General features: G+C 44.2%; 1 protein-coding gene and 1 long non-coding RNA gene across 2 annotated transcripts; both read right to left on the reverse strand.

The window, feature by feature from the left end:
- Positions 1-4,372: 4,372 nt before the first annotated feature.
- Positions 4,373-6,020, reverse strand: HTR1E (5-hydroxytryptamine receptor 1E). Its single transcript, XM_009501347.2, has one exon. The coding sequence runs from the start codon at positions 5,953-5,955 to the stop codon at positions 4,861-4,863; it is 1,095 nt and encodes a 364-aa protein (XP_009499642.1). The 5' UTR covers positions 5,956-6,020; the 3' UTR covers positions 4,373-4,860.
- Positions 6,021-24,103: 18,083 nt separating this feature from the next.
- On the reverse strand, positions 24,104-25,782 carry LOC135312880 (uncharacterized). The gene is made up of 3 exons (XR_010372498.1): positions 25,663-25,782; positions 25,495-25,569; positions 24,104-25,372 (listed from the first exon to the last, which is right to left on the reverse strand). It is a non-coding gene; the product is annotated as an uncharacterized LOC135312880 (long non-coding RNA).
- Positions 25,783-72,089: the final 46,307 nt, after the last annotated feature.

The raw sequence follows: 72,089 nt of genomic DNA on the forward strand, positions 1-72,089 counted from the left end.
GGGGTTGAAAACAGAGGAGTGGAAATAGAAACCTTATAAAAGATTCCCTTATTCTTTTAACACCTTCACCAGGTAAAGCCACATTTTTTTATATTCCCTTCTGGTACATGCAAAGGACAGAGTCTGCTGGCAGTATAGAAAAATAAGAAGTGGCAACTATGGAAAACTGGAGAGCTCAGATACATGGCAGTGAAGTCTGAATAGTGGCAGCTTTTTACATAAACTTGGTGAAACAGGGATGAACTTTCCCATTTGGAAAGTTCAATCCCATCATCTCTCTGACGTGCTGTGAACAGCTCAGTACATCATTGTGGTGGGGAACCCCCAAGGTTTAAAGCAGCGTGGATGAGCCAGGTCTAAGTCCCTTGGGACATACGTAGCTCTTAACATGTTTTTGTTGTGTCTAGGATGTGCTATGCACTAGAGAGAGATAGGTCACCTCAGGAGATGATGTGATCTATGTGGGAAAGGTGGAGAAAAAGTACAAATGATACATGCACAATAATTCTTCCACTGCCCATGTTGACTGTTTTCCTTTCAGGAGTCATGTCAGAAGTGGGTTTGAGAAGGAAAAAAACATCAGCTCCGAGCAACAGGAGAGAGGTTGCACTGTATGGAGGTGGTGAAGACAAAGCTTGCAGAGAAGAGAGCTGAGGTTGGCACAAGCAGAAAAAGCAGAAGCTGAGTGCAACCTGAGTTACCCATGCAGGTGCAGGTCCCCGAAAGTGAAGATACAGGTCCCTAAAATGATAATATGAGGGTCAATTTTAATGTGTTAGAAAGGGAACAACAAAGATAGGGTACAGAAGGAGGGTGACAAGATAAAAACAGCAGGTAAAATAGCATTTGAAGAGTACGTCTTTTGGGGAGGCCAACTGGTTGATAGGTGCAGTCTTCAGAGCTAGGGATGTATGAACTCACTCCAAAGCACTGGCTGCTTACACAGAGCGAAAATCTTCTGGATATCGCCTGGACACATGTAAGACACAGCAAAACCTGACAGACTTGAACACCCACAGTCATGGGAATCCTCATAACAGTACTGAGATGGGGAAGAGAGCGGGGACTCACTCCAGTAGGACCATGATAAATTTAGGGATTAGAGAGAGTCAGAAACCCAAAGGCAGGATGGTGAGTTGGGGGTGTAAAGATAGGAGGAAAAAATATGCAGAGAAAGTACATGGAAGTGACTAGAGAGCCCAAATAGGCAGATGTGTATGAACCCTGCTGCAGCGCAGGGAGGCGAGGGGAGGAAAAACCTTTCGAGAAATATAGGAGGAAAGGTAGGAATACAACTATGCAAGGGGAGCATTAGGGAGAATAAGACTTTGAGGAGGAAAGATGTTTCAGAGAGGCTATGGAAGGTGGGTGTAGGCTGAAGGTCTTGGATGCATCATTAAGACCTTGCTGGGAAGAGCTTGCATTGCAGAGCATGGTGTGGCTGGGCCTGATCCAGGATAGGTGTGAACGGGGAGTTGCCACGAACAAGAAGTCGAAGTTCAGGAAAAGTCTCCAAACCCTTTGTAAAACCAGCAAGCACTTCACACAGAAAAAAAAATCAAGTTGCCAAGCAGTGGTGCCAAACTAGTGAAAGTTTTTATTTCCATGAGGCAACAGGTAATTTCTATCAAGTTAAATTGTTTTAAGTAAATAATCCTTTAAATTGTTCCTGACTTTGAATCTGAGCGTGGGGAAAATGTACAGGACATCTTCATCAGTCTAGTGGCATTTGTTGGAAAACATAGCTCTGCGTTTAGCTAATGACTTAATTAGAAAAGGAGTAGTCAGCTGGCAGTGAATGGTGAGTCTTTATTTAACAAGGAAGCATGAAAATTAGCCATCCATCTGTTTTTTCTTGTTAATTACCTCTAAATATTAAAATTGAATACAGTCTTCAACCTTATTGGTAGTTTGAGTGGTAATAGTGGAGATCAGATACTGAAAGACAGACATTAGTAGAAATGAAGATGATGCAGCTCCTGTATTTTACAGCTTTTATACCTGTCTCTGAAACATTTCTACCTACCTACAACAGCTGCTGTGGAGGTCATGTTCACCATTTCTGGTCCCTCAGCCATACTTATGGCTTTAAATGAGCATCAGTATAGACAACGGAGTTAACTGAGCTGTTACTTTTGCATGAGAAACATGACTGCTCACTGCATGCCAGCAACAGCCTCCAGCTGTGGGGCTGGCCCCACTTTGAGTGCTGTTGTTAGTGCAAGTTGGACTAGTTGGCCTCCAGAGATCCCTTCTAACCTAAATCATTTTGTGTGCCGATGTGCCCTTAGAAGCAGCGGTCAGAGTGGCAGCCTATCTCATTTTGTTGGTTTTCCTCTCTGAAACACCCTTCACCAGCATTGTCACTCCCACCTCTTCCCTTCTTCTAGCAAACACCCCGGTGCAGCCCACCTCGTGGCCGAACCCAAGCCCCAGAGACAGCCTCAAATGAACTGGTTGGGGTGCAGCTTCTGCCTCATCTTAGCTGAGTGCCTCGGGGTGACTCAAACTGTCTGCTGGGGCAGAGTTGCACATTTACTTTTCCCTCTCTGATCATCACTGTAGCTGGGCACTCCTGTAGCAGAGCAGCGAACTGCCCAAGGGACAATAAAACTTACTCTCTTCTAGCAGCAACTGCCTGTGCGTCCTGTCTTCCCTGCAGTAGTCACCTGGTTTGCGGAAATTATGCACAATCCTGGTTCTTTATTAGTAATTTCTATTGAGCTTGCTGAAAAAAAAGAGAAAATATTCTGCTGCGGTTCTTACAAATACTATTTTTTATTTTAATTGCTGGCTATTTTTTGTCCTAATAGTGTATGTACTCTGGGGAGCTGCTTTGGAAGTTTTATAAATAGAGAGGGTCAAGCCACTCTTCCCTGGCTTCGATCAACAGTTTCCACCTCCAGCAAGCTGCAAAAAGGAAAAACCATAATGGATCTCTGTGCTTCCTTACTATAAGACATTTTCAGTGGCTGAGGTTATTTTTTCCCCTCTTTTTAGACATTAACGTTAGCTAGTAGGGAACCCAAAGGCAGCTGTAGGAGGCAGCTGTGACAATAGCTTCAGAAGGGCAGCTGGAGATCAACCTCCTAAACTCACGCATGGAAAACTTAGAGTACTTAAATCAGAATCTCACTGCATGTGGGTAAGTGGTAGGTCACACTTTTGTCACCTTCAGACTTGATTTACACTCAGCTTGCAGCACTGCATCTTTCCAACTGAACGCTTTCTCTCAGAAATAAGGATGTCATTTCTCAGCCCCATCTGGAGTTTATTACTCACATGTTACTTACAGTTCCTTGACTCTTGGTAAGACAAATGATTGTCATCTTGTAAATTTTCAAAACATTTTTCAGAGATGGCTTCCAGTGCTGTTACAACACTTTTTCTACCTCTAATATTTGTTTTGATGGATTTGGAGCTTCCATGCTATAGTTCACTGTTATTGCATGTCAAGTTGATGTATGTGATATTTTCTATATGGTATATTGGTATAATTCAAAAATAATTTGTCCAGAAAGATGGACAGGGAAGAAAATTATGGTTCAAGGTAAATAACCAGTATTTAAACAGTGCTTAGGAGTTGCTAATGGACAATACCAGATTCTGGCTTTGATTTTGCCCCTTCCCATCCTTATTTCCACAACATCTGAACCAGGACATTTTAACTTTCATAAGCACAGAAGATCGGATACGAAGGACTGTCTCTCTGTCTCTCAAGACAAGGGAAGTAACTCCATGAAGGACTCCTAGAACAACAATCCTGCTAGATGGCCCAATCGTAGGTTAAGCTAAGAATGCCATTGCGAGTTGTGAGATGACGGTAGGGCAGACATGCACACTGCTATTAAAAAAAATTATTTTCCCTAATTTTCTTTTTGCTGCTGTTCAAACAGAATATAATTTCATTTTAGATGTTATTTCTGAATTAATTTATATTGCTGGCCTGCTGAAAAGATATCCAGTTGCTTAAGTCGGCAGGGTAAGCTCAATCGATCCATGGGGTTGTTGCACCACAAGGTCCAGGTGAAATGTGGCAAAAGTGAATAATGCCACCCAGAAATGACCAAGGCACGAGGCCTGAGTCCTGAAGAAATATGGTTAGTGGTGTTAAAAACGTGACAGTCAGATGTGACGCTTCCTAGCTGTGTCCTCTCAAGTGCCAAACAAACTGCACAGATGTCTGCCCAATACTCTGAACACAAATCAGGAATCTTAGACAAAAAGAGCCACTTAAATAATTACTTTGGAGTACAAGATGGGACTCATTTTTAGATGGAATGAACTAATCTTTGCTTTCTGTTTTGGGAGTATATTCCCAAAGAAAGGAATGGTTTATTCTGTCTTAGCCTGAGCTGGAAATGGTGGTTATTTTCCTTCCCAATGACTGTTACAGTTTTCTCAGAACGCCACACTTAAGATTTGCTGTTTAGCTGTCATGACAATAAAGTGTTTATTAATTTTTGAATATGTATTTATGGGGTTCAGTTTATAAGCCTTTATATTACTACAGTGCACAACAATTTAGACATTTGATTCTTAAATGAAAAAAGTATAAAAGTGAATATTGTTGTTTGCTTCTTGAATCACTGATTACACAAAATGTCTTGAACGTGTTTCTTTTTTTGTTGTTTCATTGCTAAAAAATCTGTTCCTTTGTAGAATAAATTTATTTCAAACTCTTTACCATGAATAACACTAGAGGTAAAAAACGGCAGAACGAATTACAGGCTAAAGATAAGTCAAGCAAATAGGAAAACACAAAAATCCCCTTTATCAAGGGAAATGGCAACGGAGTCAAATTACTTTGCTCGTTGTTAAGGCCAGGAGTCACGTCATCATCATCATCTCCCAGTACTTTTAAGTATGTTCTCGACACCTGATGAGCTTTCTAAAAGCCAGCTTGAAATCTTCATTAAAGCTAGTGTACAGCAAAGGGTTGATAAGGGAGTTGACATATCCCAGCCAGGTCAAGAAGTCTGCTACTTCTGGAGAGACAGTGCAAATGTGGAGGCCCACAAGCAGCTCCTTAATGAAAAAGGGCAACCAGGACAAAATGAAAGCACCTAAAATCAGCCCCAGAATGCGAGCAGCCTTTCGTTCCCGCGTTGTGGAGATCTGCTGCCGGTCGCCAGTCAGGTCCAGGTCATTCTCGAAAGGAGGGATCCTCATGGACACATTGATTTTATCAAACTCCGTTGTCGGGTCGGATGTGGAGAAGTCCGAGACGCAGAACGTCTGTGTGAGCTTGCAGCTGGCAAAGGAGTTTTGGCTGTCGGTGCTCCTGTTGCTGAGGTGGCGGCTTGAACCCCGCTTTTGGTAAAGGCTCTTTGCAGCGTGGTAAATTCTGTAGTACAGGATCAGGATCAAAGTCAAGGGGATGTAAAAAGCCCCAAATGTGGAATAAATAGTGTAGATGACATGATCATGCTGAATGCGACACTCACTGGGAATATTAACGCTGTGGTGATTTCTCCAAAACAAAGGAGGCATTGATATGAAAATGGAGATGGTCCACACAGTGACTATCATCAACCCAGCCCTTTTTGCTGTTCTTTTCCTGGCGTATTCGATAGCATCTGTGATTGCCCAGTACCTGTCCAGAGCAATGACACACAGATGAAGGATTGAACACGTGCAACAGGTCATGTCGACACTAAGCCAGATCTCACAGATGAAGTATCCCAAAGTCCATTTATCTATCATTATGTAAGTGATGCTCAAGGGCATGACAAGAACAGCAACAAGGAGATCTGTCACAGCTAGTGAACATATTAAATAATTTGCTGGCTGGTGGAGCTTCTTGGTTGTGGAGATCGCCGCAATTACAGCAGAATTCAGCAGCATAGTCAAGGTTGTGATTGTGGCCAAGGTCAGGGTAACGAGCATCTTTTCAGTTACTGTTTTTGGCTTTGCAGCCACATTGGCTTCAGTGGTGCAATTCGTGAAATTCATTTTCCCCTCCAGGATGCAGAGTGAAAGAAGTTGCTGCTTCTGGTAACGAATAGTTCCAGGTTCAGAAGTCACCCATTTGAAAGAGGGACAGAGATGCTCCAGGTGCAATATTTTTATAATCCCATATTCATCAGAGCAGCAAAAAGCTTCCAGGTTTCCTCTTGTTCATTGTTTTCCTAGAAGATAAACACACATCTGTTAGTGAACCTAGAAAAACCCCACCTTTCGGCAAAAAGCCCCATGCTTCTAATATTACCACATCAAATAAAAATTTTGGTCTGTTTTTCCTTCTTTTCTCCTCTCCTGCCTTTTCTTCACCCTTTTCTCTCATTCATAGTTTGTTTCTTTTTCTTCTCTAAGGGGCACTTTGGGCCAGATTTCCTGCTGATGTGAACTGGTTATTTCTCCTCTGGTTTTGGAGATCTCACTTAAAGTGGGAGGTTGGACTACGGGACCTCCAGAGGTCCCTTCCAACAAATATTTCTATGATCTCTGTGAATTGTTGATACTAGGAGCTAGTCCTTTTCCTGCTTGTTAAATAGGCTCCAGCAGGTGAAGAGCTGAGGAAATCTGCCTTTTCATTTTAATTGCCATATGAGAAGGATCAATTACTTCTATATATCACCTTTGGAAAAAAGAAACAGCAGCCTGTCTCAGCAAAGGCATGCCAGCATTTCATAGTTTTCTATTCTGCTTTTTCATATCCATGTTGGTATTAATATCTTGGAAACAGTACTTAAAATTACTCAAGTTACCTTTAACATGCAGCTTTCAAATAATGTTTAAAGCTTTATGGCAAACGCTTAGTTTTACACAGCACATTAACGTTGCTAGGAGCTTATATAGTTTTGTCTAATTATTCCTGACACTTCACATATCCCACTGTGTGTGTCTTTAGAAGAGACAGACAAAAAGCTTTTGCCTTTGCTTTGAGATTTCCATCAAATTGTGCTCCCTGTCAGGCAGTCCAGTGTGATGTAAGGTATAAGTAATAATTTAAAAAAAAAGGTTTAATTTTGTTTCAGGGGTTCATATGTCTTTTCCATACATCCAAATGTTGACTACAGCCAGAGTTACCAGTCTGTGAGATGCAACCTGGGATACCCAGTGGGGTCTTGCTTACTCATTTTTAATTTAGCATAAAGGATGAAGAAAACTGAAAACCTGAATCCTTTTTTATTAAATAAACAGAAAGATTCCTTCCCCTGGCTTCACTTATTCAGTCCTCTAGGCTAGTTGTACAGGCTCCCTCAACAGGCAGGAGAATGAGATAGTGGCTGCCAGAAATATGCTTGTCCCCTCTCAAGACAAGTCTTTAAGGCAGATGGTGTGAATCACGTACTGGAAATGCTGATCTTTCTCTATTTTGACTACAAGTGGCTCCTCCACAGTTGCATTTAGAATGCATGCCTGATTTTTAGATGGCTAAATTTGAGAGGTAAAACCCATTCTCACTGACACCAGTGGGACTTGGATTAGGCTGTGAGAGAGTTTTCACATGCAAGATAATGAAGAATTAAGGATTTGAATGAGGAATTATGAATTTAAAGCTAGTCAGCTGCTTAGCTCTGTGTACATATGCTCTTATTCAGAAATTGGGAGTGCTGTCTTCTGAATGAGCTGAATGAGGAACAATCAAAAATAGAAACTTCAGAAAAATCCCTGTTCTTTCCATCTAGGCCCTAGGAAAGCAGATCTGTATCATCGTAGACTCAGGGTTAGCAAAATACGAGTTTTAAATTTTACCCAAGGGACAGCAGAAGCTCCACCCCAAACTACAATCTGCTCTCCAGAACCTGCTTTAAAGTATCAATAGCCCAGGAGAAAATATCAAGCCTGTTTATTAAGAACAGACTGGACAAGCCAGATGGAAATTCATCCATCAGTCTTCAGGTTGTTACTGTATTGGAAATGCCGTTTCGGTCGTTTAGGCCTGAAGCCGAAACTTGAGTTCAAACCTTCTTCACAAATTGTTCTTGGGAGTCTTCTCTGCCAAGCCAGATCTTGATTTCATTAGTTTGCCCCCTGATTATGTCTGATGCATTGTCCAGAGGATAGAGCAAAGAGGCTTTCTCTACCTCTCTGCACTCCTGGAGCATGGACCATAAGCAAATGCAAGCCATACGCTTTCCTCAGCATCATCACATAGAAAGTGCCCCCCCCCCCCGTCCACAAGCACACTCAAAGGTACTGGAAGATACCATGGGAGTCACACATCCTCCACAACCACCTATTGATCTGCACCATGAACAAGAGAGCTCCTGCTGCTTCTTCATGTAAGTGGCACTTTTTTCCACTTGTCTTTTACTTTTCTGGCCCTGAAGTTTCAGGCCCCAGTATTTCTCCCCATCCTGCGTGGTTCCCACCTTATTCTCTGCTGAGCACTGCTGATATGCATTGTTAATCCAGTAGGAACTGAATTGCTGTGGTTCTGTCCCTGAGCGGCCTTTCACACCAACAAAGCCCCAGGGAAAGCCTTTCTGAGGTCTACCTGCTCTCTGCACCACAAGGACACCCTGAAAAACAATTCTTCCTTTCCTTGATGAACTTGTCTTAAAACAAATGCCATCACACTTTATCAGGCCCAAGTACCAGGTTTCCATTAGGACAAAGGGTTCTGCTGATCACACAGGGGAGTTTGGCTGTTCACTGCTCACTGCTCAGAAGGGTCAACACATTTTTCCTTGGAAAACCACTGCAATGATTGAAGATGAGGAAAAACATAAACAAAGCATCTTCCTTGCAGAACGTGAGCCTGCAGGCACCTCAGATCAGGCAGGCTCATTGCTTCATGTCAAAACCCATCACTGGGGTGTTAGTTTTAATTCCCATGCTCCTTATAGGAAATGAGCCCTTAGCAATTCGGACAATATAAATACCACATACAAGAACTGTGTTAAACCAATGTTGTTAAGGAAGTATATTTACATGCTGAAAAGTCTAGAGATGTTGAGCTGAAGCTGTTAAGGTGTTGAGCTCTATGGCTTAAGTCTGTGCCTTTTTTCATCCCTTACCCACATTATGAGGATACACACTGGCATTATACCATTAATTAATAAAATTGACTGTAGGCACTGTATTTTCTTTCTCCTGCTGTTTTCCTTGCTGCGCCCCTTTCCAAGCCATCCTTGTTTCCATATGATCTAATCCCAACTCCTCCCTCCCAGAACACACACGGTCCCTTAGCCCTTGCTTTTTGCCTCCCAGCTCACCTCCTGTGCTGGAGCAGCCTGATGCTCCTCTCACTTGCTGCCTGCATCTCAGCCACTACCTCCAGTGGCTTGGCCAGGGATTCCTGTCCACCTATCTGCAGTGCCTGTGCCCCAGCCTGTCCCTCACTCTCCTCGCTTGTCCAGCTTTTGAATTAAAAGGCACCTATATGGAATATTTTGGCCCAGAAAAGAGACGGGATTTTAAAATGGGAAGTGATTTACAGGAAGATGTCAGTGATTGACCGTGCTTATTAATACAGGGCAGGATTTAAATGCTACTTATCATTAATCTTTAAAAATGCAGGTGTGGTTGTGGTCATATATTTTGTAGTCCTTGTATTCTAATTCTTTGCTTACTGCCTGTCTTTGGTGGTAGCTGGCAGCTCCTGAGCAGAGTCAGGGACCATGTGGTCCAAAACAGAACAAAAGAACCCAGGCTGTGATTCAGGAGGGCAAAGGTTGCTGCGTTAATCCTGGTGTAAGGGGTTCCAATCACTTAGTTTAGGATTAGCTTGGGGAATTGATGTGGCTTCATATTCTTTGCACTCATTTTCTGGCCTGGCCAGGTTAGCTCCATGATTTGCTTCTCAGCTGAGGCTGCATGAAAGGCAGGGCTGGTGTGACTGGGACAGGTAGCAGTTCTGGGGCACTGGGAGGGGGCACAGGGACTCTGAGATTTGGCCTTGTGAAAACACAGTGTTGGAAAATTTGTAGTGTGAGTGTTAGGTCATTTACAACAAACACACGTAGAGACACTAGCTGCAAAGGATCCACTGAAAAAGACATGTATGTTAACAAGGAGAACTTTACTTTCTCTAGTCAATAATAGCTGGTTTCCAGTATCTCTATGACTTGTGTACTATTGCTATATATAGTATTACTATCACTATAGTCATTGATTGTGGTTTTATAAGTGACTTCTTGGAAGGAACATTAAGAACATAGTTATTTAAAGTACTCTCATTAAAAGCACTGCCATGTTTATGTTTTGCAGCTGTATCCCTTTAGGCTGTCAGTCATTTCATATGGAGTGGATTTTACACACACAGACTAATTTTACTGATTTGGTGGGAGAAACTCATCTCGGTTCCTCCAAACAGGAATCAATCATATTTCATATTAGCTGATTATTGGTAATGGCATTGAGTGCTGTCTGGAAGGAGGAAAGGAGGAAAGGAGGAAGAGAATGATTAATTGATTCTTAAAAGCAACTGGACAGCTTTATGAAGTGAAATGGCAATGTCCATGCCTGCTTCTGCCAGAAAGTATTTCTACCTCCTCAGCAGAGCATCACTGTGTAGCAGAATACTCTGAATTTCTGGTGGACAGACTGACTCCCACTCCTTGGCCACTGAGCTTTTCACCATTTCATAAGAAATGGAATAACATCACTTGGAAAGAACAAGGGGAACTGGCATTACACGTGTGTCTGTGCAGGGCAGGTTGGTTCCTTTACATTAATGGTTTTTTTACATTTCCTCTAAGGAATTATGGCACTGTGCAAATGATACATCTTCGCGCCCTTGACAGCAATAAATAACTTTGACTTTGTTAAACCCTGATTTGGTCTGAGTACTTTTCACTTGCAACATTTCCATGATCATAGCTGATCGCAGGGGAAGAATCTGTGGCACTCTTCATGAGACAGGTGGTTAGCTTATGGAAAATAGGACTTAGCACATTTTTGATAATATTTCAAACTATGGAAAGATGCTAGACTTCCAATACTCTTCCTTGTTACCACAAAGAGGTTGTCTCTTCCAGGTTCATATACAAAGCACTGAAATTCAAGCCTTTCACTTCAAATTTATTGTGCAAGATCTTGCAACTTTTTAGTCAACCAATGTCCTTGGACTTCATGGCTCCTTGTTAGCCAGCTGATAGAACTGAGTTTAACTAAAGATTATAGGTTTCCAAATACTTTGTATTGTATTCTGGCATGCTGGTGTTGCTTTGGGCCTCTGAGGATCTCAGTGCTGCAGAGGTCATGTTACGAAAGCAGTCTTAACTGACTGTAATTTATATAGGCGTCGGTGCTGTTTCTAACATGTCATATTGGGAAAAGCAGTACCCAGAAGCTGAGAAAGTGGAGATGGTCAGAGTCACACCAATCTGTGGCAGAATTGTCAGCAAGATAAAATCTTGCTGTCACCAGGCAGCTCATATTCACACACACAGCATGAGATTTTGATGCCAGCTGTAGGCAAAATGAAGGCAAACTATGATAAGGTGGGTCAAGGATGCCTCACACCAGCATGAACTAGGGGAGGACAATAACTGAAACAACTATTCTTGTGTGAGACCTGAAATTTTGTAAGAACCTGTCTTAGAGAAACTGCTAGCTGCATTATGGGGCTTCAGATTTAGGGATCCAACCTTTTCCTACACAGACAGAATGAGGCCGAGAATGAAATTACCATGAAGTTTGTAAGAACTGAGCTATGAATTTGACCTTCAAGTTAGATTTTCCCTGTGCACACTGGTGAACCAAGCAGCATGATGGACAGACAAGTCAGAGGAACTCAGCAAGGCATGTGGAGGCACAGCTGTTTGTGTATTTGTGTCTGTGGGCATCTGACTAACACTCATACATGTACTCACCCTGACATAAATAACCAGAGCACAGTACGTTGTAATCAAGGATATAATGGCCTGCAGCCTGTTCTCCAGCGTGTTTGTGTAGTGAAGGTTGCTAAATCTGCAGGAAGACACCCCCTTGGTACTGGCTGGAGGATGGGCTGAGTGAACAGCACGGGGGACACTGCTGGGTGCGACATGAGAAGTTGTGAGACATGACAGATAGCAGTGCAGGTGCCTGGCAAGAGTCACAGATGGTGCCCCAAGGGATGGTTGGGTTTTGCAGGAGGTTGAGACAGAGTTATGTGACAAATGACCAAAATTCACAGAGAAGTGGAGGGGAGCACTGGGGACTTTTTGGGAGCACAGCTTTGCAGGACCCACAGCACCTCATCCCTGCATTAGTAATTGCATATAAAGCTGAGCTTGCCTACATTAAATGTATCTGAAATACCAGATTTGGGTATGGATGTTGCAAAACGGGGACCAATGGGGGTGAGGGTTGTCTATCTGGGAGGAGACTGGGATAGAGAAAGGGAGTTTCGAGGCTGGTAAGGAGGAGGGCCAAGAAATGAGAGAAGGGATTACAAGGATAAAATGGTGTACGCATTGCTCAACCACAGCCAAAATCAGGGCGATAACCCAACCTGTTGTTCAGAGCAGATCACATGAGTCAAACCTGCTGCTGTGGTTGGGAAGCTTGGAGGGCAAGTAATTTTCACCATGCTGGCTGACAAGGGGACCCAGGGGACAGAGGGGTGCAGCACCGTGGTGCCACCATGTTGGTGCCTGGACCAGACCTTATGGTGTTGGTAGCTACCCACCACCTCCTCAGGGCAATGTGGTGTGACTGAGTCCTCTCACCTGTGCAAGAGCAAAAGCAACTGCTCACGTAGGCCAGTTTTGTGTCTGTGTGCTTGCTGTAGTGGCTCTGCTTAACATCCACTGAAACCTAAATGCTGTCTACAGGGCTTCTGAAACAGAAAGCTGTGAAGCAGTGCTTTAGCACTGTTATTTCTGTCCCCGGATCTGCTGTTTTGTTGCTCTCCCACTCTTTTGCTGAAGAGCTTAGGACGAATGCCAGAATGACCATGACGTTTTCAATTCTCTCAGCATCGGAAAGTGGATCTCCCCCAGCTTGTCAGGGTGGCTCAACCTCCCTTCCCAGTGGAAGTCTGGAGGATTTCCTTCCCAGTTAGGAGGCTGGGAGAAAACTGCTGGGAGAGGGGAAGTGCTGCCTCCCAAAAAGTCTTGGTGCTATCAGCAGCCCATCAATATGGGGAAAGAGAGGCTCTAGCTCAGGGTGAGGCTAGGACTAGGACTCGTCTCCCTCTAGTACATCCCAGCTCCCAGCCTTTATGCTCTCAAAATAGGAGAAATGTGGTTTTTCATTGCTGAAATTCCTGGCTGTACTATTCTCTGACAAAAATGTATGCAGCTTCCTACAGACTCTTCCCATCCTCGTCATAAACACTTCTGTCATGTTGGCAATGTTCAAGATCATTATATTTGAAAACAATTATACTCTAACCTGAAATTCCAGTTACAAGAAACTACATACTGTTAGCCAAATACTTTAGGGTGGGCTTATTTTAAGTTAGTGAGGCACCTTGTCAAGCCAAATTGATGTTCACCCATTTTAAACTCATTTAAGAACCTCCAGGATGAGTTTTGCTGTGGTGTAACTAACTGATTTGAAAATACACTCTTTTGCCTAACCACTACAAACCTGGGCCTAAATCAATCTGATCTGGAGTCAATGAAAGACCACAAGCCGGCACTTTTGCAAAGCTATTTTTACAAAAATCCTTCCAGGATCACACTTCAGAGGTAAGCTTTTCTGGTGTAGATCTTGGCACATGCAAATGAGAAACAATAATTAGGGACGATCTTCAAGCTATGCTTCCTCCCACAAGCAGTGGTATAATTATCATTCACTGATGATTACTCATTTTTTATCTGCTTTCAATAAAAAATAGTAAATCTTAGGTAGTGAAAGCTCGTAAGATGCTGCTGAGCTGCCATCTGATACAATCTAGGACTCAATGCAGATTTCATCCTGTCTTCAGTCAGACATAAACAAAATTCTCTCTGATGGTAAAATACCCAGATTTCTTGTAAACAACTAGAGTAGACGCCTACTCTAGTTGTAGGAATTTGTAATAAACAATACTCTAAATTTATAATAATTTGCTTCAAAGAGACTATTGAATAAAAAATAATTTTAAATCTCTTTAAAACTTCTCACAACACTTTAGACCCTTAGCACAGCACATTTAAAATGTCCCTTTTGTTTTATACTACACCAAATATTCATTTAAGGGTCAGCTCATTCCTTGTAGTTCACCTCACTTTCCCCTTTTCATGCACCTCCTTAAATCCTGAGATGTTTAACCTGTGAACACTGGAGGCTGTATTTTCCCATATTGTGGAGCCAGGATACATGGGTAGCTAGAGCTTGCAACCCTTTTTTTGGGCAGACTTGATAGTAATCAGTTGTACGACCCTACACTGTCAAAATACATAAATGCTGTCTTTCCCACGAAGGTGTGTCAGGAAGACCTTCTCCCTGAGCCTCCTCTTTCTCCAGAGACGAGTTATAGAGATAGAAACCTTCTTTCACTGTCAATATGTGCCTGACAGGGCTGTTTTGCAGACTGTATTTGTATAAGTGCTGAAATGAGGTAGCTTGAGTACCAGAAACCACATGCTGTATTAGCATGGAGTGCTGAATGGGTTAATTCACCCAGCCAAGAAATAGGGTAAGTTTTCCACCGTAGAGTTCCTGGTCCCTGTATCTGGACAGCCTTGTTATGTGAGTTAACCTGATCAAAGCGAGCTGACGTGCTCTTACCTAATATGCAGGACATGTATGTTAACAGAGGCACGCAAGCTTGTTTGATTGCCCCACAGCAGCATTTGGCTGCTCCAGAGCTGTTCTTGTCAGCAGATCTCACCTCAGTGCAAAGAAGGGGCTCTTGATCTCTGGTGATTTCCTAATTTAGTAGATAGCTAGACCCAGGAGACATGTAACCTACATGCTTAACCTCTCACCTGGGAAGAAAAATATGGTCTGCACAGGTTGCTGACCTTGCAACCTTCACACTTAGCAGTTACTCCTACATAGAGAGGTTGTTCTTTGATTAATTTTTTTATTTTACAAAACTTGTGGTTAAGACTGTCTCACTTGAACTTCATATTTCTAAATGTTTTTCACCACTAAAGAAGACCTTTCCTCTGCATTTTCTGTTTTATCTGTCTTTGTACATGCATCTTTACAAGATGCCATGTTACCAACATTCCCTTTCCCATATTTTTCACTAGATTTTCAAAGCTTTAAATTTTTTTTTAACCTACGTTGTTTTATAAGGCTGACCACAGCACTGATCCCTGCTATGGATTTTTAAAGATGACAAACAAAAAAACCTGCTTCAGGAAAATGTATAGTCTTTGAAGATCTGGTGATGGACCCAAATCTCTGTTTGTGGAACAGATGGCTGTCCCAAGGGAAGATGTTCATCCCAGGTTTTGTGCTGCTGCAATACACATGGATGGTTTTGGCCTGGCTGTTTTGCTTTGTGCTTCGCTTTTGTTTTACTGAATGGTTTAGCAAGGCATGCAGGCAGGCATAAAACAAAAGAGCACAGCTGCTGAGTATTGGCGGATCTGTGAGGCCCTCCATTGTCCTTCCTCCTACTGCTCAAACTTCCATTCAGACTATTTATTCATTGACTGTATGACTAAGGCCTTCAAGACATTCAATCAGATAAAACACAGGTGGGAGGACAGCTTGGATAATGAGATACCATATCAGGCATTGGCAGCTAAGCTCTGCGATTGCTCCATGTAATTCATAACGGGGGAGGGCAGAAGAGCATGTCATTTCCAGCACTTACAGCCCTCCTTAGAAGAACAACACTTGGGATGATGTTTGACTGATGGGTGGCCCAGGGACAGGTATTCGTGAAGCTGGCTAGTACGGTTTAACTGTAAAGTGAAGCCCCTCAATGTTTGCTCTCCTGATGGCATGTGAATGGTCCTGAGCAGGTGTCTGCCTGCAGCCACATCGCTCGGTCAGCCAGGCAGCAGCTAAGATGCAGGTCCATTCAAAACGAGTCCCAGCAACATTTTCCCAAAACAAAGTACAGCCACATTTGCTTTAAAAAATACAAAAAGCCGTTAATTCGAACTGTAAAGGCCTTGCTGTCATGACACTGGAAGACTGGTGCTGAAGAGATCCACGTTTCTTAGCTGGGATAAGCATAGACAGCATCTTGGCGTTTGAAGGAAATACAGATTGACACAAGATGCTGGAGGACTTGGGAGGAGACCAGTTCACTCTATTATCTTCTGAAAAAAATTATCTTGCTTTAAAAAATAGATCCAGGGACAAACTGTTTCAATGACTCCTTGGTCAGTAACAGTTTAATCTCTCTCAGTAAGAAATCTTTGTTTCCCCATACAAAAAGAAAAGCCATTATTCAAAACTAATTTTGATTAATGTTTACTTTTTTTTTTTTTTTAAATTCCGGACTTCCCCAGAGGTTGCAGTTAGGTGGAGAATGGAAGAACTATCCATACAGCTTCAGGAACGGTAACTTTTAAAATAATATGAGCTATTTTGAAGGTTAGTATCCTTTGAAATAATATAATGTTTTGCTTGTTTTGTACCCAGAAACAAAACTGTGTTGTTGACACTCTCCTCCCATGGTCCTTTTGGAACAGAAGTCATTCAGAACTTGTAAAATTGTAAATAAAGACAATTTTGCTGGAGAAAAATCCTATGTGGGAAAAGTATCTTAAAAAAATTCCTTCATTAGAAAGAATTGTAGCACAGGCCAGGTTGGATTTTCATGGGAAATGGACCCTAGATGAGAATGTTTAATTTGCCAACTATTAAAACACCTCACAAGAGCATCTTAAAAATTCCCCTGAAATTCCCCCTTAAAAGGAATAAGAGGACTATGTCTAATATAACTAGAAGTTGCTGAAAGAACAGTTGGTTTTTCTCCCCAGCTGGCAATCCTTATTTTTACTCTCTTTGAGTTGAAGATCCTGATGCAGTTTGCTAGCCTAACACTTCACATACTGCACACAGGCCCTGCAGGAGGCACGGTCCAATTCCTCGCTTATTATCGCCTCGGGAGGGGGAAATGTAGTTTGCAAGTGGGAAATGGTGTAAAGACAAAAGCATTGACTTGTCCTGCAGCCCCTGATGCCCAAATGCTGAGTCAGCACTAGAAATTCATCAGCACTGTAACCTGCTGATGAACTGGGCTTATCTCTAGGAACCTAAATATGTTTCTAAAACTGCACCTTGTAGGGAAGACTCATTCCCTATGGTGAACAGTTATTGCCCAGCCACCTTCCCTGTGTCACCTCTGGTTTTAAAGACCTCTGTTTTCATCGGTCGGACCCTCAATCTTCAATTTTCTACCCGAAGAGTCTGAGCCTGTGCACTCATTCCTCATATTGATGAACTGAGCTGTTATTCCTCATACAGAGGAAAAAGCCCATTATACAGGTGTTACATTATTAAAGATGCTTAGGTCACTTAACTCCCACTGAAAAGAAACCCTGGTCCATAAAATCCCTAACTCTTATGTGAAGACAGTGAAACATTAGCTCTCAGGTGCAAAAATCCTTTCTGAATAAGGATATGAGGCTCCTAAATTAATTAGCTACTTTAGGTTTTCTTTCTGAGGGGTATTTTCAGGCTTGGAGCACTGCAGTGTAGCACAGCATGAGTGTCAGGGTCAGGAAACTCCTGGCAAAAATCTATTGTGCCATGGTCTGTTATAGTTTTGTTACTTTACATTTAAACCACTAACTAGAAAAGGAAGCATCTGCTTTTCAAGGTCTCCCAAATGCATCAAGGAAGTCTCTAAGAAAGATCTGCACTGAATTCTCACCTGCAAATGTGTTTTCCATCTCAATTTCTCATCTTGCTGCTTACAGGCGTGTCAAAGACATACAAATATTTACAGATGAATATCATTTATTCAGCTCTGGGGAAATGGTGCTATTTGTATTTATATGGAGACTATCACTTTATACAAGCTAAATGTCACTCTACATGCATTGTTTTTTCAAGGCAATATTTGTTTCTTGCTGCTTTCTGTGCCGAAGACTGATGTCGATGGGGTTTATTTAATCTTCACTTGCTTCTGTACACAACTGCTTTGCAATTCATAAAGAGCCCAAATGGACATATTTGACAGACTAAAACTTAATAGTGTATTAAGGACCTTGAAGCCTTTGAAATCAATGGAAATGTTTCCACTGTGAGCAAAATATTTCAGATTAAGCCTTAGTGAATATATGCCCAATTTCTCACTGATAAAATAAAGCAGATGACTCATCCAATGGCTCTAGACTTGCTTTGAAAGGAAAATTTTGTATGACTGAACAAATACTTTTATTGTAGCAGAAGGCATTGCAGGTCCTTACTCATGTTGAAAAATGTCTCATGTTGGTGAAAAGCACTGGGCTGGTGGCATCAGACTACTGCTGGGGACTGCGAGCGTGGGATTTCCATCTGGCCAGTGTGTTTGCTGCAAGTGCAGGAGAAATTAATTACTGACAGACCACATGGTGTACAACACCCTAAAGGTCAAGGACAGACTCCTGTTTAGTATGAGAAAACACTTCTTGCACAAGTCCTGGGTGCAAATCCTGCTGATGAAGAGATATTCAGCTATTAGACTAGCTGAGCTCTGTCCTGCATGGTGGCCTGATGTACCCTCAGTTTGCCACTGGGAAGAGGAATCCAAGGATGCTGCAGTACCTTCAAGGCAGTATGAGTTTGTATTTGAACTGGACACATGCTACCATTGCAGTCTTAAGGTGAATGCTCATGGGGCTTGGGCCCTGTGCCTCAATTTGAACAAAAATCTCAAGTCAACAGGGCCTGAAGAATCACATGAAAAGATTCTGGAACTTTGCTGTTGGTAGTGGAAGCCATGGGAACCGATAGATCAATGCCAGATGCTCTCTGGGCTGACAGCACATATGGACAATTTTTTGGTTATCCATGTAATTCAGCCACTGTTATGATACTTTGGGGCCTTAGCGATAACCAGTTCTAGCTGTAGCTTTCACCTGAAGGCATACTTTTTCTCTGACACCCTTACTATCCTTACAGCCAGGCTAGAATGTGTATTTTTGTCCATTTCCTGGGGTAACTAAACCATACCTCTGCTTTTGGGGACTTTTAGTTGTGCCCAAGCTCACATAACTGGTACTGTTTCTACATGTCTGGAGCAATTACCATGTAAATAGAAGATAAGCAAAATATATCATTATGAAACTAATTGAATATCAAGCATTTCAGACATGTCATTATATGAATTAGTGGTAATTAGCTGTCAAAACCTAAAAGCACAATATAATTAACCCACAAATACAACATAAAAATAGAGTAATTACAAAAGTTCATCCACTATAAAGATTGAGCTGTCTTTTAACAGGTGCAATAAAAAATGGTGAATCAAACTCTGCTGAAAGTAATGTATATTAAGACAGCAGTAGTTGGTATGTATGTTGGTGTGTATTTGGCTCAATTCTCAGCAGAATGCCACTGGAAGTCATCTGTTTTTCAGCTAAATACTATATATACCATACTTCTGTTTTCCTTTTTGGTAGTAAATTGGTTGTACTGGATACAGAAGACTGTGGTTTATGCTAATAACATCCTAGGATGACTAGCACATCATAGCCTTTTATTAACCAGAAAAACGCTTATGTGAACATTCGTCCTGCCCTTGATTGGATTTTGCTGCAGCAGCTAATAATCATAACAAATAAGAGATACTAATATCATGCTAACAAGGGAAGGGTCACAACCTCACCCTGCAAATCAACCAGAATCTCCCCGCCCCAGCTCCCCTCAGGTGCCTATCTCAGTGGTAGAAGACTGATTTAAAAGGCATGATACATTTCACACCTACTGTGTACATTTCAGATACATCTTTTTTTCATTTTGAACAATATTAATTTCTGAAATAAACCAGACTACTTTAATCATCAGCACAAGCAAAACCTTGATTTACTCTGCCACAGAAAATGAAGGAGACAATGAAGCTGTAGAAGATGGAGAGTGTGTGTCTTTCACTTTACCAGACATCTACTTCAGAAAGTTTGGGTAGATGCAGGCTTGAGTAGAACTTACTGTGGGATCAGAGGTGAGTATAACAAAGTAAAATGTTTTAAAATTCATCAGTTCTATAAAATTCAAACAGCATTACATTCTTTAGTTCATACAGGGACTAAAACTGTGCACATATTTATGTGTGTGTGTGTACATACACAATTACCATGAAATCGTATAGCCAGTCTGCTTACTGAAATACTTACTGAAAGCCTCAGGATTTTTGATCTCTGATCATGAATGCTACAACCATGCTGGCTCACCTGCCCCCGAGATGACAAAAGGAAAGGAGCCAACATTGTGTGACCCCTGCTTGCCCCAGCAAGGGCTGAATAATGCTTATGCAGCATTAGAAGCTTCCTTGTCCCACGTGGGAAGACTTGCTATCTTCCTTTCCACGTTCCATCAGCTTGCAGCTAACACACAGTCCAGCATTGCTTGCAGTTAGAGATGATGCAACATTACTAATCCTTTCTGGACAGGCTGCCAGGCCTGACACTGCTCCTGCTCCATTAAACATGGACATTGCTCACTAGGCAAATCTTCTTCTCTATCTCCAAAGCAAGCACATACTGACCTGAGTGACACTAACTGGACAGAAAGTTAGTTTCTGAACATCATGGTCCTGAAAACCTACCAGAGTCAGTAAATTTTCCTGTCAAAATTTGTGCAAGGTAATATTCCTTGTTCACATAGTGGAAACTCTGGGGCATTATAGCAATGTAACAGAGCAGAACTGGGGTAAGAAAAGGAGCTGCTGGGATTCTTGTGCCTGTTTATTTCTGGGCTGACATGGTACCACTCATGGTGAGGAATTTAGAATTCAGAATTCAATAGATCCAAACCAATCATTTAGGAAATAAACAGAAATATCTGTCCCCAAGCAGAAATCCTCTCTGATGACAGCTTTATTAAAGAGGTATAGATGACCTGGATCCCCAGAACGTATGTATGAGTTAATTTCCTAAATTAGTAATCAGACAGGTAATGTACGGTGTGAGAAACCTTTGCAGAAAATATCTGCCTCTGCCACCTCTATAAGTGGGTGGTCTGCATTTGGTCTTTTCGGACAAAGAGAGGGCTCGAGATGGCTTGGACTAGGCTTGCTTTCTGGTAGCTGCATGCTTTCTGGTAGCTGGTGAAGAACATGGCAGCCTGTCTGTCAGTCTGGGCATCAACATCTTCAGGCTAGGGCAACAGATGAGTCTTGCAGGGTCCGTCGCTCCAGTATAATTTCCTGGGATGCCCAAATCACTGCTAAGGTGTGTATGTAGGTTTGAGAGGTGGTAGAGAATAATGTCCTCTGGTCCCTAGCAATGAGCAGAAGCACTTCTCAAAACTCACAATATCACTGAAGTTGACGACTGCTCTGAGGATCTTGACTGAGCATAAAACAGTACCAATGTCTCTTTTTATAGCTGGACAAGCTGAGGGGCAGAGAGGTGAAGTGTCTTCTCCAGTCACACAAAGAGGTCCTGGAAGAGCTGGGGTTGAAGGCCAGGTTTTCTTCCTCCATTGCCCCACCTGCTCTTCACAATCATGTACACCCAGGAAGTCCGGCCAGTGAGAACTATAGCATCAAGTATGCAATGTAGAATTTTGATCGGAATATTAAAGCCATTGGACTGAAGATGGAGCAAGCTTTATTGATAGGCACAGAATAGTTCCTACCATTACTATTTGGTGGAAATCTTCCTACCAACATTTAGAAAGCTCTGTTTTAAGCTTCTAGTCTAAACTTGCTGTGTAGGCTCCTTCTATAGTAAAAGACAAGACGAAGGTATCTCTGGAGGGCAATTTATTCTTCCTGTCTTAAACCCCTTTTCAGGATTAGCTGAGACACCTGCTTGAGACACCTGTCCCTCTCTACTTCTTGCAGGTAGCTAGATGAGCATTTCAAATGGGACTCTCAACTTTAAGATGACAAATGTGTGATGAGATGAATTCCAACTTCTTGGTGGGCCAAGAGGAGGTTTGGTTAGCCCGACAAATGGTTGGTGAATACCACACTACAGCAAAGCATGAGCATCCTGCTTCAGTCATGTGGAGTGACACATCACTAGAACCACAGCAAGCCAATGCTTGCAGATATTCATACGCCCTTTGTGTTTAGCTCAGTATCTTTACAGTCAGCCTAATTTCTTCTTAACCTCTTGGACCTTGCTATTGCACCTCTTGAAATGAATGAGGTGTTTATACTTGCTCTCCCACCAGACACCCTGAATAGAAATGACTCTGAAGAATCCTGAATTGAGGTGGCTGGATCTGCACATGCTTAGCCCTCTTGGACTGCCCTATGGCAAGAACCTGCAAGAACATATGCAGAAAAATCCAATGTGAGCAGGCAATATATTGCTCATAACTACAAAGCACTTTGAGCTGAATGATCTCCCTTATTTCAGCTGGACTTGTTTCTTCCTCTGCTGCTCTAGGAAGGATGGAGCCCAGCAGTTCAAAGTTGCTGCCTTCAGTCACTTCTGAGCTGGGCAAGTGCTTGCACTGTGCAGGAGAAATACAACTTTTTCTCTGCTAGCAAAACTGAAGGAGCTGACATTCTTGTTCAGACTTGCAAAAAGTCACATGGAGGCTGAAAAATGGGAATTTTCAGCCCAGAGGGAAAATACGAGTAGCTGCAGAGGGTGAGAATTGAGAGGCAGGAAATCAGACTTGTCCATAGGAATGATCTTAATCAGGTGTTGACTCTTGCCCCGTAATGGCACCACCACTTTGGACAACACAGCACAGAAATGCTAAAGATTCACCCAGAAAGTGGAAAAATGAAACTATTTTTTCAGCCTGTGCACCTGCTTTGTGTCAATATGCCAGAACCACCACCTCTACCACCAAATCCCAGTACTAAAGCACACAGTGAAAGATTTGTAATGGAAGCATCAAAGAAGGGCCAACTTTTACCATCATTTTAGCATTGCTTTTCTTTTCCCTTTTTTTTTTTTTTTACCACAAACATCATCTATCCATTTCTCTGCTTTGTGTAAACGTGAACTGCATTTATGAAATACAGCCATAAAATGCTGCTTGTGGGTACTGCTGTGGGTACATTACAAGCAAGAGCTCTCTGAAACTTTGATTTACAAAAGAAAGCTTTTTGCTTTATTCTAGGGCTATCACTTTTGCCAACTTTATTACTGAAGACCAGTGGCACACAAGGAAAAATCTACAGTTACGGAACACAAAACATCTTTCCTCTGTCAGTTCTCAACTGAGATTAATTTAACTTCCAGCTATCTTCAGATGTGTTGGTCTCATACATTCACACCCAGTAACTTCCAGAGTGTACTTAGTTCCTTACACAATGTCTCACAGGAACGCATTATCTGACCACTGCTACAAATGTATAAAGTTCATTTGCAAAACTGCCTAGTTTTCAGGGTGTGGTAGCTCCATAAACTCACTACCAATACTTAGCATCCTCTGAATTGGTATACCAATCACTGACAATCTGGTCTTGACTCAAGATCAGGCTCCAGAAAGCAGATAAGGTCTTCACCCCTTTCCCAGCTTAAGCTCTTTAATGTATCATTCTCAGTTGACACTGTACATGCCATCCCTAACAGTACCAGCAGGAATCAAGACTCTACCATGTTCAGTACTGGTAACCAATAACCAAACTTGGAAGTGAGCAAATATGCTTCCTACAGCAGCTAACGTTGAATCTTACTGCAGCAAAAGTGTTCTTCTTGTTGTAGAGCGTGGGACACTGTAGCGTTTTCTAGCTGCTGCTTTCATAGTCCTGTCAGCCCCAGCGTTGTGCCAGTGCTGCATTTTGCACTGCTGGGGTATGGCCAAAATCACAGCCTACAAATGCAATGAGTGCGGTTGTGGTGACAGCTGTCCACTGCAGCGGTGCTCTAAACCTTTTGTCCAAAACCAAAGGCAACCTCCTTGGAAGGACTGCAAAATGCAGAGATGAGGCACCTAGAATGAGTTTGTGGGCATTCCACCAATTGCCCTCAATTTTCTGTTGCCATCCTTTTTTTCCATACTTCTGTATTCACTTTGTCCCCTTCCATGGTTAGGTCACAGAGTGGACAACAAATAGTTTTGAATTATGCCTGCCATCTAAGACTAGCTACAGGACATGCTCTCATGACAATAATTGTGACAGCTTACGCAACATAAGTGTTTTAAATTATTTTGTATGTTAATTATGGTCATCAATTAATTTAAGTGAAAAAACAGCCACCAAAGGTTCAGCAGCATGCTTTGTATTTATTGAAAGGCATGAGTATGATCATTTGGGCAGGCAGCTAACATAACAGTGGCTTTTCTTAGATAAGCTTAAGGTAGGTCTGTTGCCTTCATCCTAACATCCCTGTTTTCCCACAGCCATGTGCCCCAAGCTGAGGCACGTGATCCAACTTGACCAAAGGCTGGGAGGCACGGACTAGACCCCAGTCCCTGCGAGAAATTAAGTCCCACCATCCTGTGGGCTGTGGGGGACTGGTGAGTCACTACTCTCCCGCTATGCACTGTCATGGGGCACAGGCAGCACAGTAGGCTGCCAGGGTAGTGAATCATATCCCTCACAAACCACAAAACATCACAGGAGGTGTGTCTGGAGAAATCACCAGAGAGATGCACCCACCTGCCGCACAGCCCAAGCACCCCCAAAGCTCGTGACCCAGAAGAGGTTGCAGCTGTGGGCTGCCAAAGGCTGGTGTTGCCCTCCTGCTTGCCCACTCTTTGCAGGAATGGCCAGGCCATGGGTTCCCTCCTGGCTCTCCCTCCAGTGATGAAGAAGCTGCTAAACTTGGGACCATGCTGGAGGGCAAGAAGCAGCTGAATGCTCTGGAGGCATTGCACTGCTCTGTTGACGCAGAGGTGCTGGTGACACGGGGACTCCTCAGCTGGGAGAGCATCTCTCAGGGCACTGGAGGGCTGTAAAAGGGAGGCTGAAACAGCTTGGATGGCTCAGGTTGCTGCAGCAAATTAAATATGATGAAACACAGTAGACAGGTTTATATGCTCTATTAACTATATTAGACCTTCATATCAGAGTGATTTATTGCTGGATTCTACACAGCACAGATGAAGGGCCGAAACTCCTCCAGTTGAGGTCCTTTCCAGAGGCCTTGGCATAGAAGATACATCTGTGTTAGCAGGAGTTGGATATTTATTCTATAGGCTGCCCTAGCAATGTTAGGGGAGCAGCTGGAGCCCTCTAAAAGACAACTCCTAGTTGTCTTTTATCACGTTGGCACTGCTTGCACCCTTGATAGGAAATAGCAGTCCAAAACAGTGTTGAGGCTTCATGGAGACTGTCCAGCAAGTCTTCCTCTTAATGACAATGTGAGAGGTACTCCATGTTTCAAATCAGTTTGACTTGCTTCTCACCTAGTGATCTGCTGGAGCAGCACTGGTTGTGGAGAAGATGATCTCCCTCATACTCATGCTGGTAGAGTTGCTGCCCACTTCATCCATTGCTGAACAGTGGCAAACATACTCCTGGGCTGACTGCCTGTAGGAGGAAAATGAGGCAATTCAGAGGTTATTCATACCTGCCCCACTGCAGCGGTTGCAAGCAGGAATATTTGTGCTACTCCTCATGCTCCTCTGCATCGTGGATGTGCAGGCACTCACCTTTGATGGATGATTACTCTTGGATGAGGTTGCTAATGGCTTCAGTTATGTCGCTCATGAAGCTGATCATGGTTTCTGAAAGACCCCATTAACACTGCATTAGAATCCTGATAGATTTCATTCACTGAATTATTTAATTACTTAAATTTTTTAAACATATCAGAATACCTTCTAAGTCAAACGTGACCTCTTGGTCTTCTGTGAGAGGGGCTGACCTTGAGCACACTTCAGCGGGCTGTTGCACCCTTGCTTTTCTCTTCACACACACTCTCCCTACAGCACTCAGCCTTGTACCTTCAGAAAAAGGTGTTATTGAGGAAAGAAGCATGCTAAGTGGTTTTCTTTTTTTTGTGATTTATCCAAGTGCCTGTTTGCTCCCACATGCCATGAGTGGATAATTGCTGTTCTCAATCAAAGTTAAAATTACTAATGCTCTTGTCTGTGGAAATTTAGTGCAGAAAAGAAAAAGGTTAATGATGCTGCTGTACTACTGATCTTACTATGACCTGTCATGTCTTCATCCCTGCACCCCTGTGCAGCATTATTATACTGACTGGTTATTCCAGTCCATATCTCCACTGAAACCGATGTAAGTCCACTCTATCTGGTATTCTGCTACAGTGGTGAAACTTGTGTGAAAAAAAGCCATATAACCAACAATAGAAAACCAGTGTTTTTTCAGACACTACGTACATCATCCAGTGACACTGACAATTCAACAGTATGCTGATAGTGATTAGCACAGAGCATTACTCTGTTCTTCTCTTGAATATATGCTTATAGCAGTAAATTTTGCCTACATATTTCCTCAGAGATGGAAGCTGTTGAAATTATTTTGCACAAGATGTTGGAGTAGTCTGAAAAAAATTGAGCAGCAACAACAACCACTCTTGCTTCAAGTTATTGACACTTCAGTGTCTGCCTGCAGTTCTGACATACATAGACAATATACCATTAATTCTCTTTTTTAATTGCGTTCACCCTGGGGTCTTTTGTGACTCACAGGTTATGACTACTTTTTAGTTGCAGTCTGCTACAATTTTTTGTCAGTCTAAAAGGGCAGAGAACTGATTCCTTTCACTTATATATTCCCAATCTTCTGCTGAACACATTTAATTTATGGAAATAGTGGAACTAGAAAATGGGACAGCATTAGATTTTCATATATTCATGTACAAGGTCATTTTTAGTTGAGATAGATGAACTCTGATGGATTACAGAGGGTCAAATTATATGTATCAAATTATATGATGTAGTGATGGAGTGGTTTGGCCAAGTCACCATAGGCTCCTTATCTGCAAAGGTCCCATATCAGGCAACTGAAACCATTCTTGGGTACTTAATCAAAAACAGTCTGGTTTGCAGGGTTTGTCAGCGTGCATGGGTCACTGACTAAATTACTCCATCTGTATGGTGAGAGTAACTAAAATGATTGCTTGTTGGGTTGTCTGGGATCAAGCCACCCTTTGTCCGAGTGCCTGGTCCTTGACACACTGGAGCCTTCGGCAGAGGGATGAACCTACCCCTTGGGTGCCTCCAGCCCAGTCACAGCACCATCAAGTACTGCTAGTTCATTGTGGCTCTTTAGAGAAAGATTAGCAAATTGCAAAATTCCCTCTTAAGATATAATTCTGTCCTAGGGTTGTCCTCCTGTGTATCCTGGATGTCTTCAGTGTGCCCTTGTGTACTCTTCCTGGGGCTACATGGAAGCTTTGTTGTCGCACTGACTCCAGTTCACAGACATGCAGACCTGTGTCCTCTTGATATCACTTCATACCTTCTTTCACAGACCTAATACATAGCTCTTGGCAGCTAGTGGAAAGATTTCAATTTTTCCCCAAATTTTGGAAGAATCACTCCCAAATTCCCCAGTCCCAGTTTTCCCAAGACTGTTTCTTGGAGCCTTGCTGCAATATAAACCTAAATTCAGAAAGTCTTAAGCACAGGCCTAACAGGTAATTCAGCAGTACTTCTGGAGGTGGTTGCTGGGGCTGTTTCCTTGCTGAAAATTAGACATGTATTTAGTTGCCAGTGAATCACCCTCAACAACTGCCAGCATAGGGCTAGCATGGGTGTGGGCTCTGAGGCTAAGCCGTGAGCCAAGTGTGCAAGGTGCTGCCCTCTCAGATATAAGCCATGGCAGTTTCCCAGAGTCCTTGCAGTTCCGGGTGTTTATGCCTTAGGAGGCCAAAAGGGAGCTAATTTAATGCATGTGATCAGGCACGCCTAAGACAGTTCTTGCCTTTGTTATATTTGCAGGGGAATAAAAACAAGTAGAAGGAAAACTCTGCTATTATGAGCAGAGCTTGACATTCCCAGTACATTAGCACATGAAATGATCTGGTGATGGAGTAAATAAGATGTGAATTACTCTTAAAAAGCTTTTACAACAAATGCTAAGATGCTTCCATCTCAAAGGTGACCTGTAATCGTTTACAATTTGCAAAAATCACCACATCAATGAAAATGAGGGTTACAATACAATTATTACAAATGCTTAAAATAATCAAGTTAAAGTATTCAGCACAACTGGCTTCAAATATGCCTTTTCATTTTCAGCTAAGGCCCTATGACTGTATACTAGCAGCTGGTAGCAAACATCTCCACAAGAGCCCTCTGCTTTTGCAGAAGCAGCACAGCTTCTCTGCTGAATGCAACAGTTTTTGTTAGTTCTTAAAAAATACCTGGCTTCGTAACTCTTCTGGAGGCCCTGCAGGCTGAAGCTGGATGTTGTCCAGCTGTGGCAGTCATGTCCTCGCTACGCTTTGTCTCTGTCCCCCAACAGTGATTTAATTTTATCCCACTGCCTCCCATGGTGTCACTTGAGCAAGGAGCTGGCAATCTGCCCTGGACATCTGAATGGCAAATGCAGGTAGGCAGAAATGTAGCTACATCAGGGTACGGTGGTCCACGAGACAGCTGCTGCAGCCAGGTGTGCTGGCAGGAGCTCATGCCAGTCCTGCTGCGTTCTGGATTAGGATTTCAACATCTTGATGGGATTTTTAAACAGATTTTTTGCCAGCCTCATATTATAACCCCCAAAGCCAGCAATTTATTCAATTTAGAACAGCTTTACTCAGAGATGTCTACCCACAGTGTCCCCCAATCTGGAGGCACAGGAAAGGAAGTCACTTACAATTAATTTCTTTTTCTGATTATTTTCCAGTATTCCTCTATTCAAAATAACTTGGAGCTGTGCATAAAGGCTGATTATCAAATCTATCTAGGAGATTTATTGACAGAGCTGTGCATCTAAATCTCCTTAACCATGTTTCAGCAGTCTCAGACACATGGTGTTAAACTGGCAATGGGATTTTTGAATTGTAGATGGTGAAATGGAAGAATGAGCACCAGGTTTAGAAACTAAGGTGTGACTTCTGCATAGGGCAACCTGCTGTGAGGTTGCATTGTGAGTAGTGGCATGGAGGAAGGATCACCTTGGCCTGAGGAAACCATATGTCATGGACTGCAACAGGCTTTATTAAACTCCCCAAGAGGCATGCACTAGGACAGCAGCACCACTCTTAAAAATACAGCAAATTTTGCACCTAAGCAGGGTGGAGTTTGACAGATTTACACCTTTGGAAACAGCCATGGATGGCATGCTTTGCTCAGATGAATTGTTATGACCTGCAGGAGCAGAAGTTGGGACCTGGAGCTGACATAGTTTCCTGATTGAACTGAAAGCAAGAGAGTGGAGATACCCTTTCTCCCCAAGACCCAGTCTCACAGCTTTGCCATATTATTTTGACATGTCTTCTCCACCCTTAGAATTTTAACTCATTTGTAACAATACCTTTTAGCTTGGAAACATTGTTGATTTTCTCTGCAGACTCTTGCCAAAAAAAGGGAGAAAAAAGAAAAAAAAGAAAAAAAAAAAGAGTAGGTGTTTACTACAGGCCACCTGATCAGGAAGAGGAAGTCAATGAGGCCTTCTACAGGCAGATGAAAGTAGCCTTGCAATTGGAGGCCCTGGTCCTCATGGGGGGCTTCAGCCACCCTGAATATTTACTGGAAAAGCAACAAGGCAGGCCATGCATGATCCAGAAGGTTCCCTCAAATCATCGAGGACAACCTTTTGATGCAGGTGGTGGAGGAGCCAACGAGGTGAGATGTGCTGCTTGACCTTATATTAATGAACAAGGAAGGCCTGGTTGAGGATGTGAGAGTTGGGGGTAGCCTTGGCTGCAGTGACCATGAGATGGTCCAGTTTAGGATACTGCGAGGTAGAAGCAGGGCTATGAGTCGGGTGACAACCCTGGACTTCAAGTTGGCCAACTTTGGCCTCTTCAAAGACCTGCTTGGGGGAATCCCAAGGGTTAGGGCTCTAGAAGGCAGGGGGATCCAAGAGAGCTGGACAGTATTCAAGGACCACTTCCTCCGAGCTCAAGAGCGGTGCACCCCCAGGAGGAAGAAGTCAAGTAGAGGAGCCATGAGACCTGCATGATGACCAAAGAGCTTCTAGAGAAATTCAAATGGAAGAGGGAGGCTCACAGTATGTGGAAAAAGGGACTGGTCACTTGGGAGGAATATAGGAATGTTGTCAGGGTGTGCAGAGATGCAACGAGGAAGGCCAAGGCCCACTTGGAATTAAATCTGGCAATGCATGTCACAGGTAACAAGAAGGGCTTCTTTAAATACAGCAGTAGTAAACGGAAGGCTGGGGATACAGTGGGCGCACTGCTGAAAGAGGAAGGGGCCCTGGTGATGCAGGATGCAGAGAAGGCAGAGTTACTGAATGCCTTCTTTGCTTCAGTCTTCACTGCTAAGGCTGGCCCTCAGGCATCTCAGCCCCCAGAGGAGAGAAAAAATCTGGAGAAAGGAAGATTTACCATCGGTTGAGAAGGATTAGGTCAGAGATCACCTAGGCAAACTGGATCCTCGCAAATCCATGGGCCCCGATGGGATGTACCTGCGAGCGCTGAGGGAGCTGGCGGATGTTCTTGCAGAGCCACTCTCCATCATCTTTGAAAGGTCGTGCAGGACAGGAGAGGTGCCCGAGGACTGGAGGAAAGCAAATGTCATTCCAATCTTCAAAAAGGGCAAAAAGGAGGACCTGGGAAACTATAGGCCAGTCAGCCTCACCTCCATCCCTGGAAAGGTGATGGAGCGGTTCATTCTGGAGGTAATTTCCAGGCATGTAGAGGACAAGAAGGTTATCAGAAACAGTCAACATGGATTCACCAAGGGAAGATCATGCTTGACCAACCTGATAGCCTTCTGTGATGGCATGACTGGCTGGGTATATGAAGGGAGAGCAGTGGATGTTGTTTACCTTGACTTCAGCAAGGCTTTTGGCACTGTCTCCCAGAACATCCTCATAGTCAAGCTAAGGAAGTGTGGGTTGGATGAGTGGACAGTGAGGTGGATAGAGAACTGGCTGAATGACAGAGCTCAGAGGGTTGTGATCAGTCGGACAGAGTCTGGTTGGAGGCCTGTAACTAGTGGTGTTGCTCAGGGCTCTGTACTGGGTCAAGCCTGTTCAATATATTGATCAATGACCTGGGTGATGGGATAGAGTATAATCTCAGCAAGTTCACTGATGATACCAAGCTGGGAGAAGTGGCTGATACACCAGAAGGCTGCGCTGCCATCCAATGAGACCTGGACAGGCTGGAGAGCTGGGCCGAGGGGAACCTGATGAAATTCAACAAGAGCAAGTGCAAGGTCCTGCACCTGGGGAGGAACAACCCCATGCACCAGTACAGGTTGGTGGTTGACTTGCTGTAAAGCGGCTTTGCTGAGAAGGACCTGGGAGTGCTGGTGGACAACAAGCTGACCCTGAGCCAGCAACGTGCCCTTGTGTCCAAGAAGGCCAACAATATTCTGGGCTGCATAGAAAGGAGTGTGACCTGCAGGTCGAGGGAGGTTATCCTCCCCCTCTACTGTGACCTAGCGAGGCCACATCTGGAGTATTGTGTCCAGTTTTGGGCCCACCAGTTTAAGAAGGACAGGGAACTGCTCAAGCAAGTCCAGCAGAGAGCTACCAACATGCTCAGGGGACTGGAGCATCTCTCTTATGAGGAAAGGCTGAAAGACCTGGGTTTGTTCAGCCTGGGGAAGAGAAGACTGAGGGGAGATCTTATCGATACTTATAAATATCTAAAGGGTGGGTCTCAAGAGAGTGGGGCCAGACTATTTTCATTAGTGCCCAACGACAGGACAGGGGCAATGGGCACAAATTGGAACACAGGAAGTTCCACCTGAATATGAGGAAAAACTTCTTTGCTGTGAGGGTGACAGAGCAGTGGCACAGGCTGCCCAGGGAGGCTGTGCAGTCTCCTTCTCTGGATGCGATCCTGTGCCCCCTGCTCTAGGTGTGCCTGCTCAAGCAGGGGCGTTGGATGGGATGATCTCCAGAGGTCCCTTCCAACCTCTACCACTCTGTGATTCTATGATTTTCAGAGACTTGAGAGTACTGGAGTTGTTCAGGTGCTGAAGTCAATGCAAGGTATCAGCTGATAAGTAGTAGGCTTAAATGTTAAAAATCTCAGGGTAGCAATACAATGATTTTAAGAGGCCTTCTATCTTCTGATTATTACCAAGAAAGGATGATATTACAGTGAACCTTGTTAATGTGTAATACACCCAACAGAGAATAATTGATGCTAATGCTAGCATCAGACTGAAGATCTGAAAGGGACTAATTACTTTTTCTGCTAGGAATAACTTTCCGTTTTGTCACTGCTTCGATACCTGAGCAATCCCATTAATCTCAAACGTCTGAATCCCAGATCCTCTGCTTAATTTCTGCTGGGAATTCTGGGACATAGCAAAACCAGCCACATCAGAGCTTACAGTAACTGAATTTGATGTCCTTAAATCAGAAGAATGTGTCAAAACAGTCCAGACAGTCTTTTATAATTAATTTTTAAGGTGCATCCAGCTAGAAGGAAGTAAGCATCGAAGGAGCGGGGTGTTTCTTGGTGAGCGCGGGTTTGGACCCGCACTGCTGGCACGGGGTGCAAGGGATCCTACCAACACACTCTTGGCTGGAGCAGCGGGGGCATGCATAGGGCTAAAAATGGGAGTTCAGAGGGGGGCTGGCTCTGCTTGCTAGTGGGAAATATTTCTCCCCTTCTTTCTCACTGTCATTAGCTCATGACAGGGGGAAAGCTCCCTCCAGCTTTCATACTGCTTCTCTAGAGGTTTCTATTTGGTCCTGGCTCCCAGACTGAAGGAAAGCAGTTGCCTACCTCCCTTGAGCATCTTAGCCCATTAGCTCCAAAGGTCCAAGAAAATTAAGAGCTCAGGTTGTTTGAGAGACAGCATCAAGACAAAGCATCATGTTGTGTTCCGTTAGCTGGAAATAAAGGGCATTAGTACAATGTCTACACAACTACAACAGCTCTGCAGCATTCCAGTGATCTTCCCTTACTTGATGGTTACTCTGCTCTTGTGTGCTTCTTCCCTGATTATGTTGCAAAGAACAAGAAGGAAGCTAGATGAACAGTTTTCAGACAACACGCTACTCTGCAAGGACTTTGTCAGACTATTTAGCATCAGCGAAGAGGAAATAAGTTTTATTGCTGAGATCTGGGAGGAGGGATATTAACATTTTATTGTTCTCCACTATAAAGTGGGAGTTTGGGCAGCATCCTTGAAGACCATGAAGATACCACTTACACGATGTTGTAAAAATCCAGGAGCCAAATCCTATTAGAAATACCATGATGGAAGGGACCTCAGAAGATGATATGGTTTGGCCCCTCAATGAAGCATAGCTAGCTAGAGCACCACTGGTCTGGGAGTGCAGCCTGTGTCACCTCTTACCCAGGGCTGGGCTTTCAGGACTGGGTCTCCTGGGGATGAGTGGCCCTCCTGCTTGCCTGCAAACAGTGACCAGGCACCACAGGACAAGGGGAAAATGAGAAAAATCCTCCTCAAGGAATACTGGTGTGGTTGAAAGTCCTACCAAAGTCTGAATTCTGGAAAGGGGGAAGAAACCCAGAACCTGTTGAGATCTCTGCCCTCTATTTGGGCATCTTGGAGAGACTCATTGCTCTGAGAAACCTCAGGAGTAGAAGAGCCAGTGGGCTGGTCCAACTAAAGGTCACCAGCAGCACTCCTCTCCCAACCAAACCAAACCAAACACAGACCCTTTCCTTGGTGGAGTCCCAGAAGAAATATATACAAGTGCAATAATTTCTAGTAACTGGAGAAGGGGCCAATTTTTTTTTTTTAAATAGCTGATGCTAAATATCTCCTACTTATGAGGACATTAACAGAGTTCTGACAGGTGCCATCAGGAGATCAGAGCTCAGATTTGACCCCCACCAGTACCGAAAGAAAAGGCTTTCTCCTCTGCTATGTTATGCTTGGCACATGAAATGTCAGGAAAACGCAAGTTTTCTGGGGTCACGGGAAGCATTTATCTTTGCCTGGATGACACTAATTTGGGGAAGGAGTCTACAGGTGAAGGTGTAGAGATCTCTACATGATCAGAAGTGCCCCAGTTCTTGCCAAAGGTGCTGGCTATACCCATGCCCACGTGTGAATTCAGTGCAAATGACAATGCACCTGGGGACAAACACTGACACAAGAAGGTTAACACTGGAGAGTGACTGGAAGCAGGCAACTGTGTCAACATATCTGCCCAAATTGATAAGGAAGGATCAAAAGTATCCTGGAAATGGCTTCAAGGGAAATTTATGTCTAAATGAGCTGTCAAAATCAGGAATTTGAGACACCATTTTGTAGCATACCTGATGGGCATGTAATAGAAGTTGAACACAAATTTTTAGGGATCAATGGAATTAGGTAAAGAGACACCATTTCTGAAATCCACTAGCAGTCAGTTGTCCAGGGACATTTCTGAAGACAATATTTGTTCCACAGGAAACAATTACTATCTAGATCTCTACAATGACTACCTAGATTTCTACAATGACTATCTAGATCTCTGTGTGTTGATGTTTCAGTGCAGAAATACAAGGAACCATCAAGGAGTTTTTGGCAATTTAACTCCATCCTGCTGGGCATGGGTAGATGGCCAGGATGTGGCATGTAGCAGCAGGCATTGCTTGTTGATGATTTTCTTCCCATCATCTGGTTTCACTGTCCAAGGTCTACTTTTACATGCATTGTATATTTCAAGCTCTTTTTGACCCTATAACATCCAATGCTGTTTTCCCTTTATCTGCCACAAAAAAACATTCTAGCACAAGCGAAAATTCAGACTGATCAATTTTCAGAATAATTTTCAAGATCACGCAGTATTGTGCAGCTTTGTACTGCACACAGTTTGAACCACATATGCAGGACTTCTTTCCTCATGGAATAGCTTAAAGTATTCTATCTAATATGGCCCAAAATTAGATCAGCATTGGTACTGCTGTACTAGACAGTAAGATTATTTGAAGGTCGTTACATTAAAAGGTCCTTTAAGATATTTGTTGTTGAATCAACAATGTAAAAGCATTACACTTAAGACAGTCAACATAAAATTACTTCCATGCTTTGCCTGCTGAAGATAACATTTAAAAAACATAATTTTATAAATCAGTTCCAGAGAAAAAAAACCATACTTTTCTGAAAATCAACTACGATATCAAAAGTATAATTAATTAAATATACAAAGACGACAGATATTACATGCACCCAAAGTACAATTTTTGAAATAACTCTCTCACCCTCTTGAATAATGCCCATTGTGTGCCTGGTTAGAAAACAATAATGGAAATTTATCCATGAAAATGCCACTCTCACATTAAAATGATCACACGGCTCAGTAAGCTTCTCAGGTATAAATCTATCAGTAAATAAGGACTATTTTACTGTGGCTTTTGACCTTATGGGAATGTCTTACTAAATGGTTGATTAGAACGTGCTATACACTGCCAAGCAAAAAAAGAGAAAATCAAATTAAGCTGCACTGTAAAAATTAAAACAAGAGAAGAGATAAATGCTAGCCTGTGCATTTTTAACCTACTTTTACATACATTCAAAGTTGAAGCTCTGAAGACTATGGTAACAGCTCTACTGCTTGCTCCTTGCTCTTGTGCTACACGCTCCCTTGCAGCTGGAGGTCCCAGGGCACAGCTGCATGGCAGGGACAGCCATTAGCTCCCTGCACCAGTACCAGGCTGCTTGGTGGCACAACAGCTGATCACACCCTGGGGCACTCCTAAAGCATGGGACAAAGATGCAACCCAGTGTTATTCACTTTTGGGAAGCTGCTTTAGTCAAGGATGCAAACTCTCAGTTTTCTCCCCATCATCTGGCTCTGGCTGCTCAGGAACCATCCTTTTAATCCCTGGGTTTTTCCAACCCTTCTCTGTCGCCCAGGCAAAAGCACTGGCAAGGGACAGCCAGGATGGATACAGCTGTGGGGAGCAATGAAATGCTTCTCCCCAGGTCACAAGCCTCACAGAGCGGTGTTGAGAGTGGGCAGAAGATGGTGATGAATGCCAGTGCACCTGTCCATGAGGGAAAACTACAGGATCGTTTTCAGTGTGACACAGCCTGAATCTCATACACGGGTTACGCAAAAACTCCTTCCCATCCAAATAGGTTGGGAAAGAGCCTGCACTTAGCTCTATTCACATTTGCTGAACTCCCCAGTCTATAAAGGAACCAGGATAATAGCATTTTCCCTTAGAAAACTCCCTCAGCAACCAGAAAATAAAGAAATTGGGCTTAAGAAAAGCTAAACTCTTTAATAACATGTGGAAGACATTTAAGTAATATTTTATCCCCTATCTGATTATATATTAATAATTCATTTATGTTCTCAGCAGTTCCCAAATATCTATTGGCTCCAGTGGGCACCTACAGTGCCTAAGGGATGTGGACAAAACCCAGAAGCACATGTAGAGAATTTGAATAGATGGCAGGGACTCAGGAAAACTGGCATGAATTTTTTTCTTCAAATATACTGCTGTGATTGGGCTAAGTCCTTACTTCTCCCCTGGACCTGGTATCTGGGCTTACCCATACTCTAGATTTAAGCTTTCCTGGTAATGCAAAGCAGTACCTTAACATGTGCCTCAAGCTCAGCTCCCTCCCTGAGCCTGGCTGTCCCTAGGGCTTGGCCAGGACTTTCTCACCTCATTTCTGCACTTGTTCTTTTGGCTGCTCTTCAGCAGCATTGGGCAGGGTTCTCTGCTAGCAGCTATTAACAAGAACAGTTAACAGAAATGGCACGGTTATAAGTTTCCAAACACCCATGAGGCTGTTTTTGACAGCTAGCTAAAAAAGCTGCAAATACCTCCACAGTAAATCCCAGTATACCTCTCTACTGCTCACCCACATATCCAACCTGCCTCAAAGCAAGCCGTGCCTAAACACCTCGTGTAAGGCTGATTTTGTTTTCTTTGTGATATGCTTTTTCCTTCTGTATGAGATATTGTAAGTATCTTCTTCTTTTGCTTTTTTAAGCAAAATGATTGAAAATAGTTCTGCTGTTACCAAGTACTTGGGAAAATAAGCAAGCCTTACTGTTTTTTAGCATGCACTTCCTTTTAGCAGCGTGGTATATATGTTAAATCGTAAGTCAGACCTATTAACACAGTTATGGAAAACTGATATTTTTACACTAAATACTATATCCTTTTCAGAGATACAATTAGACTACACTAGGTCATTAAAACGTGTCAATTGCCATTTAATATGAGAAGGTTTCAGAGCAAATTTGGCACCATTGCTGTTAATGGAAGATTTCTCTCTCTTTCACAGACACTTCTGTGCCTACTAGAGAGAAAAGAAAGTCTGCCTCAAACTCTTCAGGGCAGAGACTGTCACAGCCAACAGGTTAAATGGAGGGCTTGTTTCACTTCTTTAATAATAAGAAAAATTGCATATAGAAATTTCCCTTATTTCTGGTTCCAAACTTCTCTACAAGTGGGAGCAATTAGGAATGTAGTCCCTGCCCCCAAACCAAAGATGCAGCCCTTTTGTAGCCCCCAGTCCCCACCGAGGCTCATCCAGGCAGCACAGTCTGACCACAGGAGATCTTTTGACACCGGGCTCCGAGCACAAATTGTAATGGTTTTGGAAAACTACTATTTCTTGTACTAGAATAAGAATTTCCTACTATTTCTTCCTTTTTTGTTTGTTTGTTTTGTTCTCCTCAGCAAGGGGGGTTCTTTTTCTAATCTGTCCATGCATTACCTGACACAACTGGAAAACATCCACAAAAGGAGACCATGGGTTTCCTAATAGCAAAAGGCTCAAATAGCTAATGAGAGCTACCATTCCCCTCCTCCTCATGTCTGATGGGTTAGCTTTTTCAAGGACCTGTGGGAGGAATTCAAACATGGACAAGGTGATAGCTGTTTTTCAGAGGAACATTGTGTGTTTTAATATACCTGAAAGCCCTCCTAAGACTCAGCAAGCAGCTGCTATGTGAAACGCAGCCCAGAGAAAGCCTCATACACATACAGCAGGGAAGTGCAATTGTAATTCCTCAAGTGAGTGCTCTATTCATACCAGACCCTAATGCATAATTTGTCAAACTATTCAGGATTTTCAGATCTTTGTTTCAGTCCAGGGAAAAAAACCAGTAATGATCTGGGCTTTTAATTGAGGAAGATAATGTCCAGCAAAATTTGATTTTTAGCTGTCTCTTACAGCGTGGAATTCACACTCACACTGTGGAAAGCTGCTTTATCAAATATTTACAGCTCTGTGAGTCTGCTTGGCTAGCCTGCACTAGCCTATAAAATAGAACAGCTACAAAGTCATTAGTCTTGGCAAACAGAGAAAGGTGGATACTTGACTTTCACAACTCAGGGAAACATGAATTGCACGGAAAACTGTTCTGAGCAGCTGTACGGCAACAGCTATCATAGCCACATGTGTCAAACAGAGCTGGATGCATGGACATATCCAGCTGGACTACTTCACTCTGGTTGGAGCAGGCACATGCTGCTCTGGCCCTCAGAAGTTTGGAGGAATCAGTTGGAAAATATCCAGTAAAGTATCTGCACCTGCTGGTGTGACCCATTTCAGACCTCACTCTTAACTTCCAAACTGGGTGCTAGCTACTGAACCTAACCTATTTCAGCAGTTTCAGGAGTGCTTTGTTGTGTTATTTCAGTGCTATAATGAAGTGTCTGGTTAAATGGATCAAAACTACGTTATCGGTTGTATGAATGTGTGAATTGTAGCTGTGTGTTACCATTACCTGCTCCCATGACTGGGTCTCACTGGGCAGCCAGCTTTGGTTTTGCACCTTTGGATTTTTTGGGATGTGAAGTTAGGACGCAGCACAGATACAATTTTGCTAAGCTCCAAGTATTTCCCCTCATGGGAAGCTTCACACATATGAGAAATGCTGCAGCACAAAAGCATTACTGCAAGAACACAGTGGTGTTCAAGGGAAGTTGTCCGTTTCAAAATTAAGATATTACCTATTTGACTGGCAGTCATTGCATGTTAGCAAGTCAGGAAGACACAGTTACAGCTCTACCTGCCTATGAAACTCTCTCTAGGAGAAAACGTAAAGATTTTAATCAACAAAACACTTGAAGCAAGGCACAAAACATTAAATTCTGTGAAACACAGAATAGTGGAATTATCCTGGCAATTTACATGTGAGCTCTGAGTCAGTGCTTTCAGGCAGGCAATAATTCCACATAAGCATCCCTGATGAAACAGGATCATAAATCTTTCTGAATGGTATTTTTCAATTTATGTCTTGGCTTCAAATTCCTCTCCTACATGAAAGACACACTGAGACAGACGCAGCACAGGATCCAACCCATGGAGCACAGTTCATCCCATTTGCATGCTCCTATGCTAGTTTGAAATGGGTATTCAAATAGGTATCCCAAAAAAAAGAGACACAGCAGGGCAGGTAGCAATTGCTCTCTGGGGTAGCAGATACCTTGGCCTGCTTGATAAAAAAAAAAAAAAAAAGGTAAATCAGAACCAGTAATACCTTAATGGGAACATCTATCTAATTTAGCTTGTGGGGAGGAATAAGTTAATTTGAAAGTGAACAAATGTATTTGCTTTATAAAAATCTTTTTTTTTTCTTTTGCTGCTTGTGTTATAAATAGAAAACAAAAAAAGGCAAAAACACCCAGAGGCAAAAAGAGGGTGTCTGGAGGGATGGGAAAGAGCCAAGGGCTCAGGTGCCTCACGCTGGGGCTGGGCTGGTCCAACCTGGGTAAGCGCCGCTTCTCCTCCTCCAAAAGGCTCCACTGAAGAGTAGCCACTTTGCCCAGGGTTCAGGAGCGGGGTCTTTCCTGGCCTTCCATGACTTCTGACTCTTAAATCAGCATAAATTGGTAAATCAACTAGCAGCGTAATTAGAAGCTGTCTGCACGATATCCCTCCAGGCCATGCAAACCTGGGAAGTCTTGCAGGCAAGGGCGACACCGGAGGCCTTGGGGCAGCCTGTTACCTGACAGGTGGAAGCCATGATGCTTGTCCAGAAGTGTGAAGGAGGAGGGTTTCCAGTGGTAGCAACTGAGTGGCAATGCTGGGGACTAGCAATACGCTTCCGTTTCCTAGCTCCTAAACCATATTTGGAGAACCACTGATAATCACAGAATCAGAATCACAGGTTGGAAGGGACCTCAGGGATCATCTAGTCCAACCTTTCTAGGGAGAGCAGAGTCTAAACAAGATCACCCAGCACCCTGTCCAGACGACTCTTGAAGGTGTCCAACGTGGCCGAGTCAACCACTTCCCTGGGGAGATTATTCCAATGGGTGACCGTCCTCAGTGTGAAAAATTTCCCTCTGGTGTCCAATCGGAATCTCCCCAAGAGCAACTTGTGTCCATTCCCCCTTGTCCTCTCCATGTGACTCCGTGTAAAAAGGGAGTCTCCATCTTCTTTGTAACTACCCCTTAAGTACTGGTACACGGTGATGAGATCCCCTCTGAGCCTCCTTTTCTCAAGGCTGAAACATACCACTGTGTCTTTTAGGGAATACTGCAGAGACTGAACAACGGTTTGGGTGTTACAAACAAACCCAAGCCTTCATTTAGAACCCCAGACAGACTCCTGGGAGGACATGTGTGACCCTCAGATTTTGCTACAAGCTTCTGAGACAGACATAAATACTTGATCTGCCTGCTCTGGGTAGAGATGTCCTTTTGTGTCTTCCCCCAGTCTGGGGCTGGGCAGGGAAAGGCAGCACCCTGTGTCCCACAGGCCCTTTGGGAAGGGAAGTGCTCAGCAATGGGAGCTTATAGGTGATGGAGAAGGAAACCCTAGCAGCAGGGAGCAGTGTCCAGAGCAGAGATCGGAGCAGACACGTGCCCCAGCAGTGGGGTGAAGACAAGCTGTCCCTGCAGGTCCGGGGGGAGCAGGCAGACTGCGCAGCCCAAGAAACTGCCAGCTGGGCAAAAGGATCCAGCCAGCAAAGGCCACAGGGGGGGAATTGGTGTTCAGAGAGCCCTTGGCAGCAGCCAGAGCCTTGGTGATTGCCATGTGTAAGACTAAGCCTTGTCTTTAAGTGGGTGTCCTTAATTTCAGTGTTTTGGCTCCTTTGTTCCCATTTTGGATGTAAAGGAGCAGTAACAAAAAGGGAGGTTCTGTATGAGCAGAGGAGTTAATGTTGGGGCTGATCAATGTGCTTCTCAGACTTCTAAATAATTTACAGCCCTAAACATTTCTGCCCAGCCTGACTTTGCGGCCTGTGGGACTAAGGAAAAATATCCCTTTGTAGTAGGAGCTCCTTGTTACAAACACACCCGTGCCAAGTCCTACCCAAATCCAGGATGCCTTACAACACCCTGTGACTCTTTCAGGGGTATCACCTTGCCTGGATGGGTGTACAGCCGCTACTGTGAATGTGACTGAGCCTTTAGAAGCTTTCCACATGGGAAGTTTCTTGGCAGTCCAGTGCTGTGGTTGCACTGCGGCTGGGGCCTGTGCTGGCTGCGTGGGGAGTGGGTAACTCCCTCCCTCTTGGGGCAGACTTTTGTAGATCTGAAGGTTGTTAGCATGTCCTGCTTCAGTTCACTCTTCAGGTTAAAGAACCTGATTAATCTCTCTCAGACCAAGTTTTTAAGCCCTTTCCTGCACCCTCAGCAGGTAACTGACACACCAAGTGGCTGTGTCCTGAGTGGCAGAGTCCTCCAGCCAAGACTTCGCTGATACTGAGCTGCAGGGCCACCTGTTTTGTCCCTCTGCATGTTTTGTAGGGTGCAATCCTCCTTGTGCAGCCCTGTGAGATGTCTGCCTTTCTCTCAGTACTGTGTTTTTCTGCAGAAGTCCTGCCAGGGGAGCTGCTTCCCATCCTATATTTGTGCAGTGGATTATTCCCAGCTCAGCATGATGCTTCCTGCCTGGCCTCCTGAACCCACTTCTGCAGATCACATCTCCAATACTTCAGTTACATCTGAATTCTGACCTCACCTGCACCTGGTGAACTTCCCACCACAATGTCCTCCACAGACCCCACATTTTTTACTGCCAGGACTGTCAAGAGCACTGCATTAGCTATGTAAAAATGTTCAGAAGGGCTAATCCACCAGCCGTTTGCAGAAGTAAAATCTTGGGCAGGTGGTTAACTTTACACAGGTCAGCCCTGTTGAATTTATCAGGGCTGCTCATAAGCAGCCATATTTACATACTGGAGCGTGTGGAGAATAGGTGCCGGCCATTTTAATATATCAGTCCCTTTATTAAGTAGAACCAGAATAATATTTTCAGTTAAGTTATGCCAGGGATTAGTTTGGCAGACTTCATGTAATTAGATGGAGATGAGTTTGGCCCAGTGACCTTTTTCTTTATCATGGTGCCTTCCCAATGTTTGATCAATGACTCTTCAGATAGCTTTGAACTTATTTAAAGCTTTTCTCACGGTTTGCTTTGAGATCTTTTTCTCCCTTTTTAATATAGAAGACTACTCCCTTTGTGTGTCAGAAGACATCCTCATGTCTTAAACATATCGCTCTTGTAGGGAGGTTTTGCTAAATCCAAATCCCTCAGTCAGAAGAGGTGCAACTATTGGGTTCCCCTTCTATGTACTCATTCAATTGCCAGCAAGGGGGCACCTGGATTTCAGAGGAAATACCAGGATCAAGGGAACATCAGATTTGAAGCTGACATCCACTGTCTTTAGGTGGTCACTTGGTGAAGCTGGTGGGGTTTACAGGAGAATCAAAAAAAAGCAACAAAGCTTCAAGGCATATCATCAACAGCAACAGGTTAAAGCTCAGAGCTGCAAAACCAACACTGCTTCTGCCTGAATGCTCCTGGAGTTGTCACAGAACAATGCAAGCAAAAATGCATCTTAACTTTCTTGGAGCTCTTAAGGCAGGTGTGCTTATCTGCTTCCTGAAAACAAAGGGAAGAGACCTGAGGATACAGTTGGTTGCAGCATGCACAGGACTTTGTCAGCAGAGGAAAACCAGGGAACAGCTAAGTACAATTTTCTCTAATTTTCAAAGGAATCAGAATACCTTGCAGAACAATCAAGCTATTTAGAAATAAATGTTACTTTTTGGACATAGTAATTATATTGCTTTTTTTTTTTTTAAAAATGCTGGAAAGTGCTTTTGTTCCTGACAATCAACTATGCATTTGGTGCTTGTAAATGAATTGCAGATCATAGTTCTGCCAAATAAGAGATTCTGTGTTTGTTTGGTTGGTTTTACACTGGGTAGATCATGGAAGAGCTGCCCTGCTGGGTCCCAGAGTTTAATGACTGAAATGCAAAGGTAGGCTGAAACCAGCCCACAACATGAGCTACTGGCTCTTAGGAGCTTGTGATCTACATTTCAAGACGGAGTCAAGAACAGCTCGCTCTGTACTTACAGACCTCCTAAAACAATCACAGAAAAAACCCACAGCACTGGTAATTTCCTAGTTCTTGTGCAGGGGGGCTGGCGGTGCTGTTCAGTTCATTAATTTCCCCAATTTGGTCTCCCTTGAACTTTTGAATGGGGTGATTCATGTCACTGAATGCTGCTCAGAGCTGTATTTAAGCCCTGGTTTGGGAAAGCACAGAAGCACATGTTTGCCTTCAGCTGCCGAGTAATCCCACTGAAGCCCATGGCACCTAAACCCTCACTTGAATTAAACAAGGACTTTGCTGGTTGGAGCCGTACTTACGTTTCTCTATGGGAAAACAGTGCAGTTTCTGTGTCATCAGAGTTGCAGATTTGGTGGGGTTTTTTAACTCAGAGCCTGAGTTTTTTGAACGTACAACTGCACACCAATTCCAGCTTTGTTCTTTTAAAACTGAAAATTTCAGTAGTTTTCCCAATAAGATTCCCAGCCACCAGGACGTATATAAACACAGATTAAATGCCCTATGCTTTTAATAGCTCATTATTTAGAGGGAACATGAACACAAATCATGGTCTTTGAATGTAAGATTGGTTATAAACAATAAAATGAACTAGCCCTGTACTCTGCCCACCACCTCTCTCTGTATGTATTGAAGGAACCCCCGTGCATGGGTCTAGAGAATAGAGTGAGGTCTCTATTCCAGCTGATGCACATTTTGGGTGACAGGGGCTAACAGGTAGATGGAAAGTCCAACAGCTGTATTTAATGCCCCCGGAGGTCCAGCCCTGAAGCGAGGAGCACAATCTACCTTGTAGAGTGCTGAGAATAACTATTTTCACATCATTCTGCCGCTCAACCCCCATCCAGGCGTGGGAAAGCAGAGGGCAGAGTCCTGCCCTTTCTATCCATTGAAAGAAAGGGAGAGGTACTTACGAGGCGACCCCGCAGCATCACGAACAGTGAGCGGGGATGACCCGACAGCCCGGGAAAGCCCGTTGCTGACCGGGACGGCAGAAGCGCTGGGCGCAGCGAGGAAGCCGCGCTGGGCGGGATGCCCGCCGCAGCCCACCGGCACCGCAACCCCGGGCTGGAGCCCCGCATCGCGCAAGGACCCCCCCGGGACGCCAACGGGAACCGCCTCAAGCTCACGGAGGAAAAACTCAGGAGCGACTACAACGGCGGCAGCTTGCTGCCTGCCCGCCGCTCCGGGAGCGGCTTTTCCCCTTGCAGCCCGAGACTTCGGGGCAGCAGCGGGGGATGCCACCCGAGGCACCCCGCAGGGTCCCTTCCCGCCGCCGCCCTCCAGCCCCGGGCACTCACCTGGGCTCCGGCGGTAGCGGCTCCCGTTGCCCCCTGGGCGGGGGTGGCTGCCCCGGGGGGGGGCGGGGGGGAGGCCGGGCAGAGCCCCGCCACCTCCCCGCAGCGCGGCAGCCGCCAAATGCCGCGCTGCCCCCCGCCCGGCCGTGGGATTTATCGGCGGGGGGTGGGGGGGTGGGTTACACGGACACACGACACGCCGTGCGGAGCCACTTCGGGGCGCGCCGCGGCTGCGGGTAGCGCTTGCTGCCTTTCCCCCCCACCCTCCCCCCGCAACCCACCCACCCTGGGCGGGGGGAGCCGGCCCGAGGGGAGGATGCCGCGGCTCGGCTCGGCTCCGGCGGGGACACGGCCCCGCCCCGCCCCGCCCCGCCCCGCCCCGCCGCGCCCGCCAGGGGGCACCGCCGCCCGCCGCCGGGCCCGGGGGCAGCGGGCTGCGCTCCCCTGCGAGGGGCGGCTCGGGGAGGCGGCCCTGCGCGGCGAGCGGCTGCGGGGCCGGGGCACCCCGCTCCCGGGCGGAGCTCGGGCCGCCCCGACACGGGCAGCCGCGTGGGGAGTCGGGGTGCCGGCGGGCAGAGCTCTCCGCGGGGCTGGCGGCTGCTGGCCTCGGCGTCAGGGGCTCCCTGGAGCCTGCCTGGGGCTTGCCCTCTCCTCGCACCCCGTCCCTAAGCAACCGTTGCCGACCGGTGCTGGAGATGAGCTCCTGGACCAGGCGGGGCTGTCCTGAGCGCCGCGTGGGTTTGCGAGCTTGTTTCGTGATATAACGTTGCGTCCACGCTAGCTGCAGGCGCAGGAATGAAAGTCACAGAATCATAGCATGCCCTGAGCTGGAAGGGACCCACAAGGATCGTCAAGTCCAACTCCTGTCCCTGCACAGGACAACCCCAAAATTCACACCCTGTCTCTGAGGGCATTGCCCAAGTGCTTCTTGAACAGTCAGGCTTGGCGCCGTGACTGCCTCCCTGGGGAGCCTGTTCCAGTGCTCCAGCACCCACTGGGGGAAGAACCTTTTCCTAATACCCAACCTAAACCTCCCCTGGCACATCTTCTTGCCATTCCCTCAGGTCCTGTCATCGGTCACCAGAGAGAAGAGATGAGTGCCTGCCCCTCCTCCTCCCCTTGTGAGGAAGGTCACTCAGTTCTGCATTGTATACCCTGTACAGAGTCATATATACCCTATGGAAGTATCACACAGAGAGTTTAGATGCCACCAATGACTCAAAGTCAAGCAGCTTTTCCCTCCGAGAATGACATCATTTCTACTAGCAATGCCTACTTTGTCAAACGTGACTTTGATGCTATATTTTCTGGCAAAACAGATAGGATGGAAGCTTCCCCACATGTCAAACAATGTGGATAAAAATGCCACAGGAGAATCTTAAAAGGTTTTGGCTTTTCTAAGGGAGGATGGATGCATGGGATGGCAAGAAAAACAAGAACTGAAGAGTGGAAGTAAAAGAACCTCTGCTTTGTCTAAGGAATTTGTCTCTAATCAGCTCTAATCAGAAATCATATTATTTTGCACAGCTTTAGAAACTTTTGTTTTAATGTGGACAGTTGCTGGTTTAAAAATCCCTTCCCTAAGTCTCTGTTCCTGTCTCTCCTGCTATACCAAGGGAACAGGGAAAAGAAAGAGATTTTCTGTCCTGGTGCTTTCTGGAGAAATGTGTCCAAGACTGCTGGAGGGCTCCATGGTCTGAAATGAGAGTAGGAGATGGCAGAGACCAAGAAGAGCAAAAATCTCCGTATCTCATTAATCCTCGAATTTTGAATAACAAAGCAATGAGATTCTGAAACATTTTTTATGGTCATCAATGTGGAAGATTTCTGTCCAGGACTTTTTGTAGAGTTTCTGACACCTCCTACTTAGGTTTGGGGCTTAGAGGAGATGGGAAGGTTACTATGTGTTCATACAGTGTCAGCTGTAACAGGGCCATAATCTTCAGTGGGGCCATTGCCATGATGGTCAGACAAACGACGACTGTAAAATGTAGTATTTATTTAGACACATGCATGACTGAATAAAACAACTTGCTATATATCTCCATTCTGGCATGTATCCCAGGGCGTGACTCTGCATCTCACCCATCCTCCCCTAATGTACGCAGCTACAGGTAGAACAACCTTCTAGGAGCAGGAGGTGACCGCACCAATCACATCCACATGCAGCGCCCTCCGTCCAGGGTGCACGATCATGAAAATATAGATTTGAAAATTAAAAACGATATTATGCAGATATTAAGCACAGAAAGAAGGCTTTAAACTGAGACAATGGGCTCTTAATGAAAGGCACAACCAACCACTCACAGATGAATGAGTACAAGTTGATCAGAAGCTGGGTGAAGTGACAGCCCAGAAAGCTTCACATTAAGTCAATTAAATCCCATTATTCTTTAGATTTTTTTAAATAATTAAATTAATATCTGTGAATGTGAAAGGAGCTGGAATGACTGCCAAAAACTGTTCTTGTGACAGTCTACCGAGGCAGGATTATTCAGTAATTATGGCAGCAGGCTGGTGCTAAAGAGAGGTGGATTAAGAGGTTTGTGTCTCATCTGCCCAGCTCTGAACAATGATAAAAGGACTCTTCATTCCCACAACGTTGTGCTGGGGACAAGTATGCAGCTTGCATGGTAGGGAGGTATCACCATAAGTGATTACTGTATCCCAGCGATGCTCCTCAGACCTGGTCCGTGACTTCCGGGGTGTATTTATAGGTGGATGATGGAGAGCATGCTGAGTTGCTTCCTTTCAGATAGTCACGTACATCTTGCCGTGAAAAAGAACCTGCCTTTCAGACAGGATTTCATATGCATTCAGGCATGTGTGCATACATTTTCTCAGTCAGCCACACTTCCATCAAAGCGGAACTGTGGATGCAAGAGGAAAGGCAGTGCGAGGCCACCTTGTTGTGAGCTTATCACAATCTCCCTTACTTTGTTTCTGGATCATTCAGATATAACTGGTCACATTGAGCCATGCTGCTCTGGGCAGGAAAAATCCGGCAGGGAATTGTTGGCTGGTTGTTATCAGCATACATTTCTTCCTCTCTTTCTCTAATGTATTGCACTTCTCCTTTCCCGAGCCTTTCTTTGCATTCAGGTTGCTGCTTCTATCCTAGGAGGTCATTGGGTATGTCACCATGTACGCCTCTGCAGAGCTAGAAAAAGTTGCCAGAGTGGCTCTCAGCAGTGGGCTCTGTAACCCCCTCTCTTCTGTCTGCAGGGCTGACTGCTGAAATGCTAATGCACTGCATATGGGATTCATCTGCCTTTAGCTTTTGACATTGTAAGTTAATCATTTGAGTGCAAGCTCGTCACCTAAGGCTTTCTATATAGTTAATGGAGAGAAATAGACACCTCCAGAAGGCAGCTCATCTCATCCATCTTAGGCATCTATGCGAAGATGAAATGAGTTTCCTTTTGGAGGTGCCCATTTCTCTCCACTGAGTCTGAAGGGAGCCCAGGGTGACTCGCTTAGATGGAGATGATTAACGTTTAGATATGTACAGTGAGGTGAAATGAATTTCACTTTTTTTGAGTAATTCTGGTAGTCATGACCTAGTGGAGATTGAGAACCTCTTGAGACTTTTCTACATATCCTATAAAATCCTAGCTAGGGGCAAATCTGAGTTGCTTTGCAGTTTTCTGGCAAATATAAGCGGTGCTGGTCAGTCAGGTTAATCCCAGTGCAGTGGGGTGATGCTAATCTTGGAAGGGGCAAAGAAATGCTGTTCAAGCAGGTCTGGGACGTGCCATTTCGCTGCAGGCTGCCTCCACCCACCTACCCATCTCAACACCACAGCTGGGTGCTCAGAAACAGGTTACTCCAGATTCACTCTTGCCTGCACTGATACAGGTTCTTCTTCAGCAGCAGTGTGATTCAAAACTCATTTTAAGGGCTCTTGCAGCTCTCCCTGAAGCACCTTGTGCTGGCTATGATGAGGTGCTGTACAAGGCACTCACCAGACTCACTATAGTCCTTCTCTCAAAGCTGCCTCTTTCCCGAGCTCTGGATGCCATCCCGTTACCTTCCGAAGGAGATAATCCTTTTTTGCCTTCTATGAAAAAATGATCTATTGTGCTGCCAGTGCCTAGTAATCTACTGCTCTGCAATTACTCCTCATAAGCAAATTAACAAAACAGCATCCATGTTTTATTTGGAGTAACCTCTGCAGTTAAGAGTTGGTAGATGACACCAAAAATGCCAGTGTAAATACTGTGTATTTTTATGTTGCAGCTTCTCAGAAATACTCTCAGGTTTATGTTTTCCATGGGTGGTCTCTGGTTCTAAGTAGTTCTAGGACCCTGAAGTATAAACAGATGATACTTCTGCAGGGAAAAGCAGAGCTGCCTGTTTAAAAAAAAAAGCTTCTTAATAAAACCTGCTGAAATTCAAAACTTGGCAGGATTGTATTCCTCGGCAATTGGTCATTAGTTTGCTGTTGTTTTGTGGTCCTTGCTTGTCCACGTGTCAGCGCTGCAGCCTCAGATGCCTTGGAGCTGTGATGTGCCGTCTGGTGCCATCAGTGCTGTCTTGCTTCAAACGGAGCAACCGTGGTGTCAGCTCAGCAGCAAAGGTCTGGCCAGGAGCATTGCCCGAGGGCAGAGCTGTAACACGCTCGCATCTAACAGAGAAAGTGTTAACGCATGTGGCACGGTAAGGGCACAGCGTCTTCTGGCTCTTCTACACTGGGGCAAAACCTGTTTTGACTTATTTATTTGTACAGTGGTCAAAATAATTATGTATTAGCTTATGTATGTACCCTACTCTGGGTGTTTTCTTTCCATCTCTATCAGTGGCACTGGTAAATGCTCAGCAAATTCCAGCCTTACTCCATCATTCTTTCTTGGTTATTTTGGAGGCTCATTTGTCTTGTAACATCCCTCCAACCTCAGTAGCTCATTCTTGTGCAGGCAGTTCATTTACTGCTCACGGTTTGTATGGCATCTGCTTGGGTTAATGCGTTATCAAAGTCTTGATATGATATATCCCGATCAATGCTCCACCAAGGCTGACATTTGTCACAGTTTTTTTACTTAATCACAGCCAGCCTGGTTGTGTTGTGCTCTACAACATCAAGCTTCAGCTCCCCTGAATCGCACCTTCTGAGATGTGGCTCCTACAAGGTGTCTCTTGCATTCCCACCTCACCCCAGTTTCACTGGGGCAATGGTGCTGCAGTGCCTCCTTGCCAGGCACTGTGCGGTACCTGAGGACCCCTGTTGTCCTTTCACAGGGCGGTGGGCTCAGACCACCCGAAGATGCTGTGAGAAGGTGCTGCATGTTAATGGCAGAAAGTTGTGTTCACAAAGAACTTAAACTGGGGCTCAAGATACAGCACAGCGATGGTGTCGGGCAGATCTACAATACTCATTAAACCTGTAGGAAATGGAGTTCGGGGTATGCTGGAGCCAGGACAGTGATAAAGTGTTGCACATGGGCTTGTGCCCCTTCACACTGACCATCCATGCACTGGAGAGTGCAGGCTCCTTTTGCATGCTTTCATATATTTGGCCATCTACTGGAAGTGCAGAGGGCTTTCTAGAAGAGGTGGAAGTTGATGAACCATTATACATGTTTTCCTGGCATATGCATTTGGAAAAAAGACATTAAAAATGTGTAAATACAGTTAAGTGGCTTCAAAACACCACAAAAATGCACTTGTAGCTTAGGGTTTCAATGGCATACTCATTATAGCTGCAGGAGTTTCTGTGGACCCCTTTCTGGACTTCATAAAAGCCCCCAGAGGTGATAAAAATGTGAGCAAACACAAAACACAGTACTCTCAACAGAGGACTGTATAATTCTTATCTAGATGGCACCTAATATTAGTTCTTGAATTGCTTTAATTACAATATTATAACATATTTTTAAATTTTTCTACAAATAACCAATGGATGGAAACGCAACCTGAAACTTAGCCCACATTTTTGTGGCAATAGAATGAATTGAACAGGATGTCTCTTACAAACTCCTTGCCTTCAGACGACTATCCATTGGTGGAATATTTATTCCTCTTAAAATGAAAACAGTCAATATTTAAACTCCAGGTTTGTTAAAAATTCTTTTAAATTCCATACCACATTTATTCCATGATTTTGTATGTATGCGGAGATTCTAGCACAGCAGTTGCTATGTCTGAGCACACTCAATTTCTCTGCTAAAACAGGGGTGTGCTGAAGTATGAAATTTAGTCCATATTGTACAATGACTGGATAATTTTTCTTCTGCTTTTATTTTTCTGTAATTTAGTGCTAATCTGACAAACCACAAAGAAATGCTTCTAAATGACTTTCATATTGCTAGATAAGGAATAGCCAAAACAGTATCTTAAAACCTCAAAAGTCTGTATCTTCTCAGCTTAATAAAAAACATTTGTTGAGCCATCGAGAAAATCATTGCGTTCTGTTATGATTCAAAATGTGAACACGCAGAAATCACACAGAAAAGAAAAAATGTGATTGAAGTGGGGAAAAACAAAATCCGTTTCACACTAAGCACCCAAAGCAATGCATGTCTCTTAAGTTGTTTGTAGGCAATAGCTATAACCGATAAAATCCTCCAGAATAAAGGCATTCTGTAACTCTCTTTTTTTTTTTTTCTAAAGAACTGCCCCAAACTTTGACTGATTTTGGCTACATCCCACAGGAGTTCTTTAATTACATCTCTCCCACCCACTGGGGGTGTGCCTGTGATGACTGTAAATTTTACAACATAGCGTGCTCTGGTATTGCTGCTGTAACTTCAGCCGTTAGCTAGGGATGTTGTATGGTTCTTAGCCTGACCGTAATGGGGATGGATCACTGATCTGGGATGGTGTTTGCAAGCACGCTGCCGTTGCCAATGTCAAATGGTTAAGTGGTGATGTTGAACCATGTGATAAATAGAGGTGGGGATAACACGATCCCTTAATAGAGATGTATCTCAGTATAGGTTTAAAAGATTAAATGAAGATGACACTCAATGGCTAGAATTTTGTTTCAGTCTGACATTTGATGCAGTCACCTCTACTGGATTAATTTTAAGGGTTTTTTCAGACACTTTTATAGCATGACTTTTAGTTGCGCTCAAAGCCTGCTGAAATTGATAAGAAAACTTGCCCTGTCTAATGAGTGGTGGATCACCCCCTTGGAGCAAGTTGTGCAGCGAGCGTCTCTGCTCAGACATGCTCTAGTCTATTCCTGTCCTTTCTTTACAAATATTGAAGTAGCATTTTACATTACCTAGAACATAGTGAAGGTGCCAATGCCCAGTAAGAGGTTCACTAAATAGCAGGTTTTTGTCATCAACAATCAAAGATGCATTAGGATCTAACAATACAGAAAAATTTATGGGCCAAGGAGATATCCAGAGTTTTTGAGAACATGTTTTAGGATAATGGCTGCAAGCAGTTAAGCAATTAAATCCCTCAGATGCTTATGGCTGTGGTTTGTCAGTTTGGCAGATCAGTAATCTCACCACCACTGGATAAGGCTGCGAGTCTGCTGTTCCTCTTGATGGCACTGCCCCATCGAGCAGAGCTGCCACTGTCTGTAAACTTTCTGACATGACAGAGCCCAGCTTAGATATGCCTCTGTTAGGAATGGTGCTTTCTATGGGTCATGTGTTCCTCAAGTGTGCATGGCACATTTGCTTTGCACAGTATTTGTTGCTGGTGGTTGCCCTATTATCTGCATGGGCTATCAGGTGCATCCCAGCTGCCCAAGGGTGGTTGCTCAGTCGAATCACTGACGAGTTGACAGCTTTGCTTTCTTCTCATGGCCCTTATTTGATCACTCTGTTTTACTCACCACTATGGCTTGGGAAAACAGAGAATGCATATGTAGGGCAATGCTAAGTCTAAAGCTTTTGTGGTGCGCACACAAAAAGAACAAACAGGCAACCGGCTCGCCCAACTTGGGAAGGGGGCCGTGTCCTGGAGCTACAGAAGCATCTGAAGAGGGTTCCCGCTGGAATGCCAGGTTGCTCACAAACAACTTTACGTGCCACTGTATATGCCATTTATATGCCAAACACTTTTATATGCTGTTACTTGGTCATATTGTCCACTTGTATGTGTGCACGCTTTTAAGTATTCAATATGACATGCAGGTGAGCAATACAACCCGAGCATCCACGTGACAAGAGATGCTATGGGGTCACAGAGGGAGAAGCAGGTTTGTATCCTTCATGATACCAGCACAGGCTCAAATAAAATGAGATGGGTAGGACATTTCTACATGTAATTCTAGAGATATTGCACACCCCATCACTACCAAGCGGTGTTTTCTTTGTCTAGTCTGTATTCCTTTAGGCTCATCTCGTTTGGCCTGTGATTATTTAGAGGAAGCAGGTGGAGAATTCCCAGTGAGAGGAATAATATAGATGGAAATGAACTTGTCTGTGCAATCAGGCTAAACTGTTTTGAGAGAATTCAAGCACATTTGTTGCATGAGAAATTCCAATTACCAGTATCTTCCACATGACTCTCCTCATTTCTTGCATCTTCTGCATCATTTCCTTGTTCTCCCCCAAAAAACTCCCTCTATTCCCAGTGGAAATCAGTAATGACAGAATATTGTTGGTCTCTCTGAAAATGTAGCTAACAGTATTTGAAACTCACCCTACAGTGTCCACTACTTTTTTATTTCCTACATTACTAGATCTGTTTATTCCAATCTTCTGAAATCCTCTGCTGGTCTGCTCCTTCTAGAGCCTCCAACGTCCTTTCATTTCATTTTAATTCACACACTTCTGGTGGATAAAAATAACAACGGTCTGTCTACTGACAGAAGGGCTGTCAGTAAAGCAAGATTTGTTCGGTGGTTCTTTCACTAAAAGGTTGCCCCATACATTCTTTGGGAAAAGCACTGTTCAGACAGAGGTGAGCCACAGCCAGGAACCAAAGTGCTATTTAAAACCTTAAATGTCTTTATCTGTATCTTATTTCTCCAAAGGCTGAATGGAGACCTGACTTAGGCTGCTATGGTCCTGCAGCACATTTCCATAATGGAACTAGATGCACAGTAGCACAACCTGACATTTCATTATTTTTAATAGCGCTGTTGCTGGAAGGAGCTGCTGATGTGAGTGCACATTTCAGCAGCAGGCGGAGGTATTAATGTGGAATCATGGCAGCAAGTGCTGAAAGGTATGTGGCTGAGAGAGAAGGCAGTGCCACTGGCAGGATACAGTACACAGAGGAAGATTCAATTACACAATATTTATAGGCCCATGCCTTCTGTTTCAGTGGTGTGCAGCTGCAAAGAAGGAAGAATAAACCTCTTCCCCTACCAGTGCCTCTATGGGGCACTCAGTAGCTCATTAGCAGTAGCATGTTCTTGACCGAGAAGAGAAAGGACTGCCCTGCATGTTTGGTTTTGTGTCACAGCCCGAAGTTGTTCCTGATGTGCATACAGCTGTTGGCAGACTTTGCAAGTGAAGGGTATGTGTCATTAATTTTTTGGAGCAACTATGTTTTCCTGGAATTATGTGACCTCTTTTCTCCTTCCCCTGCTAAGCTTTGCTGCCCTGCTCTGGCAGGAAGGCTGGTTCCTCCTCTGGGGCAGAACAGCTCTTTCCCTCTCCTGGGGCTACAGGAAGACATGGGGCCCTGTCTCTGTCCTGGCCAGAGGATGGGCTGAGTGAACAGCACGGGGGACACTGCTGGGCACAACATGAGAAATCACTGGACATCACAGATGGTGCCCCAAGGGATGGTTGGGTTTTGCAGGAGGTTGAGATGGAGTTATGTGACAAATGACCAAAATTCACAGAGAAGTGGAGGGGAGCGCTGGGGACTTTTTGGGAGCACAGCTTTGCAGGACCCACAGCACCTCATCACTGCATCAGTAATTGCATATAATGCTGAGCTTGCCTACATTAAGTGTATCAGAAATACCAGATTTGGGTATGGATGTTGCAAAACGGGGACCAATGGGGAGGAGGTAATTTGGGCAGAATTGTCCACCTGGGAGGAAATGGAAGTCCTCCCAGTCCTGGAAAACCAGACTCGTACAGACATGACCCAGAGAGGGAGGCAGGTGCCTGGGGAGAGAGCCACGAAGCCCTTTGCGATAGCAGGTTGCAATGACTTTAAGACCATCATAAAGGGTTGTTCAGCCTCAAAGAAAAGTGTGTGGGGAGACCTTATAGCAGCCTTCCAGTACCTGAAGGGGGCCTGTGAGAAAGCTGGAGAGGAACTTTTCACAAGTGCATGAAGTCATAGGACAAGGGGTAATGGCTTTAAACTGAAAGAGGTTAGATTTAGATTAGATATCAAAAAGAAATTTTTCACTGTGATGGTGGTGAGGCACTGGAACAGGTTGCCCAGAGAAGTTGTGGATGCCCCATCCCTGGAAGTGTTCAAGACCAGGTTGGATGGGGCCTTGAGCAACTTGGTCTAGTGGAAGGTGTCCCTGACCATGGCAGGGGGATTGGAACTAGCTGATCTTTAAGGCCCCTTCCAACCCTCATTGGGGAATCATTCTATGATTCTATGATCATATGTGTCTCCCATTGCAAGATATTATGGGTCAGGGAGGAAATACTAAGCCTTGGGAAGCATTTATTCTAGCCTGGCACAAAGGAGGACATTTGCAGATCCCAGAAGCAGCTCAGTGGGGCACCCCTTGCTGCAAACCTTCCTTCACTCTGCCCTCTGAGGCTCCCAAGGTGTGTTCCCCCTGGCTGTGTGCATTGTTTAGCTGTGCATAATGTGGGAGCTGGCATGGAGGAAAGGCATCTTGCTGACCACCACCATAGCTCAGCTGAGCTCTTGGGGAGCTGCAGGAGAGCTCGAAGCCCCAGAAACTGAGGGAGATAGAGTAGGTCCTGCCTTTAGAAAAGCATGTAATCATATCTCAATGCTTCCTAATTCTTCAGTGCACTACAAAAATCTCTTTACCTACAAAAGGGCAGGTCAAATTTTGCCATAGGTACCAAGTGTGCAGCGGTGACTAACTATAGCAGGGAAAAAATAGCTAGAGAAATCATCTCCCCTCATCTCTGAAATACATTTTAAATACTTTCAGTACTTCACATTTTTCTTTACCCTCCTATTTGCATGCAGAGTGAGGCAAACCCTCAGCAAACTCATAACCTGACCCTCTGCTAACACCCCCCCCCCCCCGGCCACTGATTCCAATATTGAGTTTTTATAGAAAACATGAAGATCAATTGATTATATTTGGATAAATATTTAGGAGGATTTTTTAAAACCCACCTCCTGCTACTGCCTTTCACATATTTAGGTGCCAGCTGAGATAACTGAGTAGAAGTACCAAAACCTTTGGAATGGGTTATGTTATAGAAGGTTCAGTGTGCTGCTAGGAAATGAGGAATATCTAATTACACCAAAGTCCCCTGAGATGGGATAGGGTGGGTCATATGAACAACCCAATCTATCTGTTGCAGGTAAGCAAGCCATGAATAACAAATAGACTCTAATTTAGGGAACGTAAATAGAGAGATGCCTGATTTGAGGCACCCAAGTCTAAACATTTTAGGCATCATTGTATGAATAAAGCAGGCAATTTTGTACAGTCGTCTAGGCTCATAATGGGTCCTGGCTCAATCCAGTTTCCAATAGCAAAGTTTCAGGGGAGATTTAATGATGCAGCAAATAGCACCGCACAAAGCACAGTAACCAGTTACTTCCTTTTAAGTTACAGCAGCATTTTTAACTGAAAAAACCTGTTCTCTGCACATTGTTCAGATTTTCGTTATAGAAACACTACTTACAGTTATCTTAGCTTTGCATGATTGCTAAACCAAATTCACAGTCCTTATCTCTAATATCACCTGCTATTTCAGGGGGATTTGCTAGCCAGGATCTAAGCAGGTTCAGTCCCTCTTTTCGCAGTATTATTTATGTATTTTGATTTGACGATATGTAGGTGGGAAGTGTAAAAGCCCTGGAGGTGGCTTTTTCTGATGGGATTGGCTGCCTGGCTGGACTAGAGGTACAGACCATCACTTACTTGCTTTCTCCCCTGTCCCTGCAGCTCCTGCATCCATGCTGTGTGGGTACAGCTTTACCTGGGAGGACAGTCCCAGAGGAGGTCTCAGCACAGCCTCAGCCACAGCCACACATTGAGGATATTTCCCATTAAAATCAACTTTGGGGTTCAAATCCCCTGAGGATACAGACAGATCCGCCCAGACTTCCCATGTCCTGGGTGTTGGTGCGGAGTTGAATGACGCCCACCAGCCCCACAGTCCCTTTCCCAAAAGGTACAGAGAGTGGCAAGGCTGCCTTGCTGGGGTGCTGCCTCATGGTGTCAAAGCCCAGGGGAGACGGACGGCAGCGGCTGGGCTACAAAAGCACACATTATTTCTGAAATAAGATATGCCTCTCTTCATCTTCTCTGTTGCTGACAGAGGTTCACAAACACATTTACCTTCTTTCTCTGCTCCACCACGTAGGAACAGCATAGGGAGTCCAGCTTAACCCTCCTTTCCAGAAAAACAACAAGAAAATTGTTTCTCACATCATGGGCAAAGGTGTTTGCTGCTGTGGCTGTGGTGCATCTTAAAGACAAAGCTTGAAATGGAGTAAATACTTGGGTGAGAGCAAAGCAGAACGTTTTAATGAATATCATTGCAGAACAGAATGAAAAGTGAGTGTGACTTTGCAGTTGTCTCGGGCCGCTCCGACACTAGTGCAGGTGCACTTGGCCTTCAGATCCACCCACAGATGTTTTGTTTTGCGTGCCCTGAATGAAGCCGTTGTCAGAGAAAGGAAGCTCTCAAGAACAAATAGCAGAGGGAGAAGGGTGCTCTTAGTGTGACAATTTCAGGCCAAGGAGAGGTCTATAAAGGAGGTCTGTGGGTACATACCCATTACAGTTAGCAAAAAAATAGAAATAATCTCCCCAGCCGAATGATTTCTTATTAGATACTTGCAGGTGATTCTTCCTTTTCTTACCTGAATGTGGTTTTTAGTATTTCCAAGATTTGGTGCTTTTATACATCACGTAAACTAGCACAGCTGATGAATAAATAAGTTGCAGAATTAATGTAGATAGTTTTCTCTAGCATTACCAACCAAGCACTGGGTCTCTTGAGCTTGTATGTGGGAACATGGTTAAAAATTAATTATTTTCATCACATCTATTTCAGCTTTGCTGTTGTGGTACAAAACATCTCTCAAAGAAACAAGCAAAAGCCACATTCAGCCAAATCAGCTTTTTCTTCAGCCTTTTCAGTGATGATTTGGTTGGAAAGACTGGCTGAAGGTTAACTGGGTGTTACTGTATTGCAGGGCAGTTTTGTGTTCACAAGATACAAGCAGAAGAGTAATTTGTTTAGAAATCATATTTAATATAGATCAAAATGTAAAGATCATAGTAAAGATCATATACTGTGAGGGGAATAAAGGAGTTTAGAAACAGGTCATCATATCCATGGCAACATAGGAGGGATCTTTTCAGCAAAGGGAGGAGTTCCCTGTCTAGCTGTAATTGCCTCATGAACAACAGGTCCAGCACTTCGGGGGGACTGGTGAGCAGCGGGTTAAGATGTTATTTTGGGAGGACCTTGGTCCCTCTGCAGTGTCAAGTCAGTCCTCAGAAAGCAGAAAAGCAGGAGAACGGCACAAATTGTGAGCAGCACCCAAGCCTGGCTCGCCTGGCTCTCCCCTTGTCTGCGTGCTGGGGTGGGTGGGGATCTCCAATTTCATCCCCATGCCCGTGACATTCAGCACTGTGAAGGCAAAGGCGCAGGTAATGGGGACAGGGTGTCTCAGAGGAGGGCAGGCACGTTGTGCAGGGAAGTGGTTGGAGTACAGCAGAAAGCAGTCGCCCACAGAGGAAGAGGAGCAGCCGCAGAGTGTCCTCACTCGGGGGATCCTGAGCCACTCACTGCCCAGGGCTTAGCACTGCCCTTCGAGAAACAACTCTGGACAGTTTTTCCGTGCTGACAGGCCACATAAGGGTCTTTGGCACATATTTAGTGAATATCTGCGTGAGTTCAGAGTGAGCAAAATTGGACCCTGCTCTTTATATCTCCTGAAGAATTTCCTTTTGTTAATTGATCTCCAGAAGTCACCACAACCAACTCTTTTGCACAGTGCAGTTAATGACACAATCCTCTCTGCATTAACTGATGTACCTGTGCAGACAAGTAGAGGTATAAACAACCTTAGTAGCATTCATAGTTAGGTGCCTAGCAGGAGATTTTGCTTTAAAAGCTGTACCAGTTAGTATTTTACAGATGCCTACATGATAGACAGAAGAAAATAAAAAAAAGATTCTTAGAATCTTTGCGTAGAGATTAATATTTATTTACATGTCTACCTAGCTACTTATTTATTTATTTGTTAATATTTAAGTAGGTTCCTCACTTGCCTTTGCCTTAATGTGATACTACAAAGGCACAGTTAATAATTTTGTAATCGCAGTTATAAGCAAAGCAGATGTCTTTCCTATTAATATGCTGCTAGATCTCACCCCTCAAATAAAATAGATGGTGCACAAGTCTGGAGGGGTGGAAAGGAATTGTCTCTCATGCAAACTCTTTTTGAATTCTTCTTCATGTCGCTCTGCCATCCACTCTGAATTTCCCACATACGTTTTCAGCAGACTCTGCATAGGTGCTTGTTGCTGTTACTTATTCGCTCAACTACAATTTGATGTTACAATTTTTCTGGTGCTATCACTTTCACAGGACTTGAACAAGATCCCCATTTTCTGTGTCTTCATGGCCATCTCCTTCTGTCCAGAAGGCAGAGTTCACCCTTCATTTTACTTAGAAATCACTGTCCATTGCCAGTGGAACCCTTTCAGATCCATGCTGCCAGCTAAGCTTTCCTCTGCCAAGTTCTAGATGAGCTTCTTGAGATCAGGAACTTGGCCAGAACATGGCCTTCATTGATAATATATGACATGAATATGACAAGCCCCAGGGTTTTCCCTGCCTGAGCAGGAATAGTGAAGTTCCAGCACTATTTCGCTCCCATTCACTGTGGGCTGATTGCCCACAAGGCAATGAGTGCTGGTGTCATATCAAACACTACATCAAACTATAGGAAGGTAGTTAGAGGTTCAGCAAAGCCGCTGCTTGAGGATCTTGTTATTCAGCCATCTTTCACGATGCTGTGCTTTTTGGGTGCACTGGGGTATGTGCATGACTAGTTGACATCCTCAGTAACCAATGAGAGCTGAAATCGTGTTGACTCAGCTGCTACCACAGAAGAACACCAGCCAAGCACACCAGTGTCCAGGGCTGACAAGTCTGGGAGTAGTGTCAGGCAAAAATAACTTACTTGAAGTCAGTAATGGAAGAGAAGTTGTCTGACAATGATCTGTTGGGTACTTCTTAGTCACCTGTGCAGTATAGCTTAGGGGAATCCAAGATATATCCCAATTGTCTCCCAGCACCTAGTGCTGGAATTGGTAAGCATAGCATAGATGCAGGTAAAGAAGGCTTGGTGTCTACATGACAATCATTATGGATAAGAAAATACTGCTTTGCATTGGCAGTGTGTTACAGCTGTATCTGGAGTGAGACAAATAACTCACAGCTTCTAGCAAGCTGGTAGAAGAAACCCTGAACTTTAATTTACATGTTTATCACTTAGTAAATAGAGGTGTTTGCTATATTTCTGTTTCTAAAGACACTGATATTGCTGGGAGACATGCAATGCTATGTGAACTCCCACTGCCTTCTGCTGGAATGTTGTCCAAGAGCTAAAGTGGCCTTCTGCAGTGGCAAGGCTTAATCTTTACACCTATGGGGCAAGAACAGAAATGAAAAAGTCATAATGGGCTTGTCTGAGTGGACAAGTGTGTAAAATAATAGTAAATTTCAGAGTTCAGAAATGCAGAATCAGCTTTGAACTATATTCCTTATGCCTGAGAGGGATGCACACAGCTCAATAGTCAAATTTCATTTGCATTTGGGGTTCTATACACACAGAACTGGTATTTAATTTCCTTTTGGCTCATCTGCAAGAAAATGGAAGGATCTGGGTAAAACTGTAGGTGAAATCTCAGTAACAGGTTCAGATCCTGGATTGGGCATAGGCATCCTGTGTAAGCTTGGGAGAGTCACATCGTTGCTACATGCAAAGAAAGGAAACAGGGAGAGAAGAATGAAATGCTTACATTCTCTCTGTCCTGTCTGATGAAATGAGAGCTTTTATCAAAATTCCTATGCTTTTATTTCCTAATAAATATATTTTTAAAAATCTCAGACAAGGTGTCCTTTAAATGAAAACTTGAAAGACCCTTTTTGCCAAGCAGATGTGTGAAGAGAAGAAAAGATACTTTTCCTGACCAGCCTGTCTTTCCTCAACCTCTCTCTGCTGCACCTTCTTGGAATTCACCTTCATGAGTTCAGAAATGTTTTTACACTGGGACAGGTATTCTGTCAGCTCTCTTCCTCTCCTTCTGCACAAAGCTAAGCAGAGGCATGGCATGGACAGCTTTACTACTCTCCACCTGCAGATGACTACACCTTGGCAGCCGGCAGTTTTGTGCAGTGGGGATGTGGAAATCCATCATCATGCTTACACAAGACCTAGGTGTTTAATTCGTAAGTGAAGCTATATGAAACCTCTGCTCACGAGCACACTGAGGGCAGGCACACTCTCCCACAGGATCTGGCATAATAGGGCTCATAAATAGTTATGGCCTCTCATTACTGCTCATACAAATTAAAATAGCTGCCTAGGTAGTATGTGTGGGTGGAAGAAAAGGAGCAGAAGTGGCAGCACTGTAGGTTTTTTAATCTCTTGGAAGGTCTCTTGGAGAAAGGTGTTTCCCCAAAAAGCATATGTGAGCATCTGCAGGGGTGTACACAGGAGCATGATGAAGCAGAGAGGAGCTGGGACTACATTCGGTGGCAAATGCCAATGGACTGGGAAAATTTGCAGTTCACATGCAAAATTTCTGTGCAAAGCTAGAGGTGAGACCCTAGGAGTATCATTAGGGAAGTCATCAAGGGTAACATACGGACACACCAGTGCGAGAAGTTGTGAGAAGTGAACCCCAAGTACATTAGTAAGCCATGTACTGTGGCTGCAGAAGATCAGAGATAGGTTTTTTTACCTGAACCTGTCAAAAGATGGGCATCAAATGCTGGCATTCCCAAGATAGTTTAAGGCAAGGCTTATTTTTCTGCTGGTATTTGATGTTGTTAATAACTTTGGCAGGGTCTTGAACTCATCCTAATATAGAGAGTAGGAAAAAGCCTGAAAACTCAGGAAATGTTTTTCAAGGCAGGAAACTCATTTGGTTAATGCTAAAAGGATTTTCTAATACAACACAGCTCTACAGTAGGGACATTTAATTCCTCTCAGAGCTGGGTTTAAATTTGTACTTACACTGAAAATGTATTAAATTAACATTTTAAAAAACATTTTAAAAACAGCCTAATACATCCTGTCATGTTCTATTTCAGCACAAATGTATACTGAGAACTTACGATAAGTGACAGTCTATTTATACCAGAAATACCAATAGGCCTTTAACTATAGCAATGCAAATGATGCTGCTCTAATTAAAATTGGCAAATGGGTATATTCAGTTTTTAATGAAAATATTCTTCCATGCATTTCCAATCTCTAGCACCATTTCATTTTGTCTTTAGTGGACAAGGAATTAATTACTTCAATTGGAATTTAAGTCTCCATGAATACAGTGGTAATCAAAGACTTCTATTAGCACTTAGATGAGCTATTCTGCTATAAAGGAACTGGTAGAGATCTGCACTAACTGCAAAGTTTCTTTCACATTGGGATTTAGATGGGCCAAATGTTAGGTAGTTATGAGCACCGACCAGCTGGCCTGAGCTGTTTGTGCTGTGCAGGGGATTAGCTAAAACAGCAAGACATCCCGAGTGTATGCAATTCAGCAAAGTGACGATGAAGTGTGATTAAGTGAACTACATTTTTTCATCATTACAGCCCAGAAATGACAGGCCACCCCAAGTCTAACTGAAGAGGAAATAGGAGGCCAGCTGAAGGGAAATGGGGGGGAGAAAAGTCAGTGAGACAACTACAGGAAACCTGGGGCCAAGGCTTTCTCATTACTTCCCTGTCTGGTGCCACTGCTGGGTTTGTTCTAGCCACCCTGGTCCCCTTTGCTGACAGTGGAGGGAAGGTATGGACTTCCCATGGATTTGCCATGGGATACAAGTTTCCACCTTCACTCAGTGGTTTCTGGGATATTTCTAGATAAGCCCCATAGAATAGTCAAAAAATGTCTGTCTTCATAGCCCTTCCTCTTACTATGTTTAATATTCTGGTGATTTTTTTTTAGAATTCCCATGTCAGCAAATGCCACCCCTCCTCCACTGCTAATATTGGTAGGAAGCAAAGGTAGAGCATCACTTGCCATCTGGGATGTGCGGCAGCTGGTGTTTCCAGGTGTTTCAAGAGAAAACCAGCCTCCTTGTGCAATACAAGTTTTTCTGAAGTTGGTGAAGGATCAAAACATCTTAAATTCATCAATAAGATCTTAAGATTTTAACAGTAGACTATGGAAGATGGCATATGCTTCTGTGCAAGCATATCATGGCAGCAACTAGACATTAAAGAACAAGAGTCTTCAGTGCAGCTGCGTAGTCTGCATTAATTTTGATCAAAGATTAATTGATTTCTGATTTCCACAGCCTCACAGGTCTTGCAATCCTTCATTGTCCCAGTGCTGCAAACAGCTGTGGTGGTACTAGCCATCACCTGTGTGGAGACCACCCTGCATGGCGCTGGCTGGCTGAGCAGCACCACAGCACAGCCCAGCTCCTGGAGATCAGTCCTGGACATCCTTCTCCAACAGGACAAGTCCCAGATGGCCTCCTGAAGCCCCACTTCTAGCAATCATCCCCTTAAATCTGTCTGGAGACGTGACTGGCAATGTTTTGTGGGTGGTGCTCCAGCCTGTCAGGAGCTGCAGTACCTTCATGGTAAAATAAAGCTGATTCAGGAAAAGTGGGATCAGGCTTTAAAAGGCTTAATACAAAGTGGCCAAGGTTTGGCCTCCCCTGTGGCCAGCAGGTTGTTGTTCTCAACAACAGTTTTGGTTGCCTGCATTGAAAAGTCTTGATTGCAACTCAAGGAAAGACGCTTTCTCATTCCTGCTGTAAAACAAGGTCTCCCAGCAAATCACTGCCCAGAAAATTGGATGGTTTCCCTTCACAACTCATCCTGGTGCTCACTTTATTTCCTGTTATATGGCCTACTGTTTCAGTGAAAGAGCTATTGTGTAGATTGATAGGTAGAAAGTATTATCTTCTGATTGTGTTTGTGCAAAGGCCAGGACCCTCATTGCTTATGGGGCCACAAGACATTACTAGAATTACAGGTCCACAGTGTGTGCAGCACAGAGAGGGACTTCACAGGTTTTCATAGGAAAGGAGTCACTAACTAGTGCAGAACAGCATTAATGCCTTATTTTTGATATTGCGTATGAGATTTAATTGCACCACTAAATTTGTTGGGACCATTCATTGGGGACTTGCTCATTAAAATAATTTTAATTCTTTGCATACATAATTTTACCTTATTCCGTGCACCAACACAAAACTATAATGTCAGAAATCTCTGAGCTGCAGACTTGGGCTGAGGAATCACTGTACCCCTCCTCTGCTCCATTTGTATCTATTCTTGACAGCACTCAGGAAGGCTACTGGGCTCTGTGGACTAGCCGCTCGTGTTCTCTGTGGTCTGGCTCAAGAGTTCTGCCTGATCTCTGTCTTTTTTAACCACAAGTGCTTCTTGCTCAGGAATCCAAATTCACTGCAAGAAGACCCTTTCTCATATCACTCAGGACAACAGAAAACTAGAGTAGAACAATATGCCAGTCCAAAGCACTTCATGTAAAAGGGTTCCTTTTTTCCCCTTGTCATAAGATAATTTATTTCCCAAGACTCATTGTTTTCCCCTTGCTCTACCCCTCCATTTAGTAAAATAAAAGCTACCCGTTTCAGTCGGGATCCGCTGACCTCTGGGATACACTTTGCTGTCATAGGAAATATATTATGCTCTGTCTGAATATTTTCCTGAGTCTGACATGTTTTTTCTGTAACTTATTATCTGTTCTGTTAAACAGTATATTAAATAACCTTATTTTAGCCATGATACTAATATCCTTTTCCTTGTGAAAGTTAACATATCATGGCAAGGATTACTGACTCCAAAGTCTTTAAAAATTAGTGATATTTCATGCAGGTTTTAATCTGGCTTTCAGAAAGTTTGTTCTCATCAGTTTTTCAAAAGTCTCTATCTGTCTTTTTACAGCTGCACCTTTTGCTGAAAAGTTTTAACCAGCAATGCAGCTAGGAGAGGTATTTTTTTTTTTTTCCTGGCATGATGCTGATTTTGTAGATAGAGTTCTGGGTTTGTTAGAAAGTACAGGGATATATACCACCTCCTGCTTCCAGCCTTGGTAGGGACATGCTGATGTACTTTCACAACATGCTCATTGCAGTTAGTGGTAGATGAAGGTTCACAGTCACTCACAGGAGCAAAGAAGAACAAGAACTGCAGAAAAAAGAAGTGCTTGATACGAAGTTAAAAAAATATTATTTGTGTTCATTAGAGGATCTTTGTAATGCATGCATTTTGCAACAGATCAGAGAGAGATGCTGGGGTTACAACAAACTGTCACAGCAAGAAGGATCTTGTTGCAGAAGAATTACCCTAAGAGGTTTTATTAATGTCCTTTTGGGGTTAGCATAATCAACAATAACTATTCAGTAGAAATATGAAGGGGAAAGAAAGCTTGATGACCAGCTGAGAAATGCAATTTCCTGAAGTCCAGCAACTTCGCTGAAGGTAAATTGTCTGATCAGTAGTCCAGGAACAGACATGATACAACCTGAAGATTTAAGTATTTGCTTAAAGGAAATCCTCTTAAGAAATTTGTAAGAATGAAGTTGATGTAGAGAGATTTGTTCAGAAGTAGCACTGAGCATTTATAGAAAAGTGTTGACTAAAGACTAGGATCTATTGGAAATCAAGCTGTGGATGGCCATGCATTCGAAATGCAGAGATGCCACCTAAGTATGATGAAAAGATGCAGAGTGGCTGGAGAGGCAAAGGACCAGCATGGGATTTACTACTGTGACCACCAGAACTGAGCTGAAGAAGAGTGAGGGAGAAGGAAAGAGATGATTCTACATGAGAGGAGAAATGTCCCAGGCACAGGTAGGGGATTCACAGCTCGAGACAGTAGAAAACTGGGGGGATTGCACATTTTAGGGGAGTAACAGAGGGGGCAAGGGGAGAAACAAGGCACTTAGAGGTCTGAGTAAAAACAGTACTCCCTGGGGCAGGGAAAGGAGGGGCAGCTGATATCAAGATGCATCAAAAAATGAAAAAAGCCATGGATGGCAGGAAGAGGGAGAGAAATACAGCACTGAGGACAGGCTGCAGGAGGGAGAGGGAATGGGCTTAGTGGCCCGGTTAGAGGGACTTGCAGAAACTGAATAATATTTACCATCCCTAGTCAGATGCCTGTAGTTTAAAGTTACCAATATCTGTTTTTTTAGAGGATGCTGTGGTAGCTGCTTGAAACAAGCCAAGCAGAGTGCAGGAAGAGACATCAGCTGGTGAAGATTTATGGATCTGCGAGAAACATCTGTCCAAGGAGGGTGCAAAACAACGGGCAAATCTCATAATGTGACAGTGACCTCCCTGCCTGCAAAAAGGAACATCTCCAGCTTTCTCCTTCCTCCCATACTGTTCAGTTCCCATCCCTTTCCTGGAAGAAAGTGAGAAAACAGATATTCCCCTAAGGGCCAACAGCAAAAAATTAATTCAAGGAACAACTAAACAAGAATAAATAAGAAAAGAAAGCAGTGGGATTTGCTGGGTGACTAGAAATATGGTGGAAGAAGAATTAAGGGTCACCAGGAATTGTGCCACATAGAAAACACTATGAATTTGTCCATGAAAATAAATAAAGGGAAGCAGGCATGAGGAGGCAAGGTATGTTCTGCTGCATGGTGTAATGAAGATGCTATTACAGCTTCCACTGATGGAGAAGTTGAACATACGCCAAAACACTGCAGCCTTGAAGAATAATAAAAAAAAAAATCTAAAAAAATGTGTTTGAGTCTCCTGGAAGATCAGAGACATGCAAGCTCACAACTAACGTGCCCATTCAGGGGCTACCACGTGAAAGTTTGCCTGCTCCCACTGAGAGGCAGGTAGCACACGACTGTTAGGCATAAGGGGGTTGGCACAGATCAGCTCTCCCTGCCCCATCTGCATGAGCATGGATTGGCTTTGTTGGTGCAAGACACCTTGGCTGGCCAGGCTGGAGTGCAGCAGGATGCTAATAAATCCTCCGGTGCACCAAAATAGATGTCTGTGCATAATCCACTTCCTCAGACCTGCCCAAAAGGCTGGGTATTGCTTTTTTGGCGAGACGCCTCACAGCACATTAGGCGACTTACTGGACCTCTTACAAAGACATCTACTGAAACCTGCTGAAGATGCTGAGCTTCGGGAATAGGTCCATGGCTTGCCATGCTAGGGCCTCCTGGAGTGAAGTACATTGTTGTTGCTGGTTGTCTGAAGGCTCAAAGCCATAATACTTGCAAAAATAAAGTTATAGGGAGCCCATGTGTGTATTTAGCTTTAGGGAAAAACGCCTTGGCTCTTCCCTGAAACTAAAGCCTGATGCTGCAGTTTTGGATACATGCACATGGCTAGACATGGCATGACCAACTGGCATCACGGGCAGGCAAAACGTAGCTACCTGAAGGTGAAGGATGAAGGGTTACACTGAAGAGATGTTGTTGTGTGGCGTGCATGTACTTATGACTAAGCATCCAGTTCTTCTAGTGCCACAGAAGCAGAGAATTTTTAGTAACATTCAAATTCTCTGCATTTCTACAGCTGACCTGAATCACTCACTGTATGTGTCTCAGAATATCATGGAAGATTAATGCAGGATGTAAAGGAAGTGTAAATACTTTCTTAGATCCATGAATCTTACAGGCTGCATATTTCTAGGTTTTTTTCATTGATATGCCTTCAGGGTACTGGCTGTGGCAAATATTAATTAAGCAAAGAGAGTGCTTGACCTACTGAACAGTGTTCTACAGTTATAATCATATATGGGGCAATAAAAACATAAATCAATAACATTGGGTATTTGGTGCTCATTGCAAGATTTACTTGGGATCAGCTGAATAGTTTCAGATGCACCTGAGTGAAAGGGGTAGGTCAAATACATTCTGCAGCATAAAATTACCCTACTCTGACATTTTCACAGTGGGTGAACTTCCAAGAGCAGAGGGGATGATGACAATTGCTTGTGTCCCTCACGATAAGTACATTTTCTGTAAAGATAGATGGTAGCATCTCTGGTTCCTAAAGTCCCTGTTTAACATAGAGTGAATGAAATATTTAACAAATCAGGGGAAACAGAGCAAAGGGTGTGAATGCTTTGATAAAGAATAAAGCCTGAATTACTTCCCAGCCTTTACTGATTACTTTTTGGCATCCATTTAGCTAAGCAGGTCACTCACATGACATTCGTGCAAAGCAGTGGTGGTGACCTGTGGCGTGGCTTCAGTCTGCAAGGACCCGAGATGCTGGGCTGACTCCAGTGCTGAGCATGGTGCTCAGAGCAGCCCTCACCACTCCACTTGAGAAAGTATCTGAGCAGCGTGTTTTGGTCCATGGCCCATGTGCCTCCTGCCTTTTCCATGCTCATGCCTGGGTCAGCTTTCAGACTGTTCCTCAGCCCTATAAAGTTTAAGGCAGATTGTTTCTGATTCAGACCCCACCCACTGAAAAGCACACACATCTTGTGGATGTAAGGCTACATCCACCATACACAGCCTGATGCCAGGCAGCTTTATAATACACTTCTGTTAAGCGTGTGTAGTAGGGTACAAGGCCTAAAAGGATCACTGTGATCGTCTTGCCTGTCGTGCTGTCAGCACAGGCTGGAGGACAATCCCAGATGAATCATTGTTTGAAGTATTCAGCAGCACTGAGAAAGGCACTTAATTTCTTCTTTAAAAATTCTGGTCCTGGAGCAGCTGCCATCACCACTAGTAACATGTTACAATGCTGAGCTCCTCTCTGCAGTAAATTTTTACATCGTTATTTTCTATCTGACTGTATTTAGCCTGGAAATAGCTGTTTATTTTGAACGTCCTTTCTCTGCATAAGATAAGGTTGTGATGAAGTTAGAGACTAACCTATGTTTAATAACCTGAGAACTCTCCGAATGTCTTGACATTTTCCAAAATGCTAATGCTCATACTTCACTGTGGAACTGGACCAATTTTTCATCTTTCTCTTCCATTTGTAGATCCAAAGGTTGCACGTTTGTCTTTGCCTAGTCCTGAGAGCTTCTGTTCAGTTGGTTGGTCACCACTGTCCACACACCTTTCTCAAAGTCATGCTCGTAAGTAGTTTTCTGTGCAAGTATACCTTCCCCTCTCCACACCATAGGTATTCCTGGAAACTATGGGTTTGGTTGGAGAAAGAGCTCAAACCGCACAAGAAACCAGGTCTCTGCAGTGGACCCACTGCTGCGTGTCCTTTTTTACTGAAAGACTACTTGGCAAAGCAGACTGATTTCTGTCCTCACTCATTCCTCTTATTTGCATGTCTTAATTTTGAGGGAACCATGAAAATACCAGTGTGTGAAGCAACTTTGAGAATGTTCCTCATCCTAGCCTGAGAAGAATGAAGATTTTGGGGGTATACTTGGGGTCACTGCACCACCTTGCTCCTGTCCAGTGCAATTTCCATCTAAAATAGACATGCAATGGAAAAGCTTTTTTTTTCTTCTTTTTTTTTTTTTTTTTTTCCTGGTGAAAATGCCAGAAGATCAGCTGTTCTTACTCTATCCTTAATTATGTATCAAAGGAACATCCTGTTCCCACAATATTTTACAAAACGGCCAGGAAAAATTAATGCAGGAACAGACAGGGAACAATGTTGGGGGAAAAATGAGACGAGCTGCTGAAACAAAGTAAAGCCATGCTGTGTAGGACAGAGAAAATGGCAGATGAGAAACATGCCAGAAAATAATAATACTGAGTAGAAACACATACTTCAAAACACTGGGAGTAACAGAACAGTGGAAAGGAAGAAGGACTCCAGTGTATGCAGGTGGAAAACCCAGGGAAGCATCCAGCTGACCCCGTCATCACATCTGTTCCTGTATCCACTCTCTACAGGAGTCAGTGAATGGTTCCTGTTCCTGAGAGTTCCTGAGATTTGCTTATTCTCTATGTGTCCACGTCTTCATGCACCCAGTGGTCCCAGTACCTTCCACCTGCCACCTTCTCAACTAGATATCTGGCTCACCACCCTGGCCCATATGTCTGACATCCCATGTATAAATCTGCTTAAGTCTTGAGAAATGAAAAATAAAAGGCTTGATTTGTTTGCTGAAGTCCTCCTATCAAAATACATGGAGAAGCTGTGCTCAGACAAGCGATCACCAGCCATTCAGGCTTTTTTGTTTTATTCTTTAGATGATGGTTTCCAAGCTCTGGTTCATGGCACACCAGTGAGGACAGGCAATAATTCTCAGGACCATTTTGACTCTGTATTTTTTCTGTAACAGATTAGATGCTGTGAGTGCAGAGAGCCCTATGGGAAACTGTCTGGCTTGGCAGCTGTGTGTGAGCCATGGTGTGTGGAAACTGCTGCCAGTATCCCCTCCATCTCCCTGTTTGGAAGTCTGCCATCCCAGCAATCACAGAGAAATGGTGGGATAGTTCACATGACTGGAATGTGGTCATGGATGGCTAGAGGCTTTTCAGGAAAGACAGACCAGCAAGGCGAGGTGGGGGAGTTGCTCTTTATGTGAGGGAGCAGCTGGAATGCATCGAGCTCTACATTGGCATGGAGGAAGAACAAGTCAAGAGCTTGTGGGTAAAAATTAAGGGACAGCCAAATATGGGCAACACTGTTGTTGGCGTTTGCTACAGGCCACCTGATCAAGAAGAGGAAGTCAATGAGGCCTTCTACAGACAGCTGGAAGTAGCCTTGCAATCACAGGCCCTGGTCCTCATGGGGGACTTCAACCACCCTGATATTTACTGGAAAAGCAACAAGGCGAGCCATGCACAGTCCAGAAGGTTCCTGCAGAGCATCGAGGACAACTTTTTGATGCAGGTGGTGGAGGAGCCAACGAGGTGAGATGTGCTGCTTGACCTTATATTAATGAACAAGGAAGGCCTGGTTGAGGATGTGAGAGTTGGGGGTAGCCTTGGCTGCAGTGACCATGAGATGGTCCAGTTTAGGATACTGCGAGGTAGAAGCAGGGCTATGAGTCGGGTGACAACCCTGGACTTCAAGTTGGCCAACTTTGGCCTCTTCAAAGACCTGCTTGGGGGAATCCCAAGGGTTAGGGCTCTAGAAGGCAGGGGGATCCAAGAGAGCTGGACAGTATTCAAGGACCACTTCCTCCGAGCTCAAGATCGGTGCACCCCCAGGAGGAAGAAGTCAAGTAGAGGAGCCATGAGACCTGCATGATGACCAAAGAGCTTCTAGAGAAATTCAAATGGAAGAGGGAGGCTCACAGTATGTGGAAAAAGGGACTGGTCACTTGGGAGGAATATAGGAATGTTGTCAGGGTGTGCAGAGATGCAACGAGGAAGGCCAAGGCCCACTTGGAATTAAATCTGGCAATGCATGTCACAGGTAACAAGAAGGGCTTCTTTAAATACAGCAGTAGCAAACGGAAGGCTGGGGATACACAGTGGGCGCACTGCTGAAAGAGGAAGGGGCCCTGGTGATGCAGGATGCAGAGAAGGCAGAGTTACTGAATGCCTTCTTTGCTTCAGTCTTCACTGCTAAGGCTGGCCCTCAGGCATCTCAGCCCCCAGAGGAGAGAAGAAATCTGGAGAAAGGAAGATTTACCATCGGTTGAGAAGGATTGGGTCAGAGATCACCTAGGCAAACTGGATCCTCGCAAATCCATGGGCCCCGATGGGATGTACCTGCGAGCGCTGAGGGAGCTGGCGGATGTTCTTGCAGAGCCACTCTCCATCATCTTTGAAAGGTCGTGCAGGACAGGAGAGGTGCCCGAGGACTGGAGGAAAGCAAATGTCATTCCAATCTTCAAAAAGGGCAAAAAGGAGGACCTGGGAAACTATAGGCCAGTCAGCCTCACCTCCATCCCTGGAAAGGTGATGGAGCGGTTCATCCTGGAGGTCATTTCCAGGCATGTAGAGGACAAGAAGGTTATCAGAAACAGTCAACATGGATTCCCCAAGGGAAGATCATGCTTGACCAACCTGATAGCCTTCTATGATGGCATGACTGGCTGGGTATATGAAGGGAGAGCAGTGGATGTTGTTTACCTTGACTTCAGCAAGGCTTTTGGCACTGTCTCCCAGAACATCCTCATAGTCAAGCTAAGGAAGTGTGGGTTGGATGAGTGGACAGTGAGGTGGATAGAGAACTGGCTGAATGACAGAGCTCGGAGGGTTGTGATCAATCGGACAGAGTCTGGTTGGAGGCCTGTAACTAGCGGTGTTCCCCAGGGGTCTGTACTGGGTCCTGGACTCCTGTGTCCTGTTCTGGGCTGCCCAGGTCAAGGAAGACAGGGAACTACTGCAGACAGTCCAGCAGAGAGCTACCAAGATGCTCAGGGGACTGGAGCATCTCTCTTATG

Source organism: Phalacrocorax carbo, chromosome 3 (assembly GCF_963921805.1).
Source record: "Phalacrocorax carbo chromosome 3, bPhaCar2.1, whole genome shotgun sequence".
Lineage (NCBI taxonomy): Eukaryota > Metazoa > Chordata > Aves > Suliformes > Phalacrocoracidae > Phalacrocorax > Phalacrocorax carbo.

Coding starts and splice junctions, on each gene's coding strand:
- HTR1E (XM_009501347.2), bottom strand. CDS start 5,955: ATGAATTTCACGAATTGCACCACTGAAGCCAATGTGGCTGCAAAGCCA.